General features: G+C 33.7%; 8 protein-coding genes across 15 annotated transcripts in view; 4 read left to right on the top strand and 4 right to left on the bottom strand.

The window, feature by feature from the left end:
• The first annotated feature begins 6,263 nt into the window (after window positions 1-6,263).
• On the top strand, window positions 6,264-7,079 carry LOC107492758 (uncharacterized). The gene has a single exon (XM_016113815.1). It carries the CDS (start codon window positions 6,264-6,266, stop codon window positions 7,077-7,079), a length of 816 nt encoding a protein of 271 aa, XP_015969301.1.
• Window positions 7,080-14,960: 7,881 nt separating this feature from the next.
• Window positions 14,961-16,142, bottom strand: LOC127748433 (uncharacterized). Its single transcript, XM_052262952.1, has one exon. The coding sequence runs from the start codon at window positions 16,140-16,142 to the stop codon at window positions 14,961-14,963; it is 1,182 nt and encodes a 393-aa protein (XP_052118912.1).
• A 7,534-nt stretch (window positions 16,143-23,676) lies between these two features.
• On the bottom strand, window positions 23,677-26,463 carry LOC107492874 (probable protein kinase At2g41970). 2 transcript variants are annotated; one of them, XM_016113927.3, is made up of 8 exons: window positions 26,242-26,463; window positions 25,937-26,108; window positions 25,208-25,461; window positions 24,994-25,120; window positions 24,565-24,838; window positions 24,280-24,412; window positions 24,074-24,160; window positions 23,677-23,959 (listed from the first exon to the last, which is right to left on the bottom strand). In XM_016113927.3, exons 2-8 carry the CDS (start codon window positions 26,034-26,036, stop codon window positions 23,837-23,839), a joined length of 1,098 nt encoding a protein of 365 aa, XP_015969413.1. In that variant the 5' UTR covers window positions 26,037-26,108; window positions 26,242-26,463; the 3' UTR covers window positions 23,677-23,836. The 2 variants fall into 2 exon arrangements, with proteins under 2 accessions (XP_015969413.1, XP_020982213.1); XM_021126554.2 differs by lacking the exons at window positions 25,937-26,108; window positions 26,242-26,463 and having other exon boundaries at window positions 24,994-25,103; window positions 25,208-25,281.
• Window positions 26,464-36,418: 9,955 nt separating this feature from the next.
• LOC107492875 (E3 ubiquitin-protein ligase SINAT2) lies at window positions 36,419-40,558 on the bottom strand. Its single transcript, XM_016113928.3, has 4 exons — window positions 40,397-40,558; window positions 38,597-38,933; window positions 37,648-38,034; window positions 36,419-36,878 (listed from the first exon to the last, which is right to left on the bottom strand). Exons 2-4 carry the CDS (start codon window positions 38,816-38,818, stop codon window positions 36,558-36,560), a joined length of 930 nt encoding a protein of 309 aa, XP_015969414.1. The 5' UTR covers window positions 38,819-38,933; window positions 40,397-40,558; the 3' UTR covers window positions 36,419-36,557.
• Window positions 40,559-47,301: 6,743 nt separating this feature from the next.
• On the top strand, window positions 47,302-51,399 carry LOC107492877 (gamma-tubulin complex component 3). Of its 6 annotated transcripts, none has more exons than XM_052251356.1 (4): window positions 47,302-49,730; window positions 49,832-50,263; window positions 50,341-50,430; window positions 51,050-51,399. In XM_052251356.1, exons 1-2 carry the CDS (start codon window positions 47,425-47,427, stop codon window positions 50,082-50,084), a joined length of 2,559 nt encoding a protein of 852 aa, XP_052107316.1. In that variant the 5' UTR covers window positions 47,302-47,424; the 3' UTR covers window positions 50,085-50,263; window positions 50,341-50,430; window positions 51,050-51,399. The 6 variants fall into 6 exon arrangements, with proteins under 6 accessions (XP_052107316.1, XP_052107315.1, XP_052107314.1 ...); XM_052251355.1 differs by having other exon boundaries at window positions 51,047-51,399; XM_052251354.1 differs by having other exon boundaries at window positions 50,334-50,430; window positions 51,050-51,397.
• A 152-nt stretch (window positions 51,400-51,551) lies between these two features.
• LOC107492878 (DNA-3-methyladenine glycosylase) lies at window positions 51,552-55,336 on the bottom strand. 2 transcript variants are annotated; one of them, XM_016113935.3, is made up of 6 exons: window positions 54,965-55,332; window positions 54,725-54,796; window positions 54,481-54,604; window positions 53,815-53,885; window positions 52,088-52,145; window positions 51,552-51,895 (listed from the first exon to the last, which is right to left on the bottom strand). In XM_016113935.3, exons 1-6 carry the CDS (start codon window positions 55,253-55,255, stop codon window positions 51,729-51,731), a joined length of 783 nt encoding a protein of 260 aa, XP_015969421.1. In that variant the 5' UTR covers window positions 55,256-55,332; the 3' UTR covers window positions 51,552-51,728. The 2 variants fall into 2 exon arrangements, with proteins under 2 accessions (XP_015969421.1, XP_020982212.1); XM_021126553.2 differs by lacking the exon at window positions 53,815-53,885 and having other exon boundaries at window positions 54,965-55,336.
• Window positions 55,337-67,667: 12,331 nt separating this feature from the next.
• On the top strand, window positions 67,668-69,413 carry LOC107492879 (uncharacterized). Its single transcript, XM_016113937.3, has 3 exons — window positions 67,668-68,824; window positions 68,916-68,995; window positions 69,089-69,413. The coding sequence occupies exons 1-3, from the start codon at window positions 67,919-67,921 to the stop codon at window positions 69,180-69,182; spliced, it is 1,080 nt and encodes a 359-aa protein (XP_015969423.1). The 5' UTR covers window positions 67,668-67,918; the 3' UTR covers window positions 69,183-69,413.
• A 1,405-nt stretch (window positions 69,414-70,818) lies between these two features.
• The window catches only part of LOC107492880 (thioredoxin-like 3-1, chloroplastic), a 1,496-nt gene continuing 1,056 nt past the window's right edge, over window positions 70,819-71,258 (top strand). Inside the window, exon 1 of the mRNA XM_016113939.3 lies at window positions 70,819-71,258. This exon is cut by the window's right edge and continues 190 nt beyond it. Coding sequence (XP_015969425.1) covers window positions 71,120-71,258 — 139 coding nt within the window. The 5' untranslated portion in view covers window positions 70,819-71,119.

Genomic DNA, 71,258 nt, shown 5'->3' with positions numbered 1-71,258 from the left:
AATACGCTGCTATTGTTTTTTATTACATCATACAATATGTGATAAAAAAGACATGCAACTGAATCAAACATGCATAAAATGATACCAGAAATACTAGAATAAAATTCTATGGTTTGTTACAAGAAATTGATTAGCAAAATTCCTGATAAATGGACAAAAATAGTTGCAAATTACTCAAATATGTACATAATAACATCAGAAGCACAAAAACAATATTTTGTTGTCTAGTTACAATATAAAGAGTACAACACTACCAAGCACACCTCAATTCTGATTAAATAAATAGAAAGACAGACCAAATACACCGAAAGACAAACTAAATACACCGAAATACAAACATGAATACAATGATACCAGAAGCACTACATGCACTCATTTTGAAACATGCAAAACTCAAATATGCACAAAAACACATTTAAATCCCTCAAACACATGTAAATATAGGTTAAACTATACAACAAATACTACGTAGTATTTTTACACCGGCCTATCACCAAATGAAACGTATAATGAGAACAGTAACGCAAGAACACAAAATAAACTGCAATATTACTGCATAGCATTTTGCGATCAGAATGAGAAAGAGAAAAGTGAGAAAACTACAAGATTAGTGAATATTACCTTCAATAATATTTCGTCTTTTCTTTTTGTGTTTGTTGGTGAATTGACTTTTTGCGACAATTTTGAGAGATTTTTGAGAGGTTTTGATCGTTGTTTGAATTTTGAGCATTACGTGTAAACTCTGGGTAATTAGTAAATAATTAACTAATAAATTAATTGTTATTTAAAGAAATTAAAAATTTAAATTTTATAGTTTAATGAAGTAGACATAACTAAAATATGAGTTTTGACACTAATTTTAAAGATTTTGGACCAAAAAAGGGTCAACAAATCGAACCGATTGGACCGGGCCCAAGGTCCGCTTATATAAACATGACTCAGCCCCTTTTCTTCCTCATTACTTTAGTAGAAGCATGCCAAAGAAGAGAGTTAACGTGCGTAACCCACTTCCAATTTTCAATCCATCATAACTTTCAATTCAAAGTTCCAATTGATGAGCCGTCAGTGGCCACGCGTTCGTCTAGGAATTCTCTACAAAACCCATTGAACAATTTAGTAAGAAAATCACGTTTTCTCATCCAGTTCTCTCCTTTTTAGCTTGTGATTTAGGTTTTGGTAATTGAGAAATTTTATGATTTTGATGTTTTATGGGTACTCTAGCAGTAGTTAATCACTGGATTTTGTCAATTTGACTCGTGGATAATGGTAAGAAAACCCTAACTCTTGTGAATTAGTAATTTAGTAAGCTCAATGTTGATTATTGTGATATTGTATGAGTTAGATTGTGTATCTTGTTGAATTAGAGTTAAATTAGTGGATATTGGAAGTTTGAAATTGAATCCTGGGAGCTGAAAATTCAATTGGTGAGGAGTTGGAACTTTGAAACTTGAAGAACGGTAGATAATTGAGATGTTCCAGGCTTAAGAAGGAATTAGCCAAGGTATGATTTTGGTTTCTTGTAGTTAATGTTTAATATCACGTGAAAACTTGTGCTAGAAGGCCTTAAGATAGGAATGAACTGAATGAATTATTGATGGATTGTGTATATGGTATGTGATGTGTGATTCAATTTCGTAAACGGTTTACTATTGGAGTTGGTTGATTTTTGGAAAAGATTTAATATTGGAATTGGTTTTATTTTGAAATAATTTGATACTGAAAATGATTTGAATGAACGAGTGGTATTTGGTTTGGTGGTTGGGACCCTTGAGGGGTGGCAAAAGTCCAAGTTTTAGAGATGCTGCTAAAATTTTTATGAAAATAGGATGCTTCTTTTGAAGTGGTTATTTATAAAGATTTGAATTTTTAAGGATTTTATAATTTGATTATAAGTTAATAAGAAAAATTACGTTTTGAGTTTGCTTTATTTAGAAAAGAATGAATTGTGTTTTGAGTATGAATTGTTAATGAATGAAATGGGAGGTATGATAATAAGGAATGAAGAATGATAAGAATTTGTTTTTAAGTTTAATTGTTGAATGAATATGAATGAATTATAATGATAATGAGATATATGTGACTGAGTAAGAGGTAGTGGCGTTGTCCACTCGCTCCGAGTATATGTTGAGAAAGTCGGGTAAGAGGCAGTGGCGTTGGTCACTTGCTCTGGATAAGAGTTTGAGACTCTGGGTAAGATGCAAGGGTTGAGTTCTGTCGCCGCTTGCTCCGCGTTGAGAACTGTAACACCACCTGGGTAAGAGGCAAGGGTGAAGTTTTCCCCTTGCTCCGGGTACGCGGGTAAGATGCAAGGGTTGCGGTGTTGTCCCACTTGCTCCGTATTTGGTGTTCTGTCCATGGTTAGCTACCAGGACATGTCGAATTGACTATATAAACGACAGATGATATCATCAGCCATAGGACAGGCATACATCATATGCATATGTGCATTTTGTTTAACTGTGCATTAACTGGACTTGCTTATGAGATTATTATACTTACTTGCTATATTTGCTACCTGTTGTATCTGTATTCTACTTGTGTTTGTTTTGTCTGTAATTGCTTGTCTGTGCACTGGAATTTTGGAGGAATGAAAGAAATGGAAAGTAAAGGAGTGGATCACAATCAGATTGGAGGAGATAGATAGTGAATTATACGGTTAGAGTTCATTGATGGTTATCAGTGACTAAGAGAAGGGGGGTTGAATCTTAGCCCCTTTCCGCTGAGTAACTCTTGCTTCCCTTTTAAATTGCTTTAGGAGATATTTCTACTTTTTGTCTTGTCACTTGTCAAGAGACTTTTTCTTTTTGTCTCGTAACCAGTGAGGAGATATTTTTCAATTTTGTCTCCTACGAATAGAATCAGAAATTGAGTAGAATAGAAAGAGAGAATCACACCCAGAAGTATCCTGGTTCAGCTGCTAAGTGCAGTGCAGCCTACTTCCAGTCTCCATCACAACAATGATGGAATTTCACTATAATCAAACAGATTACAGACACCAATTCTCCCTAGGAACTATCCTTCCTATCTGGGACAAGTCCAGAATCCTTCCCCAATCCTGAACTTGACTTGGTCACCTACCAAGCTTTCGACTGCTAAGTGCTAACCCAACTTGTAAGGGGATTTTCACAGAATCATGAAACACAACACAGATGTACAAAGGATCTCTAGGACATCTATGGCTTTTTCTTTTAATTTTGTATACTCTGCCTTTTTTTTCTCTATGATTTTTTCATACAAACCTCACTGTTTGCCTTTTTCCATGAGACTCAAGACAGACAAAACTAAATAGAAAATTACAACATGAAACTCATTGAAGGAGAAGAACTTCTGTTAGCTTGGATAGCTATGAGAACTCTGTACTTTCACTCTTTTCTCCTTGCTTCAAGCCTTGGCTGATCACCCTTATTATAGAAGGGGAAGCCTCCAAGGTTGAAATCGGTCCAGTCGAGCCAACTTATTCTTCTTTAATAACAAACCGGTTCAAACAGAGAGAGAGAGAAGAGAGAGGGAACCAAATGCAAAATCCAACATGCAATTACCTCTTTTTCATCCCATCACTTCAAGCTTCATTAATCTGAGCCTTCCATCTTAACTTGGTCCCTAAGAAAGATTTTTGACCCTTGATGAACCCTTGATCCTTGACAGCTCCATCTGCTCTATCTTTTGCTTCTTCCCCACGTAGCTACAGTAGCTACCTCCTGTGATGGATGAACAAAAGTAGAGACGAGCCATACCCCAGGGATCTTCTTCTCTGACCGAGTTGGATTTCATCCAATTTTGGGTATGGAGAGCTTGAAACTTCTTCACCATATCTTACCATTAGTGGCAAATATCTCAGCCACATCCTACTGTAGATCTTCTTTCTGCAAGAGCCATCATCACCTTGGCCTCTTGCTTGTTTATAGCTTCTGTTTCTTGCACCTCTCTTCTGATAACTTGCATATCCTCCTTTCCTGATAATATGACCGAAAGCAAAGAAAGAGAAGAGAGAGATGAAAGAAAACTTTTAATGAAATTGAAAAAAGAAATTAAAAATGAGTTTAGTTTACATTACCCATGCCTTGTAACGTGTAAAGCAATAATAGCAATCAAATCAATACAAGCTTTCTCTCTCTTAATACCAAGGCATGCAATAAATCCAAGTTAATCAAAATTTGAATTCCATCAAAGAGGGGAGTGGGTAACCGAACCAAATATGCACTACCCTTCCTTCTTTCATTTCAATTCGGACCAAGCCTTGTTGGTCTTGCAACAAGGATTTTATTTTGGGTTTGTTTACCAAAATTATGGCCCAATAGTCATAGCAATAATTCAGCCATATATTTTTGAACATTTTTGTACAAGGCTGATTGTCATTTTGGGCTTCATGTTTTCTTTATGCTTAATGACAAAATCTGCAAGCAACAAAATTATTAATTAACAAAGGTGAACTAAAATTCAAATTAATAATTTTGTAATTAATTAATAATGTTTGATCATCATCATATTAATTTGGAGTTTTCCAAACTCATCAGAGTTTAATGAGATAGAAAGTGAATTGTAGAATTAAAGTTAGATTGAGACTTGGATACCTTAGAAGGTTTTACCAAATTTATAATTTAGTTTATTCCTTTAAGTTTTAATCTGAATGTCGGAATTATAGGATTGCCTCTTACTTTTTCGGGACCTTATATATTATCTATGCGGACACCTTTACCATACTGAGAACCCCTGATTCTCATTCTATACATATATTATTGTTTTCAGATGCAGGATGTCAGGCACCGCACTGAGCATTCTGAAGACTCTTAGAAGCGAAGAACTATCTTGGGACTTGGTGTTTGTATTTAATTTATGTTTAAATATGTGTATAGATTCTCTATCTTGTATACATTATGTTTTGTCCCTCTTAGAGGTTGACTTGGAGAAACCGGATTTAGTGTTTGTTGGGCGCCATTATCTTGATAAAAAAAAAGATATTTTTTCAATAAAAAATATTTTTTTATTTCTTAGTATATTTGGCAAATTTCTTGTAGTAAAAGTAAAAGTACTAGAAAAAAACATCTTTTTTGAGAAGGTGAAGTCTACATTTTTTTTAAAATATCTTTTTTCTTAAAAAAAGATATTTTTCATGTAATAAATAAACAAAAAAGTAATTTTATATTGTTATACCTAAACATAATTGATAGATAAAAAGATTTTTTTGCATGAGATACTCAAACATAAAATTACTTTTACTTTTCGATAAACTCTTTAAAAAAAATAACTCGAAAAAAGATCTTTTCTTAGAAGTTCACCCAAACAAGCCCTTATATATATATATCTTTTGAAATTCAGTTTATATACTTGTCTCTTTGGTTTTCTGTATAAGCCTTCTATCCAATTGCTTTTTGAGTGTGACGTGCTTTTGGTCTTGTTTTGTTCAACCTTTTTCCCAAGGCACCTAGTTCAACCTAAGGCTCCCCCAACGCGCTTTTTGATCATGTATCTATTTATGTATTTTTTATTTTAGAGGGCGTAACGTCTCACCACCTTTGATTTACGTCCTATGCGTAAAGTTCTGTGTGGTTGGGTGTTACATTACAGAACTATTTTTATTATAAATAACCTTTATGAACTATTTTTATTATAAATAACTTTTTTTCATGTCAAGTGACACATGGCATGGTAGGTATCACTAACCTGACACATCAACCAATCATATTGTGACACGTGACATTAATCTTCCATGTCATCATATCACATGGCACTTAACGTGATACGTCATCATCTAACTAACGGAATGACCAATTTGATTTACGTTTTATCTTTTAAAAACTAATATGACTAAAAAAATCATTTGAGAACTAATTTAAAAAATAGATGATCTTTCATAGATAAATTTGATTATTAATCCATTTTATGCATACAAGATGGAGGAGAAACTTAGCCTCTGGAAAGCAAAGGTTCTAACCAAAGCGGGCAAGCTTGTTCTTATTAGATCAGTACTGAATAGCCTACCTATCTACTACCTCAGTCTATACAAGATGCCAAAGACAGTTGCGGATAAGCTGATTGCATTGCAAAAGCGGTTTATGTGGTGTAAGGGGGATGGTAATGATGGTATTCCGCTAGTTAAGTGGGAGTTGGTTCCGGAACCAAAAAAGGCTGGGGGTCTGGGGGTTGGAGATGCGGTGCTTCGGAACACATCGCTCTTATTTAAGTGGTGGTGGCAATTTTCTAAAGAGGAGTGTTCCTTATAGAAGAAGATTGTATGCTCATGCAACAACCTGAATCCTGATGTAATGCTAGTAAATCAGCAGCTACCAGTTAAAGGAGGGCCCTGGAAAGACATATGTCATCTAAATATAAAAGAGCAGAGGATAAAAGACAAAATGCTTACTGGCCTGGCAATAGAGGTAGGGAATGAGAGGTGTACCCTGTTTTGGGAAGATAACTGGCTGCAAGGTGGCTCATTGAAGGTTGCTTTTCCAAGATTATTCTCTGTTTCAAATCAGCAGGGATCGATGATATGGGATTGTGAATTTTGGGATGAGCTTGAGTGGATATGGAACTTCCAGTGGCGGAGAGAGTTGTTCCAATGGGAGCTTGAACTTGTCCATCAACTTCATGAGCGGCTAAGGCCGGTGAAGCTGTCAGATGGTAAAGATGACAATATGGTTTGGAAGTTTGATAGTAAAGGGGTATTTTCTACCAAGTCTGTTGTGCAGGTCTTACAATCGGAGACTCTGTCGGATGAGATAATGAGCTACAGTTACACAAGTTCAGTTTGGCAAGGGATGGTACCGCTGAGAATTGAGCTTTTTGGGTGGTTTGTGCTCATTGGTAGAGTGAATACTAGGGAGAGGTTGAGTAGACTAGGCGTTATTAGGCTCAGTGATACTCTCTGTGTACTATGTAAGAAGGAGATAGAGTCGGTAGAGCATTTGTTTCTCCTCTGTGAGTTAACATGGCAAGTGTGGTGCAGTTGGTTGAGGTCTTTTGGGGAGGTGTGGGCTATTCCTGGAACCATAAGGGAACTGTTTGAGAGGTGGACCGGTAGGCATAAGCGAAAACAAGAGCAGAAGAAATGGTTGTCGGGGTTCTTTACAGTTATTTGAAACATTTGGGTGGAACGCAATGCTAAGATTTTTGCAGAATCAGGAAACAGGTGTGGAGTTCGTAATAAGAAAGATGATGATGAGCTACAACGAATGGACTGAGAGTGACTCTTTTGGTGGTTGATGGCGTTGCCGAAAGTTATAGGAATTTTATGTTTTTATGAAGTACTTGTTGTTTCTTTCGTTACTTCACATTAGTGTGTTGAGCTTATTTTGATTCAAAAAAAAAATGCATACAAAAATGAAATTTAATTTCTATACGAAAATTCAATAGTTAATAGTTAAGTTGTTTATGAAACTAATTTAATTAATAGTTATGCTTTTTATACCCAGGCCAAACGAGTTCTTCTATAGTGCCTAGAGGATGAAAGTGAGAGTATTAAATGTTACAGCTAATTAATTAAGTTCAATTCCAAGGTACTTCTGTTTCAATTTGATCTTCTAGTCACTTAATCAGATATCATATTTATACAATTATATTAGATACACGTAAAAAAAATAATTATTAAATTAATTATTTATATAAAAGATATATATTAAAATATAAAATATATATTAAAAATAAATTAAATTTATTTTATAGCCGACATTTCAGATTTATTCGTGATTAGGTTTATTTCTTTAGAGTAGCATCCGCATAGCATCTCATCAAAGAAAGAAACTAAGACTCAATCACAAAGTCTATTCTCTTAAAAGTAGAAATGGCTCAACAAATTTTTTTAAATGGAGACTCTAAATTCTGGCTTTTTTATATAAATAAATAAAAAAAATACGTTTATTCTCGCAGAAATTAAAAGTGTTCTAAAAATACGCATAGTCATTTCTCAACCTCCCACCGAGCACAAATTAGATCAATGGAGCCAAGATATTATTGGTACCCACGAAATGGAATCCAATTTATGAGTACTAAATACGAAATGGAGCAACTAAGGTGTATTTCATGCGAAATGAGTTCTGAATTTGTCTTTTTGTGTCACTCACTGCATCATGATGCTGAGCAATTACTAAAATTTCTGCTAGTGAATTAGTATTTGGTCCAGATGCATTCCTTCCTTTGAAAAATTTTAATTGTCTTGCTGCCTAAATGTCAACAAGAAAGTAATAGATGTTTTAAGAAGGAAGTATGAGAGAGCTCACAAGGATGACAACAAATTAACTTACAGGTAAAAACACGAGCATAAGATTTTACTTGATAGTAACCACTCATCACTCTCACATAATCCTTTAAAGCTATCCTACTTGTAAAATAGTCAGTCCAATACGCATTTGGTTTATCAATATATCTAAAATTATATATCTTGAATTAAAACTAATCTCTTTCAATAATGTATAGAAATCTTAGGAGAAAAAGAAAGGATGGAAAGTGACAGAATGGTAGCGGTGATGAACTGCCTTCCTCCTATTTGCAGGTTAAAGTAGAGGAAACGACTGTTTATTATGTTATTTGAATTATAAGGTTATCAATGTAGATAGATGGTGTTGAATATAATGCATTAACGTGTCCATCCTGAGTGTATGACCCAGTTCGTGTGTGCCGCCTCTATATTGGTCCATTTCGTTGTTGCCGAGCCTGAGCTGCACCATTTCGCAGGCGCTTGTCATAAGGATATCCATTTTGCGTCTGTCGTCATTGGGGTGGTTGGTCAACCCATGCGGACCATTTCATGGGTGTCATCCTTGAGTTGGAGGCAAAACCCATTTCGCAGGGCGCGTAGCTTGAAATGGCCATGCGTATTTTCAGAACACTTTTGATCCATGTATATTTAGGGAATAAATGTATTTTCTTTATTTATTTATATAAAAAAGCCCTAAATTCTTGTATCTCCACCTAGATATACGGATACTAATATAAATGCAGGATACGACATGATACAGAATACACAAATTTTAAAATCTTATAAAACACAAGAATACGTCATATATAGAAAGCATAAAGTATTTTTTAGATAAATTACAATGATATTTTAATATCTTTATTAATATTAAAATAAAAAACTAATTTTTTAACTATTNATACGTGTTAAGAATAAGCTTGACATGTTGACATGTGATTGTATTTAGATAAGTCCAAGCGTGTTCGAAAAAGATTTTTTATTTTTTATCAAGACATGGTTGGATACAGCAGACATACGTGTCAGACAAATGTCAATGAGTGTCGTATTCAAAATGTGTCCGACACGTAGACATGATAACTCAATAAAGTGTCCGTGCTTCATAACTCTCCACAGTCCCACTTAAATTTACAAATGTTTTTCATGCAATATTTAAAAAATATTAAAATAAAATAGAATTTAAATGATAAAAAATTAAAATAAAACAGAATAACATGAATTGAAATTGAATAAGAAAAATACATTAAAATTGAAATAGAAAATAAAAGAGATAGATTGACATTGAATATAAAGAAAATTACTATACTTTCTTTTCAAATTTCTTGATGCAACAAGAAAGGGACTCCTTAACCTAACTTATTCATGTCATAGTTTGTAAGTTTGGGAATTGAATTGAAAGGACTCCTCAAACTTCTATCTAACTTTCCGATACAACAAAAGATGAACTCACTCAACCTCATTTGGACACACCATGGCTTCATCATGAAACCAAAAAAGGGGTTTCACTCCTCTAATCATGCGACTACAATAGTTTATGAGATATTTATAAGGTCTAATCAGGTTAAAACAAAGAAAACCCTAAACTTACAACATATAAAGTCCAATCTATTAACTAAATAAACAAAATTAAAATACATCAAATTAAATTGAACATTCTAAAAATATAAACTAATAAAATTTTTTAAATACTATTTGAACCCTTTATATCACGAATATTTGGAGCACATATCATTAAATATTTTTAATTTCTTGATTTTTTTAATTAATGAATTATTTTTTACTTAATTAATATTTAGAAGGAATATCAAATATTAAGAGTATATTGCCTCTATTATATTATTGGTAAGTTAAAAATAGTAGTACGAAGATTTTGTATTGTAAATTAATTTGAAATACTAATAATTTTTTTATTTTTTATAGAGACTAATATAAATTAGGATAACTTACAAAACTAAATAATTTAAAATTTAATATTACACAAATACAATAAATAAAAATTAAAAAATAGTTACATTCGAGTCATGTTTTCTAATTTACAAAAACCGTACAACTTTTAAAGTTTTAGAGTTTTAAGAAAGAGGTAATGACCAAATCAGTATCCGAAAGATTCAAACGCTGATATTTTGGTACCTTATTATTGTTATTGATAAAATGGTTCTTAAAAGATTTTAAAATTTGACAAGCGTACCCACGAGTTCACCGGAGCATATTTTCGGCAAGCACAGTGCTGACATGGCCACTGCATTTTCATGACATGGCAAATACCCTTCCCCACCCTAATTCTTCTCCTTCTCCTTCCCCCTCCCCAACGCACTCTCCCCTTCCCCTTCCTGAATGCATTCTCCCCCCTCCCCAACCCTAATCCTTCCCTCCCCCTCTCTAACCTTAATTCCCCATCTCCAACGCACTTCCCCCTTCCTCAGTCCAAAATCCCCCTTTCTGAACCCTAATCCCCTTCCCTTGCCTCTTTGAATTCTAATCCCTTTCCCAAACCCCTTTTAATAAATTCATCAATTTTCGCTAACCTTTCAAAATGATTTGCAGATTCCATTTAGCATTTCAGATTAAAACCATATATATTGAATAATTTTGTGATTTGGCATTTCATATTCCAAAATCAAACACTTTTTCCTCATGCAATTCTCAATGATGTTAACAATTCAATCAAGGAGAAAATCACACGATTTAGCACAAGGAAGAAGAGAGAATGGTGAATGCAAGATGATTTTAACAATTTTTTAAAAAGAACAAAACCAGCAAATTCGCGAGAAGGAGAGAAGAGAATCTGAAGCAGGACGGCGAATGAAGCGGTTTCGAATGGCAAAGGAGGAGGCAGTGTAAAGAGTGACGGGAACCACGAGAGGGAGCTACTTGCGAGAGAGAAAGCAGTGCCAGAAGTGAGACCTCGTCTTCGATACACTGAAGAATGGAAAAGGGGACGGGGGCTAGCAGCAAGCACATACAAGTAGTGAAGGCGATAGCAGTGAAGGCGAAGGGGATAGAGAGTTGAGAGTGTGAGACACTGTGTTGGGAAAGGGATTAGAATTCAAAGGGATAAGGGAAGGGGATTAGGGTTCAGAAAAGGGGATTTTGGATTGAAGAGGGGGGAAGTGCATTGGAGATGGGGGATTAGGATTAGGGAGGGGGAGGGAAGGATTAGGGTTGGGGAGGGGGAAGAGTGCATTCAGGAAGGGGAGAAGAAAGGAGAAGGAGAAGTGCGTTGGAAAGGAAGAAAGGAAGAAGTAGGGTGAAGGGTATTTACCATGTCATGAAAATGCAGTGGCCATGTCAGCACTGTGCTTGCCGGAAATGTGCTCCGGTGAACTCGTGGGTACGCTTGTCAAATTTTAAAATATTTTAAGGACCATTTTGTCAATAATAATAGTGAAGTACCAAAATGTTAGCGTTTGAAGAGTTAAATTTCAATTTGCCCCCTGAAATTTAGCTCGATACTCAGAATGACCTCCACAATTTCATTGGCCTCAATTAGAACTCCCAAATTTGCAGTTGTGGCTCAAACTTGCCCCTGCGATCATCTCCATAATCAGAATGCTGATTTGAGTAATTGCATGACACGGTGGACACTACTTAAACGACAGCGCATTGGTTTCATGCCCAAATCCTTTGGAAACTACGTCGTTTCAGTTTTTTGTGGGTTAAAACTCTCTTTCTTTCCACTATGACGATCATAAGTTGTCAAAGAAAACCCTTACACTACGTGGTTTCTAAAGGGTTTGCACACGAAACCAATGCGCCGTCGTTTAAGTAGTGTCCACTATGTCATGCAATTGTGCTAGATCAGTATTCTGGTGATGAAGATGATCGCAGGGGCAAATTGGAGCCACAATTGTAAATTTGAAGGTTCTAATTAGGGCCAACGAAATTGTGGGGGTCATTCTGAACATCAGGCCAAATTTCAGGGGCCAAATTGAGATTTAACTCGTGTTTGAATCTTTCGAGTACTGATTTAGTCATTATCTCTTTTAAGAAATTATATGTAAACCACAAACTCTAAATCATTTAAGAGGTTATTTTGATAAAAACACTAAAAATATATTATTTTAAAGATGTTTATATGTGTCACGTTATTATTTGACGTTTTTATTAAACTGGTTAATAATTTATTTTGTAATAAATTAGAACAAAATTGATTTATTATGGCAACAATAATAAACTTAATTGTCCATATTATACTTATCAGACCCGATTCGATCTGATCGATTTACATAATTTGAATCGAATCATACTTAAATTTAAAAAAAAAAGATAAATATATTCCTAATTTTTTGTTTCACGAACATTTAAATTCCTAAAATTTTAAAAATATAATTAGGTCTTTAGAAAAAAAATACTCTAAACCTAAGTCTAAGTCCAATTTCTCACTAATCTCTTGACTCGAAAAATGAAAAAAAAAACTTAGTCCTTAGTAGACAAGACAATTTTTTCATTGGAAACGAATTTGGAGAGCAAAATCTTTTGCAGAGGACAGGGACGGAGACCCATAGAACAAAAAGAACAGAGACCTGTAAAACAAAAGAGACCAGGACGAGAATAGAAATCCTCGTCTCGTAAGAATCCATATAATCTCCGTCATAACAAAAGACTAAAATGTCATTCATATACACATGATAGTTTCTGTAACTCAGAAATGGAAAGGTAGGAGTACTGGAATTTGTAGGTATCTACCCCGTCTCCTATCGGGCGGGACGAATTGACATCAAGACGGGGTGTGTTAGCGGGACGGGGCGACCCGACCCGATATATAATAATAATAATATAAAATATATAATATAGAAGAGCTTCTTCTTTTTCATTGTGCATGTTTGGAGCCATTATTTTGTTAAAAAAGATTTTTTTCAATGAAAAAATCTTTTTTATTTTTTAACGTGTTTGACAAATTTCTAGTAGTAAAAGTAAAAACACCAGTAAAATAAAAAAAAAATTTTGAGAAGTTGTAATTTACATCTTTTTTTAAAAGATCTTTTTTCTTAAAAAAAGATGTTTTTCATGTAATAAATAAACAAAAAAGTATTTTTATGTTGTTATACCCAAATATAATTGATAAATAAAAAGACTTTTTTATATGAGATATGCAAAGATAAAATTATTTTTACTTATCTATAAGATCTTTTAAAAAAATTAAAAAAAAAAAGATTTTTTTTTTAAAATTCAACCAAACAAGTCCACTGTGTGAGTGAGTGAGACGGTGAGACCAGATACCAGAGCGTCAGAGCTTCTTCTTCTCCAACGCCTGTACTTACCCGTCGTCCTCCCGTCAACGTCGCAGCTTCCATTGACAGCATCGCTGTCTTCCGTTGACCGCCTCATTTCTGGGCCAGAAACCCTTGACTCCTCTATTCTTCGTTCTTTTCTTCAATCACATGAAAGTGATGAAACCCTAACCTCTCTACTCTCCAGAAGTCCACCTCTCTTCTTCCAAATCTCACTGCCGGCCGCCGCCTCCCAAAACCCCTTCACCGTCGCACTCTCCCAAAACCCCGTCTCCGTTGTCGCTGTCTTCACGTGTCATAGATGTTGTAGCAGGACTGCAGGGGCGTCGCGCTTCGTCGTTCTTCTTCTTTGTCGTTCAGTGAGCGTTGTTCTTCTTCGTCCCCTATGGTTTCCATTTAACTTTATGATTTTTTGCAATTTCTGTGATTTTTTTGCAGAAGTAGCCGGTCCCGAGGTTGATTGATAATGTGGAGTTATACTTGTGTGTTTTGTGTGTGATGATCATATCCTTCAGTAATCTTGCTAGCTTCTGCATATTTTTAACCATAGATATCAACATGAACATGTACTTTAAAAGGTCGTGGTCAATTGGTCATGCATTCCTCCATCATTTCTTTAGGACTTTTTCCGTCGTTGATTAAGTTTAAATTTGAAGTTTGTAGGCTCTTGCACCTCATGCCACTGATGCCATGAGGGAGTCAAGGGTTCTCGAGATCATACATGCCGTGAGCTATTCCCATTGCTTTAAGAGGGTGTTAAGGTGTTAACAACTTTGATTGATAAGAGAAAGGAAAGGAATGAAAAAGTTTAAATTTTAAAAGAGATTTATTCGAAGAGTTTTAATATTCTCATTAATTCTTTCACATCAGAAAGTTGTTTAAATGCCAAAATGCTAATTAATTAATTAGCTAATTATTAACCAGATTTCAAATGATACACCTATATGTTTCACTTAGTTTAAATTGTGATTAGCTTGCTTTAAATTGTAGTGTGGACTAGATAGATTAGAAGTATAAGCTATGATTGAATTATAGAGCAGTAGCCAACACTAAAAATTAGTGTTAAACCCGTGTGATGTACGGGCTTATATTTAAATTTGATAAGTTAAATTAAAAATAATATTTTATAATCATATATTTTTTAAATTTAATATAACACTATCATCATTATATAATAAATGTGTTAAATATGTTATTTTTATCTTTATTCAAAGTAAAATATGAATAGAAGAGTTTAAAGTTTATAATATTCTTGAACCATAAGGAGGAAGATAAAAAAAATAAGAACATATATAACTGTAATAATAGCATGTTAATTTTACCCTAAATTTTATATCAAAAAGCTAATAAAAATTTATCGACAACCTAGTATCTTACTAACTTCATTAGAAAATTATTGGATGTTGGGCTCCTTGTTACACATTTCATTTTAAATTTGAAAAAAGAGTTATAGATAAATTAGTTATATCTATAGTAAAGATTTGTACAAAAGTGTGAATCATAACATGTTATTAAAATAAAAATAATATTATTCTTACCTAAATATTATTAGAAACCTCTTTGAACACGACATTTGTTGTTGATGACTTTGGATTGCCGTCTTCATTTAGAATTAAAACCCTGAGGCCACTGCGACTCTTAACTCTTGACAAAGCAACATAAAGTTGTTCATGGGTGAACACTGATTTTGGCAAATAAAGCCGTACATGTGATAATGATTGACCATGACTCATATTAATGGTCATTGCAAAGCATACTGTTAATGAAAATTGTCTCCGTTGGAACTTAAATGGCAATCCTGAATCTGAAGGGATCAAGTTCATTCTTGGAATGTACACTTTATCTCCAATATTTCTACCGGTCACTACCGCCACTCCAATTACGTTGCTGCCAAGTTTGTTAACTATTAATCTTGTCCCGTTGCATAAACTTGAAGTCTGGTCTATGTTTCGCAGTAGCATTACAGCGACTCCTGGCATCAAAGTCAACTTGTGATTGAGGAGTCCCGAACATTTGATGTCATTTAGAAACTCTGGTGTGAACCACTCTTGTTTTACATCTTCATTCTCATCAGCTTGACATGTTGTGTCAGAGCTCAAATACTCCTTTTCCATCCCTGGAAAGATTGTTAAGACAAAATCGTTTACCTTCTCGACACTCTTAAGTGTGGGTGCAAGAATTGCTCTATTCTGAAAATACCTGTAATCTGATATGTTTTGCAACAAATTTGGATATGCAAAGTCTACCAAATGAGAGAGAGGATCATCAGTAGTTGTAATCAATAGATCATCTGGAATTTCAACTTCTAATTCATCACCAACAACAGAGCTAATATTTCCATTTCCAATATCAAGTATCCAATTAGCAAATATCTTCATTTCACCTTCATCTTGATCCGAAGAAGACATTAGAAGCCTCATATTCGTATGTAGTTTCAAAACCTTACAAAATGACCACAGATGGGATGAGTTAATAGCGGATGCTAATATATCATGTCTACTTCCTTTTGGAATCACCGGAAGTATCTGTCTGAAATCACCTCTTAGAACAACAATCTTACCACCAAATGTTTGATGTGTCTTATGTTGATCGGTAACTGACATAAGATTCCTGAGCGTCCGATCAAGTGCTTCAAAATGGCAGTTGTACCTTCCCTCGCATACAACATATTGAGAACTCAAAATTGGATCCTGTTTTGGACTTCTCTGATCTCTCCTCATACCACATCATGGCGTCGCAATGCCGACAAAAAATTCTGGGTCACCAATATCTATCACATCTAATAATCACCAAGATAATAAATTATTTTAGTTATATCTGCAACAAATACTTTATATAAAAATATACCTTTCTTTCACCATGTTAAGTATAAAAATAATATTTATAAAAGATTACCGAAAAATACAATTTATGGATTAAAAAGATGAGATCATATAATACAATTTCATTGTGCCAACCTCAAGATTTAAGTTTTACAATAAATCAATGTTCAAATACAAAAATTATAATATATAACCATATCTTAGTAATATCCTCAACTTCTTGAAAATTTTTTGAAAGATTTGTAGTCAATTTCTTCAAAAATATTTCTCTTTGTATCAGGTGTCTTTTTTTTTCAACTATGCACACTTCTTCTAATTCTTTAGTATCTAAATTTGAATTAAATGTACTTGCTCCTATAATCATTAGAGATAATACATCAAGTACTTTATATTATAAAAAAAGAAAAATGAATATATTTAAATGTTTAAATCAGCTGAATTATGAATATATATTATGAAGGTAGTATTAAAGATAAAAGAAGTAAAATTTTTAGCTTTGTGATAATTACAATCTATCATGCTTATCTTACCATATCTCTTTTGAAGTAGCATAGTCTTCCTATTCAGTCTTACATCCCTTTGCAATCTAATTCGATTTGTGTATTCCAATGAATTTATAATAATTATTTAGCATATACCAATGATTGTTTTTAATAAACCAATTAAAAAGTTAAGTGTTTGGTCTTTAAGTAATAAAAACATATTAACATAGTAACTGGTAGATATTATTTTATGTTTGTTGAAGATGTTGTTGACTTGTCTGATGACATGGACTATCATATGCTTCATGTATGATACTCGAATTACTAATATCACTAATATTGGAACATCATTTTTTTTCATCTACAGAGTGTAGATTAGTAGTTGGAGACCTTGATCAATATGGTGTTGGGTTATTACCTAATAAGATAACTCGAGATATTAGTTTTGAACATATTTTCTGTTAAAGTTTATAATTGAATAAATAGTAGAAAAATCAAAATACATAAAGTGCATGTACATTCCCATAAGCAAGTTCCAAAAAAAATCATCTAAAAATAAATTTGTATTAATGCTATTTGTAATGTTCGACAACACCGATTGAAAATGCACACCATTGGAACTAACACCGATTGAAAATGCACACCATTGGAACTATCACTTGAATTTCCTGTAATTTTTTCATAAACAAATTTAGTAACATATTACGAAGACAATGTAAATTAATAATTTATTACTTGTCAATAGCTAAATAATATATAGAAAATGTTGTATTTTATGGGCTTTCATTCGGCCAAAATACTCATGACATGTTAGTTATTTTGTATACCCAATAAAAACTAAATATATAGAACTGACATATTAAAAATATATTATTCTAACCTAAAAACAAAAATGATAAAATAATTAATTTATTTTTTTATATGAAATATACCTTGAATTGTGCTTTACTTTGTATTTTCTTTGTCTTTTAATATCAATTTTCTTTTCAATATAATCTTACTTCTCTTTAGACTTCTTGCATCTTTCAATATATACCTAAAAATATCAAATAAATAAATTTTTTAACCAATTAAAAATATATATACATTATACATAATACATTTTTATTATCAAATTTTTTATATTATTAAAAAAAATAAAATAGTACACATATGACAGCGTTTGATTTTGGTATATATGTCCATCAAAACATAGATACAGGATTACCCAGGAGTACATATATGGTGTTTGTTTACTGAGACAAAAATAATGAAAGACATAGTCATACACAAACAAAATATAGACACAGGAGTATACAGGAGTACATGTATGGTGTTTGTTTACTGAGACAAAAATGATGAAAGACATAGTCGTACACAAACACCCATTAAAAACATGTATTTTGTGTCTCTCTAAAATGCTTAAACACTAATTTTTAACTTGAGACACTAATTGTTTTACAATTTTTTCTCATATCTAACTTACCAAATAGAATATGAAATTAGTGTCTTCTTATATCTATGTAAAATCGCACAGATTTTATTTTCAATGGCTGCTTTAATTTCTTTTTTATTCTCATTTATTTAGTTACGTAAACATATTTTACAGAAAATAATATATTTTTTTATAAAAGTGTCTTTTTTCAAATAAATATAAGTTTAATCTCACGATCAATAAATTCAACTTATAGTTAAAGAGATTGAAAATGAACAACTTATAAGTAAAAAGAGAGAAAAAGATAAAAGTACCTCTATTGTTATAATCTAAAAAATAACAATATAAACGAAGTAAATAGAAAAAAAATTATAAATGTGACAAATAAAAAAATTTAAATTTAAAAATCAAAACGGTTAAGAAGCCACTTAATTAGGAATTAGAATTAGAGTTTTAAATTTCAAATTTTTAAATAGAATTTCTTAATTAGCTAGTGCAAATTTAAAATTTTTAAATAAACTTTTTTAATTAAACGTTTGTTATTCATTAAGAATATAGGATTTGTTAATTTAAAAATAATTTTTATTAGTTTTGTCATAAATAGTATCAATTTTATTATTTATCGATAAAAATAAATAAAATTAAATACAATCTAAAAATTAATAACCTTATAAATTACATAAATTTAGAAAAAATATTTGAAAAGAGAGAAAAAGATGAAAATACTTCTACTGTGGAGAGACAATCTAAAAGATAATAATAAAAATTTATAAATGTGGCAAGTAAAAAAATTTAAATTTAAAAATTGAAATGGTTAAAAACTTACTTAATTAGAAATTAGTATTAGAAATTCAAATTTAAAATTTTTAAAATAGAATTTTCTAATTAGCTAGTATAAATTTTAAATTTTTAAATAAAATTTTTTAATCAAACGTTCATTGTCCATTAGCAATATAGAAATTTGTTAATTTAAAAATAATTTTTTTAGTTTCATCATAAACAGTATTAACTTTATTATACTTTTTCTAAAATTTAAATAGTATTACATTTTTTAAATAGTATAAATAATTTTACATTTAAATAAGACTGATAATTCTATTTATTTTATTATAATCTTTTGTAATTAGCATAGTAACTTATAAATTATATAAATTTTTAAAAAATATTTTCAAACCCAATTACTTACGTAAAAATTCAAAAAAAACTATATTTGAATTTAAATTTAAAATTATAAACATAATACTTTAATTAAAAATTATAATTAGATTTTTTTTAAATAAGTACACATTAAAAATTAATAACTAACTTAATTGTATCAATAATAATTCAGAGAAGAAATTTATAACTTTATGACATTAAATATTAAATTAAAAATTATCAGAATATCAACGGTGAGAATCAAATTAAAAATAAAATCACAAGTAATAACCAAATAACTTCTATTTATATTTAAAAACATTCTAAATTCCAAACATAAAAATCGAAAAGAACCAAAAGAAAAATAATAACTCAAGAAAAGACAATGTTTCCACCAAAACAAACATATGTTTGGCATTATTCTATTAGATAGACTCTAAAAGAGATTCCAAAACATGTATTATTCTATTAGATAGACTTTAAAAGAGATTCCAAAACATGTGCATCCAAATTCTCAAGTTTCTTTCTCAATCTTGATCTTCTTGCAAGTTGAGGTATCTCCTTCCACCTTCGAATCTTCCGACTCCGAGGATAGTCACTTAGTTGGTGTAATAGCACTTTCCAACAATTCAGATTCATCATTGGCCGTAACTTCATTGGAGAATTCAAGCAACAAATTCTGTACAAAAAATCATGTTAAATTAAAAACTTCTTTCTAACCTTTGATTTTATCTCACTAATATTTTTTGAATAAAATTAAGATCTAATTTTGAGAGAACAAACAAAAAAAAATTATTTTTTGAACAAATACCTTAGTACCTTTTATTTTCTCCCCTTCAATGATTGTGGATGTCTTTGAAATTGGAAACAAACCACCGGTGTAGTCAACATTCTAAAATTATAATTAATTATTATTTATAAATTAGATACTACTAATGAGCAAGAAAACAAAAAATAAATTAATTTTTAATAGAAGTACACTTATATATACTCACCATTTGAATAGGGTGAGCCTCTTTGAATTTATTTATGAGATCCACATTATTAGTCATCTTCTTAACTTTATAAGAAGGTGAAAAATATGAAATATCAAATATTTGAACTTCAACGATGAAGAAAAAGATCTTATCAATTAGGTTGAGTAAAAGTGTAGGTGTATCTGATAGATCTCCTTTCTGCAGGATATTACATAATATATTAATAATAAATAATATAAAAAGTACCAATACAAATATCTTCACTAATGCTTTTAGAAATAAATATTAGTTAGATCTTACCAATAGGAGTGGATCAAGTATCTCTACACAGCTCTCTTCTAAAACTTATTTTGCCTCCTTGTCAAAGACTACATAATATGCACAGTCAAATCATCAATGACACCAAGCTTTATTTGATACCTGCTTAAAAAAGAAAATAACATAAGAAAAAGTTAAATATAGACTTATTTAATATCTAATCTAATGTACATAGACTTTAATTTAAATAAATAAATAAATAACCTTGGCGTCATGAATAAAAGGATATTAGTAGAAAACTCGCGTCTTTATCAAGTCAAACCATCTCAATTGAGTATGGTAATGGAGAATTTCTGTAACTTGATAGTGTCCATAACCATATCACTCGTATACGTACACACAAATTGTCGATTGTAGGATTGATGTCAGCAATTTTGTGAATATCAGCCATTGGAATAAGTAGGGAGATTTTGGATATATGTAAAGAAAGGGATTGATGTACTTTAAATTGTGGTACTTTACATCTCTCATAACTTATCCTTTTATAGTTGCATCATAACTAAACTTTTTAAAATTTGGTTGACTTTAATTTAAAATTTAAAAAATAACAAACTAAGTAAAACAACCCAAATTTAAAATTTAAAAATAACAACTTAAATAAATAATAATTTAAAAATTCTAAACTAACATAAATATTTATTTATTGTAATATTAGTATGTAACAACCGAAGAATAATTAACGTAAATTTTTTAAAACTCTAAATTTTTTTAAAAGAATTTATGTAGCTGCAATTTAAAAAAAAAATCAACAAAATTTTAAAAAATTATGCTAAAAAGAATTAACAGATTTTTAAAAAATAGTGTTAAAATAGTGATGACACGTAAGCAAATAAACTCCCAGACTCAACGTATGAGCGCCACGTCAGCAAATGAGCTCCCCATTTATATTACTATAAAGATGGGGAGTATTGTTTAAATAAATTGACTAAAGTTAAATTTAAAATTCGAAGGTAGCTAAAATTTAAATCACTGCACTTTGATTTTAATTTGTTGTTGAAATTTGTTGCTGAAAATATCACTGAACTAGTTTTTTTTTTTTTTTGCTGAAAATCATCATTTACATGAATTTGTTCCTAATTATTACCACTGAACCTTGAATAATTTGTTGAGATAATTTTTTTGTTGCTTAAAATCATCACTAAAATGAATTTTTTATTGATTATTAGCAGTGAACTTTAAATTTGTTATTGACGTGTTCAAATAATTACTTAGCTAAATATTGACCTTTTTTTATGGTGAGGAACCATACAATGAATTGGCAAGAAATAATTTCAAATTAATTCACAAAAGTATAATGGAGTGATTGAAAAATTTCAAACCTACTTAATTAAATCACGGAAATGGAATGAAGTCATTGAAAATGTCAAAGTGGGAGTTGGATTTGAGATTTAGACTACCTTTTTTAGCTAAGGCTGCTTATGGTTTGAAGCTAAATTAAATTAATTTTTCGTTATACATGTATGTTATTTGGAACAATCATATTATGTTGATTAGGGGTAAATGTATCTCGTTGTGGGAAAATTGTTCGTTTTTTCGCATGGTGGTTAACTTAGCGAGAGAGACTATGCCACAGTTGTCCAAGGTTTTGATAAATATGATGGTCTGATTGATGCGGAATTATTTATGAATAGAATCTCCGAACCATCCAGAGGCGAATTGGTGTATAGAACATTTTTTAAAAGAATGTGTTCCTAAGTCAAACCTTATCAAGGCTGCCAAACAGTTAAAAAAATTAAGAAGTTGAAAATTTTTGTGTTAATTTCAGATTTGAATGCATTTGTTTGGATGTACGGAGAGGCAATACGGAAGTAGAAAGGGTTGTAATTATCGGAATTGACAAATAAGAATCTTAAATTAATTTCGGAAACATTTTGACTACTTTTTTTCCGTCAAGAGCCTTGATTGAGAAAGATAGTCTAAATGTTTCCTGAATTAATTTGAAATTTTTTGTTGTCAATTTCGATAACCACAACCCCTTTTATTTTTGTATTAGCCTTCTATGCATCGAAATAAATGCATTCAAATCTGGAATTATAATTGGAATTTTCAATTTCATTTTTTTTCGCTGTTTCTTTGGCACTGATAAGGTTTGAATTAGAGAAACATTCTTTCAAGAATGCTCCGGGATTCCATCTATATATAATTTTGCATTAATCAGTCCACAGTATTTATGACATGGTCTTTTTCGCTAAGTTGACCACCCTGTCAAAAAACAACGAATAATAATTTTCTCATAATTATATTGATCAACATGATATGAATGTTCCAAATGATGTATATAGATAATGAGAAATTAATTTAATTTACCTTCAAATTATAAGCAACCTTGACTGAAAAAGATAATCTCAGATGAAAAAGGTGTGAAAATCAACTCCCACCTTGACATTTTCAATGACTATTTCACTTCCGTGATTACTATTCTTTCGTTTCATCACTTTCTTGATTATTCAACTATTCTTTCATTTCATTGTAGAACTACCAATATTTAGCTAAATAGAAGGGGAGTACAAGAGGCATTTGTTTGGATGTACGAGAGGCAACACGAAAGTAGAAGGGGTTGTGGTTATTAAAATTGACAAAGAAGAATTTTAAATTAATTCACGAAAGAAGTCATTGGACGCTCTGCATAGCATTTACTGGTAACCATTAGTGGATTCTTTTGAACAATTTCAGTAGAGATGCATGTCGACCAGAAGTATTAAGTTGATCTTCAATAGTTTTTGCTGTATATTGCAGATGTTATGATTCAGTTAAACTTTTGTGAACACTATTTTTTTAGGTTTGCACTCCTGTTTATGACTTTATTCATCTGTAAATTTAATTTGGTTCCTGGTAATTGTGTAATATGGATTACACAGGAAGAAACATTACATGTATGTCATCATACATGTTAAGACTTAAAATAGTTAGATAAGCAACACCATAAGAAGAGAAAAATAAATAAATAAATTATAGTTTAATGAAGTTGTCATTTACTAGTATATATTATAAGCTCGCACTCGCACTCGCAGTCAATCAAATAAAAATATATACTTTCACAGTTAATTATTTTAGGCCAAAGGATGATGATGTATTAGATGCGATTACAACATGTATGTTTCGGAATATCTGGATATATGTAGAAGCAGACTAAAAATCATCATTTGCAATTTTTCATAGATTAATACAATCTCTACTAGAACAATGAAAACGAGATTAGAAATAATTTAGAGTCACAAATTGCAAAAAAGAAGAAAAAATGGTCACTCTTGGTAATTGTAATTATCAAGCATTTGCTTCAGGACCAGGTTTTGAATTCAGAAGTGGCTGGAGAGCTTTGACTACAATAGTCATGTTTGGCCTGAAATCTGCTTCATACTGAACACAAAGTGCTGCAACCGCTGCCAACTACATATATCCACATAAATAATGACTTAGTCTCAAATGCAGTTATATGAAATATTTTGGACATTATGAATCTATATGAACTTAAGAGAAAGACTAAAAACTAAAGGAACAAACCTTAGCAACTGCCTTTGGGGGATAGTCATCGTTTAGCTTAGGATCCACACATTGTTTCACTTTGTCCTCACTCAACCTTGGAGTTGCCTGAATTTTTTTTTTTTAATTTTCCAAAATTTTAAAGAAAAATTATATTAGCTCAAGAATATACAATATATATGGAACAATAACACAAGGTAATTTAATCCTTAAATTTGCATGCATACCCAAGTTACAAGACTTTGTTGCCCTTTGGGCATTGTGTGATCTACTGGCTTTCTTCCTGTTAAGAGCTCTAAAAGCACGACTCCGAAACTGTAAACATCACTCTTCTGTGTTATCTGTCCAGTCATTGCATACCTATCATTAAGAAAAACAAAACCATGAAATTAGTTAACATTTATATTGTTTGCTTTGCATGGGATGCTAAAGCTTGGGCTACAAGAAATCCCAAAAGAATGTGAAAAGTTATATATTTTGCAGAGGGATTTAGATTATAATTGAAGGCATACTCTGGAGCATGATAGCCAAATGTTCCCAACACTCTTGTTGAATGTAGGCGAGCCGCGGTGTCAGAAGACTGGTTTGTCAAGCTGAAATCTGCAATCTTGGCGTCATAGTCATTGAAGAGTAGTACATTGCTGGATCTAACATCACGGTGAACTATAGAAGGCTGACACTTCTCATGAAGATACTCAAGTCCTTTTGCCGCACCAAACGCGATTTTCGCTCTCTGATTCCAGCTTAAAACTGGACCTGGTTCAGCCCCTTGTACACCCTTCCTTCCTATAACAACAAAGAAAATAACAAAAGCATAGCATAAGTTTCTTTTCTTTTCTTTTGAGTTTTGTTCTTGTAACCTCTGCTCCATCCATTTTGAATAAAAGAGGTTCAAAAAAATACTATTTCATCAATAGAAAACGTTATATAATTAGGCTTACCGTGTAATATGTCATGCAAAGAACCAAGACTTGCATATTGATAAATCAAGATTTTGTTATTTGCCTCTAGACAGTATCCAATCATCTCCACAAAATTATCATGCTTCAGTCTTGAAACAACTGATAACTGCATGATCCAATGTGACATAAGGCATTGTAACACAACACTAATATAGGAGCCAAAACATTGCATCAATGGACATTACAATCTTACCTGAGCTGTGAAATCAGTGTCAGATTCTGTTGAAGAACTGGTATCCAGCTTCTTGATTGCAGCATCTGTTCCATCATCCAATTTTGCATAGTAAACCCGTCCATAGGAACCTTCTCCAATGAAAGACTTGGAACCAAAGTTTCCTGTTAACCTATTTAACTCATCCAATGGCATAGATGGAATCTCAATTGGCAGCACTTTCTGTGGAGCACCAGTCTTGGCAGCATTGCCCCTTGGCTCTCCTCTGTCATTGCCTGTTTTCGAATAAGATTGTTGCAAATTTGTTATTCCATAACCTTGGAGATCAAACATAATATTGAACCGATTCAAATATTGTATATAAAATATATACAAGCTCTTCTTGATAGTATTTGAGGGATTACATATGTCAGCTTTCTCTCTATTTCATAAGAGATTGAATTTGATACAATTTAGCTTAGATATGTTCCTCATTTTCACAAAAGCAACATTAGAGCATTAGATGCTCCAAGGTCTAAACAAGGACAGCAACTGTGAATGAATCAATTACATTGTTAATGTAATAGAGGTGAAAAATCACTTATGTTACACGGACATAAAAAATCAGCTACCAAATTAGCTATCTGTATAGAATATATGTTGAAATATAAACTACACATTGAAAATATGTAAAACAATGCATATATTTATGCACAAATTGTGTTAACGCAACCACAATTTAAAATCATAACATAATGGAAGAAATGTTACCTCCTCCACCGTATGTGTTTCCCCCTCGAGGCGGTGCAGTGGTGGCTTGGTTGGCAGGCGGGCCACTGCTCTCCTCCTCTGCACCTCCACAGCACAACATACTTGTTTAAAAGTATTCCAAGCTGCTGCAGGCTTAACAAGCCATTCAGTAAATGATATCCAGTTGAATCACCTGAAAATATAGAATACAATATGATAATGTTCATGTATACATGAATCGAATCTAAAATTTTAAAATTTTGTAGATGAATGAAGCAGTTATAAAAAGAAATGAGATGAGGTTGATGAGGTGATTAGGTTGTAACCTGTGCCTAATGAAAATGGAGGTGGAGGAGGAGGGGGAGGAGGAGGAAGAAGAGGGAGAGGCAATTATGTTAATAATTATTAGAGAAAATAATAAAAAAGAAAAATAATGTGAGGCTGAGGGTGAGGCTGATTGATGATGCATAAGAATGGGTGTTAACTGTCAATTGTTGTTGTGGTTTTGGTAACAAAAGGGATCAGGGAAGGGCGGTTATTGTTTATTGCGGGAAAAACGGTTATGAAGATGCATCATGCATGCCCTTCGCTCCCTTTCTATTTTTATGCTTTGCTATTTCATTTCTTATTTACACCATATACACAACCCACCATGCTAAGGATTGTTAAACTTTTTCACCTTAAAATACTCTAATGTTGTATATTTTGTATATAAAGCTAGCTATATTGAAATAGTAAGTTAAATATAACAAACCTCAAGTTCAATTCATTAATTAAGCAAACTCGTATTTCTTTTTAACTTTGACTCATGGATTTATGAGCTCTATTTATCTATATTTATGAATAATTTGGGCAATTATTTTTCTTAAACCAACTTTTTGGTGGATTATCAAACATCATGTGAGAAAAAATACAAGTGAAGTGTAATATCAAGCAATACCAAGCAATATGAATATATGATAGGGCGTATGGTAGTGCTATCTGATGTATAGATTAAAAGTAGAGTCAAATAATATAACACTATTTTTTTTTTTCCTTTTTGCACTATTGGTATAACTCAGAATTTAACAATGCAGAGGGATATCTAAGCTTGGCCATTATCATTTTTTCGTGGTGTTCGACTAAGATTACATTTTGTTAAATAGACCCAAATTAAATCAATTTCGGCTTAAGAAATACAAATTTCCAAAGAAAATGTTAGGCCTCATTTACATGAAGGTGGTGCTTACTTTTGAGTTTTGAGTTTTGACACCTTCATTTGTATCTACTTAATGAATATAATTACTAATTCAACCTCTTTGGTTTTATTAAATATCTTTTACAAGCTAAGTATTAATAATATCCTTTTTTTAAAAAAACATTGTTGAGTTTGAAAACTTCAAATTATTGTGATGATCAAACATTGTTAAAAATATTAATTAAAAATTATTAATTTGATTTTGACTTCAAAATTAATTGTTTAATAATTTCTGTTTTGTGTGCAGATTTTGTTTATTGGGCTAAAAAATATTATGGTCCAATATGTTGAGGAAACATTCAGCCTTTGGTACAAAAATGTTCTAAACATTGGGCTGAATTGTTTGTTGCATCACAAAATGTTAATTGGGCCAACGAACTAATGAGAAGCCCAAAACTATTTTCTTTTGATCCAACAAAATGGTTGGTCCGAAATTAAAGAAAAGAGAAAGGAAATGGTGCATGCTTTCCACGGTTACCAACTTCCCCTTTGGAATGGAATTCAAAGTTAATTCAAGGAATTCAAAGTTAATTCAATGGGTTTAATTACATTGGTAACAGGAAAGAGAAAGTTCAAATTGATTTGATTATTTAATTATTTTTATTGTCTCACAAGTTACTATGCATAGAGGAATGGAAGTGGGATTTAATTTGGTTTAATTGCATTCATTGCTTCTAGTGTTTCCTTTTCTTGTCTCTCTCTTCTCTCTTTTGGTTTCAGATTCATCATTTTCATCAAAGTCGTTTTTCAAGTCTTCCCAAGAAGCCATGAGTCCTTTCTTCTTTTCTTTTTCGGCTTCTCTTCCTTCTTCAGTTTAGGACAATTAGATTTGAAGTGTCCACCCTCTTTACAGTTGTAACAAACTACTTTGCTGAGATCCTTCTTTGTCTTCATTGAGCTGCTTCTCTTGTTCCGTTCCTTCAACTTTACGATTTTTTTGAATTTCTTAGTAAACAAAACAAAATTATTTTCAGAAGAGTTATCACTAGATTCATCATCCAGAGGTTCAGAAACAGATTAGAGAAACAGGTAGTATTTCATAACCCTGACACTGAAGACCTTCATCTCATGATTGATCATCTTTCTGAAAAAATCAAATATTTTCTAAGTGAAAACCAAGATCTTGAGTCTCAAATTTCAATACTGAAAGTTGAAAATGATTTTCTCAAAGATAAATTAAGGGAAGCAGAAACTGCTGTTGATCTTGTTGAGAAAAATAAGTGGTTAAAAGCTAAACTTAAAAGATGTGAATACCATCATTCTATGATTGCAAATCTGAACTAGTTTGAAGAAAATGAGTGGCTGTATAAAGAGATAAAAAGACTTAAAGAAGACTTAGCCAACTTTGCACAAAATTCTGAAAATTTAAACCAACTATTGACTAGTCAAAAACCTTTTTATGATAAAGATAATCTGGGGTTTCATAAAATTGCAAAATTTGTTGAAAAACCTTCTTTTACCAACATGGCATCATCTTCAAATGATGTAAGGTTTCAAAACCCAACAAGCTTTGTGAAAACAGCAACTCATAGATTTTGCAGATTTTGCAATCGAAATGGTCATTTTTCTATTCAGTGTTTCTTTAGTAAAAGAATGATTGGAAATAAAGTTTGTAAAATTGTCTGTAATTATAATGTCTTGGGACAAAGAAGATGATTTGACGTTAAAGGATCCAAAAAGATTTGGATACCTAAGGTCACTTGAGCTTATTTTGTAGGTTTGCCTAGCATCCAAGCGAAAAGATAACATGTGGTATATGGATAGTGGATGCTCTAGGCATATGACCGGAAAGGCAACATTCTTCATCAAGCTTGATGAATATGATGGGGGTTTTGTCACTTTCGGTGATAATGGAAAAAGGAAAAATAGTGGCCATGGGTAAAGTTGGTAACAGTTTCTCTTCTTTCATAAATGATGTTTTACTTGTTGATGGTTTGAAACACAACCTACTAAGCATTAACCAATTATGTGATCTTGGTTATGAGGTTATCTTTAGAAAATTGGACTGTTTAGTTATTTGTAAAAAACCTGGGAAAATCTTGTTTGAAACTAAAAGGTACAATAATATATATGGATTAACTCTAGAGGACCTAGAAGATAAAAAAGTAACATGTTTTACACCTCTTGAATCTGAAAAATGGCTTTGGCATAAGAAATTGGGTCATGCAAGCATGTACCAAATTTCTAAGCTTGTTAAGAAAAACTTGGTGAGAGGAATTCCCAACATTAAATTTGATAAGAATATTACTTGTGATGCTTGTCAACTAGGAAAACAAGTAAAATCTTCTTTTAAACCAAAAGATGGAATTTTCACTAAGAGGCCATTAGAAATTTTGCATATTGATCTCTTTGGTCCAACAAGAATTCAAAGTTTAGGAGGTAAACATTATGGTTTGGTGGTGGTGGATGACAACTCTAGATTTGGTTGGGTTCTCTTCCTAGCTCATAAGAATGATGCTTTCTAAACTTTTTCCACCCTTTGTAAAAAGATTCAAAATGAAAAGGATTTGAAAATAGACCACTTGAGAAGTGATCATGGTAAAGAATTTGAAAATCAAGATTTTGAAAAATTCTGTAATGATTTTGGTATTGCACATAACTTCTCATGTCCTATAACTCCTCAACAAAATGGGATAGTTGAAAGAAGAAATAGAAGCCTTCAAGAAATGACTAGGGCAATACTTTGTGAAAATAATGTACCAAAATTTTTGTGGGCTGAAGCTGTAAATACAGCTTGCTATATTTTGAATAGAACCATCATTCGAAAAGACTTAAAGAAAACTCCATATGAGCTTTGGAAAGGAACCCCACTTAATCTTAGTATTTTCATGTTTTTGGATGCAAATGCTTTGTACTTAACAATAAAGAAAATCTTGAAAAATTTGATCCAAAATCCTATGAAAGAATGTTTGTTGGATACTCCACCACTAGCAAAGCATTTAAGATTTATCTCAAGGAACATAGAACCATAGAAGAATCCATACACGTATCTTTTTGTGATACTAACTCAATTTTCAGTACCTCTTTAGATGATGATGCAGGAAGTGAAGCTGATATGTACCATCAACTAAGCCAAGAAAATCCCAAAACTGTCCCAAGTGATGAACCTGTCCGTCCAGAAATGTCTCATCGGAATGGAAGAGACATTTCAGTTTTGTCTCCTGAACCAGCTGGAGAATCCAGAACAAAACAGTCTACTAAACCTCATTAAGACAGAACCTTACCTCAAAGGCCAAGAGAATGGAAGTTTCTGAAAGGCTACCCTCATGATTTCATCATTGGTTACCCATCTCAAGGCATAACTACAAGATCCTCAAGCAAGAAGCAAGTTGATCAAAGCAATATTGTTTTATTGTCCCAATTGGAGCCTCTCAACATGAAGCAAGCTCTTGGTGACCCCTCATGGGTCAAAGTCATGAAAGAAGAGCTAGCTCAATTTGAAAAGAATGAGGTTTGGACACTTGTACCAAATCCGAATAATAAGAAGTTAACCGGTATAAAGTGGATCTTTAAAAATAAATTGGGTGAGGATGGTAGTGTTGTTCGTAACAAGGCTAGATTAGTGGCCCAAGGTCACGATCAAGAGAAAGGAATTGATTTTGATGAGTCATTTGCCCCGGTAGCTAGAATGGAAGCAATTAGGTTGCTTCATGCCTATGCTGCCCATAAGGGTTTTAAGATGTTCCAAATGGATGTTAAGTGTGTTTTCCTTAATGGCTTTATAGATAGAGAAGTATTTGTGGCTTAATCCTCTGGTTTTGAAAGTAAAGAATTTCCAAATCACGTTCTTAAACTCTCAAAGGCTCTTTATGACCTTAGGCAAGCTCCAAGAGTTTGGTATGAAAGGCTTAGTGCCTTCTTGTTGGAAAATCAATTTCAAAGGAGAACCATCGATACAACTTTATTTATAAAAGTATCTAATGATGATATTCTTCTTGTTCAAGTTTATGTGGATGATATTGTGCTCGGTTCGGCCAATGAAACCTTGTGTGAAGAGTTTGGAAAACTTATGACTAGTGAGTTTGAAATGAGTTTGATGGGTGAATTAACCTTTTTTCTTGGTCTTCAAATTAAACAAACTCCTAGTGGTATTTTTATTCACCAAGGTAAATATGCAAAAGAATTAGTCAAAAAATTTGGCTTTGAAAATTTCAAACCAATGGGAACATCTATGTATCCAAACACTAAACTTTATAAGGATGAAAATGGCAAATATGTGAATGAAACATGGTATAGAGGAATGAGAGGCTTACTCATGTATCTTACATCCTCTAGACCGGATATTGTTCAAAGTGTGGGTATATGTTCAAGGTTTCAATCTCACCCAAAAGAATCCCATCTTTCAACTGTTAAGAGAATCATTAGATACATTAAGTGAACATGTGATTTTGGCTTATGGTATCCTAAATCTGATGAGTTTTGTGCAGTAGAGTTTTGTGATGCAGATTATGCGGGTGATCGAGTGGATAGAAGAAGTACATTTGGAATGTGTTGCTTCCTTGGAAGCTCACTCAACTTGTGGTCAAGCAAGAAACAAGCCACTGTTGCACTATCCATAGGTGAAGCTGCTTGTTGTTCTCAATTAATTTAGTTAAAAACTCAATTAGAGGATTATAAATTGAAGATCAATAGTATACCTTTATTTTGTGATAATATGAGTGCAATAAACATTTCTAAAAATCCTGTTCTGCACTCTAGAACTAAGCACATTGAAGTTAGATATCATATCATTAGAGAACATGTGCAAAAAGGTACTATTGATATTCAATTTATGAAATCCGAAAAGCAACTGGCTAACATATTCACTAAACCTTTGTGTGAAGATAGGTTCTGTTCATTAAGGAACAGTTTGGGAATGTTAGATTTGAGTTCTGTTGAAAAATTGTGATTTTAATGATTCTGTTTGTTTTTGTCTCGTAGGAAGGGAGGAGAAAAATTTGGGTATGTGAGAAATAAGCCATGAAGCAGGGGGAGACTAAACCTTGGCGTCATTAAACTTGAGCCCGACTAAACTCTTTTGGACCCACTCCATGATTCTGGCCCGTTTTTATTTCTTTTCATATTTTCATTAAAATAATTTTTTTTGGGAGGTTATCACATCATATTTTTATAGGGGGAGTTCATGTCAAATCAAAATCTTTTCCCTTATTCTCTCCCACGTTTCAAGGAAAAGATCTTTCAGTTACTTATTTTAATTTTAAAATTTCCTTGATTGATAACCATTCCATTAAATGCTCATTATTTTAAATAATTTTCTCTCCACTTAACATTTAATGCGGTTGTAACCTCTCCACATTCCAACCCCTTCGGCCATCTCTTCATCTTCTCACTCTCTACTTCATCCTTTTCATCATGAGAAAGAAGTTGGCCACTAGAAGAAACAACCCAACCTCCTTTGTCAAAAAACCTCCATCCTCCTCTGCTCCTCAAACACACACCCATATCCATATACACTATCCTTCATCCTCATCACCATCGTCTTACTCAACCAGTTCAATGAGAAAGAAAGTGATTCATCCAAGAACCTCTTCACGCAAGAAAGATGCAAAGGAAAAGGGGCCAATGCCCGAGGAAGAAGAAGCGTCTTAGTCTTCACCACCACCTTCGCCTCCATGGCGCTCAACACCCCATCCTTCTGGCCGAACTGCTCCCTCTCAGCGTTCGAAGCGCTACATCCTCCAGAACACTCGAGAGCCACCAAACTTGGACTCACTAGACTTTAAAAATAAGTTTGGTAAAAATCATTCTCATTTTAATCCTGCTCGATTCATATCCTGTGCAGCATTTGAATTCCATTCTCAAGTTTTAGTGAACCACCATTTGTGTGCCTCATATGTTGTGAATCTGGAGAATCTGTTTGAAAAGGGTATTGATTTTAGTACACTCTTTGACAAACTCAAATGGACTCCACTCTTTAAGATTCGCAAACCGGTTTACCCTAACCTGGTTCGTGAGTTCTATGCGAACATGATGTATCATGATGGTGCTCTACACTCCTATGTCAAAACAGTGCATCTTACCTTGAACAGAGAGACTGTGAACGCAGCCTTGGGGTATGTAGACGAAGGCATCTAGGCTTACATGTCAGAAAAATGGGACAATCATGTTGGGATTATCCTTTAAGTGGCTCTTACCCGTGTTTGTGAAAACTTTTCTGCACTTGAAGGAACTAATCTCATTCACAAAGCTCTAGGCCCTGTAAGAGCTCTACTTCATCGCATCATCAACCATGTTATCATGCCTCAAAGTGGCTCCTATCGAAGGATTACGATTTGTGACACTCTTGTGCTTTTTGCTATTCTCAACTCTGCATTTATCTCTTTTGCATATCTCATGGTGCGACACATGTGGGATTGTGTTCGCAGTGATAAGAAAGCTAATTTGCCCTATGGAATATTTGAATACTCTAATGTTGATTTGATCAATGAGCCTGTAGAGAACAGGGTTTCTACTATAAAGGGATGTGGAGTTCCTGAATCCATGAAAGATAATATAAAAAGGGAAATTCTCTCACATGTCGAATCTGATGGTCAAGTCTTACAAGGAGGCCAGGAAACAAGCAAATGAAAACGAAAAGGCCTGGACCAAGTGCAATGAGAGGATCAACCTGCTTATTAGGAGCTTAGAAAAAGACATGGCCCAGTCGGATGAAGAAGATGATCAACTCGGCTCGGATATAAATCTCTCTGATGCTTGACTGATGTGTTCTTTGCTGGTTATTACTTTGAACTCTGTCTATTTTATTACTCTTTCGATTTAGTGTTTTATGAATTGTTGGATGACTGTACTAAACTTCTTTAACTCCTGTGTTTTGGTTTTCTAATTAAATATTCTGCACTATTGGCATGCTGTTTTTCATCTATTTTGCAGGTCCCCCATTGATGACAAAAGGGAGAGGAATTAAACAGAAAAAAAAAACAGGACAAAATAGTTGGTCCGAAATTAAAGAAAAGAGAAAGGAAATGGTGCATGCTTTCCACGGTTACCCACTTCCCCTTTGGAATGGAATTCAAAGTTAATTCAATCGGTTTAATTGTATTGGTAACAGGAAAGAGAAAGTTCAAATTAATTTGATTGCTTTTATTGTCTCACACGTTACTATGCATAGGGGAATGGAAGTGGGATTTAATTTGGTTTAATTGCATTTATTGTTTCTAGTGTTTCCTTTTCTCTTCTCTCTCTTCTCTCTCTTCTCTCTCTTGTTTTCAGATTGTCACTTCCATCAGAGATGAAGATGGAAGAAGCTATCAGTAAGAATTACAAAGAGGCTAGGAAGAAGCAAGCGGCTAAGGTGATGATGGCCCTTGCAAAAAGAAGATCTACAGTATGGAGTGGCTGAGATTTTTTTCACTAAAGGCAAGATGTGGAGAAGAAGTTTCAAGATCTCCATACCTAAAGTAGAAGCAATCCGATTCGGTCAAAGAAGAAGATCTCTGAGGTAAAACTCGTTTCCACTTTTGTTCATCCACCACAGAAGGTAGCTACTGTAGCTACCTGGAGGAAAAAGCAAAAATGGAACAGATGGAGCTGTCAAGAATTAAGAGTTTATCAAGGGTCAAAATTCTTTCTTGGGGACAAAGTCAAGATGGAAGACTCAGATTGATGAAGCTTGATGAGAAGGGATGAGAGAGAGGTACATGCATGTTGATTTGCTTCCGATTTTTCCTCTCTCTTCTCTTTGTCTGAACCGGACTTGGTATTGAAGAAGAAGAAAGTGGCTTGGTTGAACCGGTTTCAACCTTGAAAGCTTCTCCTTCTATAATAAGGGTGAACCGCCAAGGGTTGAAACAAGGAGAGTAAGCACAGAGTTCTCATAGCTACCCTAAGCTAACAGAAGTTCTTCTCCTTCAATGTGTTACATTTTGTTTTCTTTTTTTTAGTTTTGTCTGTCTAAGTCTCATGGTGAAAAAGGCAAACAGAGTGAGGTTTGTAAGAAAAAGCCAATGAGAGGAAAAAGGCAGAAGATACAAAATTAAAGAAAAAGTCATAGATGTCTTAGAGGTCCTTTGTAAATATATATGTTGTGTATCATGATTCTGTGGGAATTCCCTTGCAACTTGGGTTAGCACTTAGTAGTTGAAAGCTTGGTAGGTGACCAAGTCAAGTTTAGGATTGATGATAGATTCTGGACTTGTCCCGGATAGGAAGGGTAGTTCCTAGGGAAGAATTGGTGTCTGTAATTAGTTTGAGTTTAGTAAAATTCCGTCATTATTGTGATGGAGACTGGACATAGGCTGCATTGCACTTAGCAGCTAAACCAGGATACATCTTGGTGTGATTCTCTCTTTCTCTTCTACTCCATTACTGTTTCTGTTGCGTAGGAGACAAAATTGAAAAATATCTCCTCACCAGTTACGAGACAAAAAGAAAATGTCTCTTGACTAGTGACGAGACAAAAAGCAGAAATATCTCCTGGAGTTATTCTAAAAGGCAGAAAGTGACACTCAGCAAAAAAGGGGCTAAGATTCAACCCACATTCTCTTAGTCACTGATAACCGTCAAACATCATTTATTTATTAAAAATATTATTTGTACACTAAAATCAGCCATCAATTTATTTAACTATTTATGTATAAATTACATCTATTCAATTTATTTTTAATGTATATTTATATTCCAACATATATTTTATACTCGTGACTAATGTTAACATATACCTAATATAGTTATGGAAGAAGGGACAAAAATACATCTGTAAGTTCACACGCTGGACACAACTACACTTCAATCATTTAATGAGTCATGCGTGCATAGTATTTATATACTCCGACGGACACATTATTTTCATGTTTATTCTTTTTAGGGAGAAGGGACAAAAATACACCTGAACGTTTACACGCTGGACACGACATGCTAGACACGACTACACTTCAATCATTTAACGACGCCACACGCCGATGGCTGGAAGGGTGAATGTGTCCGCCAGAGTGTATAAATACTGTGCACGCATGACTCATTAAATTATTGAAGTGTTGTCGGATCTAGCATATGAACTTTTAGGTATATTTTTGTCCCTTCTTTCTATAGTTATTTATTTATTTATTTATTTATTTATTTATTATTATTATTATTATTATTATTATTATTATTCATGTCCTCTATTAAACTAGATTCATTTCATTGATTATTTACCTCAACTTTTTGGGTAGATTAATGTATCAAACAAATAAAAATTTGTAGACAGTGTAATTTTCCCTGTGAATTTCAATTCCAACTTGAAAAAAATTCATTGAAAAAGTAAATTAAGTAAAGAGAATCTATGGAGATACGGTTAAGGACACTAGTAGTTCCTCCTTCATTCTCTGGCAATGAGCAAAAATCATGGAAGAAATCGTTACAGGCTCTATACAACAATAATCACTTGTGGCATATCCCTAATAATAGTATATTTACATCTCTCAAATCTCAATCTTCTTTCCATATACGACCAGTGATCCTCAACTTCAACTCTTTTCCATCCCCACCAGAGAAATAAAGAGCCAAGCTCCTCGGAATTATTAGTCCATCTTGACTATCTCTAACTTTCCTATGACTGTCGCGAATGCTCCTTGGAATTCCTTGCCATATAAGTTTGCGTCCACTCGCGCCGACTTCCAGGCTGTAGCTGAATTTCTTGGCTTCGTTGTCATCACCCATGAACCGAAGAAAGGCCATATATACCGGAGCTGTCCCGAGCTGGAATGCCTCAAAGTGCAAGCAAAAATACCTTCCAAAACTATTGAAAACCTGCCAACAAGAAACTTCATCATGTGACTGGGAGTTTTTCTAGGAGGAATGTTTGTGAAGCCATGTTGGTATAATACTATAGGCATCGTAAATGTATTGAATATTAAGAGGAATAGTTTTGTGCTCTTGGAATATATTCAATGTGTAACCCAAAAAATTTACAACTCCTCTTATTCATAATATAACTTCTAAATATTATTATAAATAGAAATAAATAATTTTAAAATGTTCTTAAATCACGCATTTAAAGGTAGGCATGCAAATATTATTGTATATTAATGTCGATATAAGTACAAAAGTATGCTTGTATATTAATGATTTTATTGTTTTAATAATATTGGGAGAGTACAGAAGAGCTGTATTAGGATGTCATGATAAGATTTATGATGATCAACAATTTAGACAAAGGTTAAACCTTTATATTAGTTTAGGCCTTAAAGAAATATTCTAGTGTGCAATCAAATTAACAATACCACATGCCTACGTTAACGTGTTAATCATGTGACCCATGATGCAATACTATGCGGGCTACTTCTAATAAAAAAGGACTAAAAAAATTCCCAACATCACTTGCAGAGAAATAAACTTAGTGCACAAGCATATTTCTTGTTTCAAACAGAAACAACCATGGCCATGTGCACACATAATCAACGCTACATAATTGAAGATGTGATTTGAGAAGCTACCAATTAAATAATAAAAAATAGTTGCATGCAATAAATCAAACCATCAAGCAAAGGCATATATTTTTGTTTATTAAGTGACTTACAGTTAGCATCCATGTGGCATTTTCAACTTCATGTGGATTTGCTTTGACATATCGATGATTGAAGGTGCATCCATTGTGCATGTCTACCTTGTGATCATCCTTGAGATGGGAAACTAGACTTGGGATGTCACCCATCACAGAGCACTCGGCTCCAGCATAGGGACAACTGAATGGACGGAGTCTGCAATTTTGCTCGTGTTTGAGCTTTGTGTAGTATGGGAATATATCATGACAACCTAGACTCTGATATCTGCAAGGAAGCTCCAACGATTCTGCAACTTTCTCCAGTGCCAAACACCTTATGTTCTCGAGATCATGGTGACAGGTTGGGCAAAGATTATGGACTTCAATCTTACAATTGGAACATAATGTATGGCCATTTGGACACTGAAACGCACAATGCAGTCATAAACGAGATATTATAATTTATAAGTGTGGATAAATTTACCATAAAGATATGATGTGAACATTACGATTAAAGAGTTTTCACAATAGGTTCTATTGATCATCTATGATAATCTAATTGTTAACTATATTCTCAAAATAGAGTCTGCAGCCCAATGAAACATGGTCAGGAAAACAGCCTCTTTTGGGAGATCCAACAAGGAAAACTAAACTAGCAACACATGTAGTTGATTTTATCTTTTTGTTGTTGCCTAGAACTCGCAGATGGAACAAGAAAATGTGGAGCAAGTTCTATGAAAAATGAATAGATAATATGATGAACTCGAGCAATACCAAGGATTCCAGCTATTGAATTTGTTAATCCTGCTACATCTCTTTCATTCAACACCAAGCATGGTGCATCATATATTTGATATGGAGATAAAGGATTACAATGGCACTATCAAGATGACATTGTTTCATTAATGCATCGTGCGTTATAAGAAAAGGGTTTTACTTACTAAAAGGAAGGGAAGAAAAAGGTAAAAGTTTGCAGGAACTGCACCTGGTGAATTGGAGGGTACATCAGATTCTTGCAAACAGGGCACTCAAGTAAGTCATACACGCCATTCTTTGAACTAAGTCCATTCTTTCCATTCAACCCAACACAAGATTTCATAACTGTACTACTAGTCTTCGACTCATATTTAGCTTTGCCTGTTTCATAATCTGAAGACATCAGGTGAGATTCAAGAACTTCTTTGAAAATACTGCCTCCAGGAGCCATTGCAGGCTCAGATCTACAGTATTTCGTTCTAAATGACTAGGAGCTAGAACTCCACTATACTCCAATATCTTCTGTTTAGTTTTTTCTTCCTTTCGCTCTTTATTGCGTGCTATATCTGTTAAACAATAAAATTGTCAACGGTAAATACATAGATATTAAATGCTTTTACATTCAAATTTTAATATTCTTTAGTTCAAAATGTAGGTGAAACCTACCATGTGTATTTTCTAAACAAAGAATCAGAAACACCAAACACCGATGGCGTTCTAGAGATTTTGTACTGCTCTAATGCAACAGTAACTAGAGTAACTTCAAACTTGATTAAACAAGTGTCAACACCACTCTTATCATGTAAATATTAAGTCTTTATCAGTAGACTAAAAGAATGATGGAGTTACGGAAAGAAAATATGACTGAAACTGGATCATTCAACATGGTTACTCCAAACTACAATATTCAGACTGAAGCTCACAGTATCGAAGCATGCACAAAATACTAAGCAGGTAGAAAACTTCGCATCCTAAAAAATTTAAATGAAGTCCATATTAATATTCATTAAAGCATAGCAAAAAAATAAAAATCTTTGTTTGCATAATTATCAAGCGGATGATATCCTCATATACCATTCCATATGCGAACTTCACTTGTTGCTACACCCTTCTCAAGGGACAAGTAGAACATAAATTTGTTAACAAATAACAATGTTCCAATTCCTAAACTAGGACGACATTGTTAAATTGCTATTCAAAATTTTCAAACTGTTTCAGCACAAGGTAAGAGAACAGAACAAGAAGTAACACAGCCAGAGCAAGAGCTTCATTGCATCCCAGAAGGAACTCATTTTACAGCAGATCTGAGAAAATCCAAACGCGGATCAATATCAAGACACGAATTTCCCAACAAAACATCTCTCAATATTCACTATGATTGACTCTCATTCCGGTGCTTCAGTTTCTAACACATTAACATAGGAGCAAAGAAATCCTACTGTAGTTTCTTCATTAAGCCTTTAATTTCATACAAAACTGAGTTATTTACTTATGCAAGGGATCAACAATGACCAAGTCTGAAATCTTCCTCCACTTGAGTTATCCATCAAACATATCAGAGAAAATTATAGAAAAGAAAAGAAAAGCAAGAAATTAAAGCAAGCAGATAAGGCTATACCGGAACACTACCTTTTCCTACTGAATCCAAATTGAAAGAACTCAAAGAAGGACAAAGAGTTCAAATTTAACCTCTCAAACCAGAACTAGCATCTAAAACATCATCACATGCAATTTATAATGCAAGCATACAAAACCTCACCGGGATTATCCAAAACCAACCAATGCCCCGATATATAGAAACAAAGCGCAGTAATAATAAAAAAAATAAAGAAGGCAGAAGAGAGACAAAGAAGTAAAAGACGAAATGTAGCATTGAAAATCAAAGGCATGAAGCATGAGAGGAGAAGAGAACAAAGCGAAAAACAGAAAATTTGATTTTGAAAAATAAAATAAAGGGAGAAAGATGACAGAAAGCGAGAATTGAATAATAGATGGAGATGAAAGTAGAGACGAAGAAAGAGTATCGTACCGCGAGCTCCGGAAGTTGCGGAGATGGGTGGTGTTGGTGTCCATGGAGATTGAAGAAGAAAAAAAAGGGTTCCGTTGTTGGTATCGGTTGCTACTTACTACTGCTTACTACGATTTCCTTGTTATCTGCTCTCCGTGTTTTCTTTTAATTATTTACTCCAAAATAAATAATAAAAAAATATTTGATATTTTGATGTGCGTGATGTCTTCTCGTCCCCGAGCGATACGGTATACTGAGTTACTGACAATGGACAACCACGGTGGGGCCGCTGCCCCTTCCCGCACGCGACGTTTAAAAACCCATCACGTTGCCCTTTTGTTTATGCCAATACCATGTAAAGTGAGAAAATAGAACTTCTTAATTTTAATAGGGAGGGAGGGATGGTGTATATCAGAGTTAAGAAGGTATATGGTATTTTATTAGGGTATGAAAATTTTGTAAGACAAATCGAACCGTTCGATTTGAGGTACTGAAAATTATGGGTTCGATTTGTGTACTAACAAAAAATTTTGGGTTTGATTTGTGTAAATTTTGGGTCCGATTTGTGTACTGACAAAAAATTCTGAATCTGATTTTTTCCCACTAAAACAAAAAATTAAAAGCTGTCATAATCGTGTATATCTCTCCAATACTCCATAACTCAACATAACTCATATATCAATCTCATATAAAAAAATTAGCCGAGAAAATAGGGTAGAAATGTCTTATATTAATTTTTGTTATAAGTTTTTATCTGAATATTTTTATGTAGGTTGATTCGATGTACAACTGATGATTGGATTTTTTGACGGTTTAGAATTTCACTAATGAAATCTCGTTGTAAAGTATAGTTTCTAAACCAAACAATAATCCTTTCATACAAAAAGTTGTTTGTCACTAAAACAAACCCCTAAATTTATAAACCGAAGTATTGAACTTCGGGTCGTTCTCCCTAGGAATTACAATAAAGTGTCTTGTTATTGGTTTTGAGTTATTTTGGGGTTTTGGATAAGAAGCATGAAAAGTAAATGGCAATGAAAGTAAACTAACAACTATAAAAGGCTCTTGGCAAGTTATGAGAATTAGAAGTCCTATCCTAGTTATCCTCCTCAATTGTGATGAAAATTGTTCATGGCTACCACTTAGTTAATCCTCTAACCATGGAGAAAAGTCAAGTGGATGAATCAATTTGATTCCTCAAGTCCTAATCAACTCCTAAGGAAAAGACTAGCTTTAGAGGCATTCAAATCAATTAGCAACTTCTAATTATCAATCAACAAGGGAATTAGATAACATCAAGAGTCACTAATTACTCTACCTAGGCCAAGAGGAACAAAACCTACACTAAAATCCAACCAAGCATTTCATCAAACACTTGGAAGGCATAAAAAGAAAGCATAGTAAATTGATAACAAGAATAGAATCTAACAACAATTATTGCAAAGAATTAACAACAACAATCAAGGAAATCACAATTATCATGAATTACCTCAAATTGCATTATTGAAAGAAACAAAGGGACAACAATCTATCCAAAACAAAATGAAGGATTACAATTATTAAAGTACATACTAGAAAGAGGAAGAGGAGAAGATTAAGAATTGATAGATGAAAAGTGAATCAAAGCATGAATTAAACCTAGATCTAAGAAGAGAGATTAACCTAAACCTAATCCTAATTCTAGAGAGAAGTGAGAGCTTCTCTCTCTAAAACTAATCCTAATTATGCTATATGATTCCCTAGATTCAATAATTGCCTCCCCCTTCAATCCTTGATCCTTTTATTCCTTCCTATCAGCAATTGGCGCCAAAAATGGGTTCAGAAACCCTCTCAAATCGCCAGGCACGTGTTGCATTAATGAAGTCATGTGCTGTCACCGGCGCGTGCACGCACCGTACGCGTGCGCGTCCCTGGTCGATTCTGTAATGTACGCGCGAGCGCCTTGTGCGCGTGCGCGTGCTTGGCTGACTTTGCTTCTTTGACTTTTTATGCTTCTCTCCACTTGTATGCTTCCTTCCTTGCTCCTTTGATCCATGACTAGCCTATTTCAATCCTGAGATTACTAGCAACCATATCAAGGCATCTTATGAAATTAAAGGAGAATTAGAATTCATCAAAATAAGGCTTAAAAAGCATGTTTTTACACTTAAGCATAAATATGGGAGAGGTAACAAAACCATGCTAATTCATAGGTTAAATGTGGCAAAAGGTTATCAAAATACTCTAAATTCAATGCAAGATAAACCGTCAAATTGGGGTTTATCAATAACTTGATTTGATTTATTATTGTACAATATATTTTTTTTTTTGAATACCAAAGAGCTCAACACACTAGGTAGAGCAATAAGCGTCAAACAACACAAAAAGAAAAGTAACTCTAAAAGATACCAACAACCAAAAGAAAGGAGATCCACGTGTTATCTCCGGCATAGCCATCAACAACACTAGAACAGGGCACCACTCCACTTGTTGCAACTGAGCATGGTTACGTGGCTAATATCTTCTACGCTTTTGGTTTGATTCTGAAATATCCTCATATTCCTCTCCAACCAGATGTGCCAGATGATCGCACAGAAGCACCTCATACGCTGCTTTTGAGCCTCTTTTCCATGCGGCTCATCTGTCCAACTTAGAAAATGGTCCTTCATCACCCTCGAAAAAGACCAGAGCCGGCCAAATACAGATGCCCAAGTACTCCACACTTGCCAAGCAAATTCACAACTAAGAAACAAGTGAACGACCTGCTCAACATCCTTAGTGCATAAAATACAACTCGTATCGTCCTGGCTAATAATCCCGAACCGACTCAGCCGTTCCCTAGTATTCACCCTGTCTACCAGGACAAACCAAGCAAACAGCTATACTCTTAGCAGAACCAGACATTTCCATATGGTCTTCGTGAAGCTGTAGCTCGTGACATCCTCTGAAAGCATTCCTTCTTGTAGCACCTGCACAAAGGAGTTAGTCGAAAATATACCAAGTCTACCAAATTTTCACACAACCCTATCCTCTCTATTATTTACTATCTTGACAGGCCTCAGAGTCTCATGTAGCTGACTCAGAAGGTCTAACTCCCACTGGAACAGCTCTCTCCTTTATTGGAAGTTCCAAATCCACTCTAGCTCATCCCAAATCAACTTAATTCAATTTATTATTTCAATAAGTTATTATCTTTAAAATATAAATGCCAATAAAAAATATTTTATTTGAATTTAAATAAAATATTAAAAAAATAAAAAATTGTGTTTTTAAAAAAAAAAAGGCTTATACTACACATTCAAATATTTTTCTATCCAAGTTTTATCCAAGTAGGTTCAACAGCAACAAAACCACTCTCATTACAAGAGCGTTTATTACACTCGCTTCTTCTTCTTCTCCCTTACGCTTCTTCTTCTTTCAAATACACACATACGTCATCTTCTTCTTCTTTCAAATTCACGTATACCTCCTCCTCCTCTTTCTCTTCCTCCTCCTCCTTCTTTGTGCACGCAGATTCTTTTCTGCTTCTCCCCCTCCTCCTTCTCTTTTTCTTCTTCTTCTCTTTCGTTATCGTCATCACCAACAACACAATATTATTTTTTTTAATTGAATTGAATATAATACAATTGCTAAATTGAATTGAATGGACGCAGGTCTGAATCTGAATTGAATTGATAATATCTAAATTGTAGACAGAGGTGTTTTGAATTTGATTTTATATAATGGATTGTGTTTTATTCAATTAGTACTATATAATTGTTTCACCATGAGTACGTGTTCGGTTCATTATGCAGAAAGTTATTTGAATTTGATTTTATATAATAGATTATATTTCGTTCACTCAATACTATATAATTGTTTCACCATGAGTACGTGTTCGGTTCATTATACAGAAAGCTGTTCGAATTTAAATTTATATAATGGATAGTATTCCATTCATTTAGTACTATACAATTATTTCACCATAATAACATGTTCGGTTCATTTATGTTCTACACAATTCAAGATTCTTCCTCCTCACCTCCTACTGCTTCTTCACCAGGGAGAGAAGGAGAAAAATATAACAGAATACACAGCAACAACAACAAAAAATGACGATAAAAAGAAAACATGTGAAGAAAAAGAACGCAAAAAAGAAGGAGGAGAATGAGGAGGAGGAGGAATGCAAAGAAGAAGGCGAAGAAGAAGACGTTCCATGCGTAAACGAGCGTGAGAAGAAGAATATGAAGCACTGGAGAAGAAGAAGAAGAATAAGAAAAACAAAAAAATGTGTGACCTAAAATTGTTTGAACGTGGAGAATATCTCTTAAAAAAATTAATATAAAATATAACTTTTTAAAGTGGTATAGAAGTTAAAATTTAAATTTTTTCAAAGTTAAAAGTAATAAATAGTTATACAATATAAAACGACTAATTATATTTAAATAATATATAAATTGAGTCATAATTAAAATATTATATTAATTAAATTATCGTTTAATTTGTAAAAGTAAGTATAGAATTTATATTTTGATAATATTTCTTCTAACTTAAACTTAAATTTTTTCAAAATATAAGATAAGTTCTACACTTAATTTTATAAATGGATACAATATTTTTCTTTGGATACTCTTTGTCTTTGGGTGTCCGTTGACTTAAAGCTTTGTTGCTTTTAGCCTCGTACGGAGGTTAGTAAACGGTAACTGCTAACTACTAATGTCATTGCTTGAGTAAGAGATATTTACTTCTACTACTTTTGTCTTTAACGAATTTCCCCACGTTAATTAATTGCATTAGTAGTTTAATTGTTCTCTTCTCAGCAATAATTTTACCAGTACTAGTGTACTACATAATATAGTTATAGTTAAAAAAAAAATATCGAATACTATGAATTGATTATGATTGATGACCTCCAAATTCAAATTCAAACCATGAAATTGTCAAAAGTTGATGAACTAATTCAATTGTGAAATTATTATTACTACTTTTGTGTTGATCATGGTGATGCTTTGGTAGAAAGAAAGAAAAGAGTGAGTGCTCCTCTTCTGTTCTGGGCTGCCCCACAGAGAAGGGGGTGGTCCTAACAATTTGCCAATGTTAGCGAACAAAATGGCACAGGCTTTAGCATATTCATGCCTTTATCATTTGGGACCAATTCAATCATCAATACTTTCATTTCATGACATCAATGCCACGGGACAGTAAATTACAAATATTGAATAATGATAAAATAACTGTTTCGAGAGTAATTCAATGTTTATGTTTACTGTTCTGGACAAGAATAGCAAGCTAAATATTCAATTATAAGAGAATAATATGTTATCATCACGTTAAGTAAATAACAGAAATATCATTAAAGAATAAAATCACAAACTAGTAAAATCGTCAGATTATGACATCAAAACGTATATTTAGAGCAGTAAAATGTCTAACGAATACTTTAGGAGGATATAATATAGGAAAAAGGGATAATTCATAAGATAGAAGATAATTTACTAATATCATTTTTAAGCGTATTATTGATTTAAACATCGAAGTATCTCTATAGGTTATCCTCCTAACTAGTGCTAAAGCAGTTCAAGTAAGGGTTTTTGAATCTCATAAACTCACAACAAATTAAAAGGTGCGAACATTTATATTGTAGTTTTATTATTATTTTTTAAATTAAAAATATTAATAAATAAAAAATTAATTTTGAACTAGTCTATATTATTGAGATGAAATGAAAAAAAATGCAAAATAAAAACAATTTTTTGTGTGTATTTAATTATTTATCATTGTCTCTCGCTTGCATATTTTTTGAAAATAGAGTAAACAAATTAAACAATACTAAAGAAAAAACAAGGAATCAACAACTTGAGGCAAGGAAAACAGTTCAATTTATAATTTACTGGTTAAATTTTTAACATTTGAGTTAACTCAAAGATCATGTATTCTACTCTAATTTCCTTTTTCCTGTTATTACTTATTACCTTTGGTGGAGACATACATTTATTTTGTTTTATGGTGATGATTGGGCATTTTAGGTCAAATAGTGAGATTTTCAGTTATGTAAAGCCCATGCCACGAAATAAGGACATAATAGACAACATAGATACAACTATTACAATACAGGGCCCATGACAAAGCAGGTAGTTACTAATTATTCAACATGACATAGAATTCCCCGACCAAAAAATATAACACGACATAGAATTTGGCCCAAATAATTAGTCCAATCTGATCAAACCAATCTTACATCAATGACAAGTATATGCTGCCCAGATCAAACATTATACTACAGTAGCCACTCCTTTAAAAGATTTTTGTTTTAAAAAAAAAATATCTTTTATATAATTTAAAAAAAATAACGCAAAATTATTTTTTTTAAAAATTCATCTAAACAAGTTCTAAAAAATTAGAATATTATAGTCGATTTTAGATATTATAATACCCTGGGGATATAATGCTTCGTGTAAGATTAATTCACTTGGCATTATCATTGCAATTATTATTGTAATATATAAAGAGAGTGAAAATTTGTATGCATATTAAGAGGATGGTTAGAGGTTGTAGTCATTAATTAGTTATCATTAATATTTTAAATAATATAAAATTATATTTAATAATATAAAATTATTTTTTTAATTAAATATTAATTAAATTTTAATAAAAATATTAATTTTATAGACTTTTTTTATATTAATGTTAAGTTAATAATTAAAAATTATTATATAATAATTTAGTAAAATAATTTTTAATTATTAACTTAATATAAAAACATAGTAGCATGTGAATTTTTACTTAAATAAGCATAAAATCTTCCCTCGTCTAAATGTTTATTATTTATGATTTATAATTTCGTATTGAATTGTACTACTTATTATATTTTTTGTTCTCTTCTGTAGGAGTGTATCATTCATATTTAGTTTCTGTCGTCCTTTCTCGTTTTCATTTCCGCGCCCATAATATATCAAATCAAAATTAAAAAAGGAAAAAAAAAACCATTCGGGGAAAAAAAAAGGGTTTTCCTTTTTCCCCAAAATTTGCAACTCCTTTTTCTTTTCTTTTTCATCACTTCACTTCACTTCACACTGCACACCCAGCAAAAGATGGAGGACGAAGAAGACCAGCAGAAGGTTTCAGATCTGGTGCGGGAACTCGTAATCCGCCTCCTCTCCTCCCCCGCCGACGACGGCTCCGCCACCACCAACTCCAAGCCCAACCTTAACTCCCCTCACTTCGTCAACTCCCTCCGCTACGCCCAACGCATCCTCTGCAGCCGCCTCACCCCCTCCGTCGCCCCCGACGCCGCTGCCATCGCTGACTCCGTCAAGCGTCGCCTCGCCTCCCACGGAAGCTCCTCCCTCGCTCTCTCCTTCGCCGACCTCTTCGCCAAGTTCTCCTCCAAGACCGGCCCTGGCAGCGTCAACAACAAGTGGGCCGTCATCTACCTCCTCAAGATCATCTCCGAGGATCGCAAGGGTGCGAAGTCCCAGTATTGCCCTTCTAACCTCTTGCCCAATTTGTCCCTCTCCGACGACGCCGATTTTGGTAAGGGTAAGGGTTCTTCTTCTGTTAAGCCTTTGGGGGATAATAACAAAAAGGGATGGGATAACGGGGTTCTATTGGTTTCAAAGGATCCCGAGAATAGGCGCGAGCTTGCGTTTAGAGAATTTGTCAATTTGGTTAGGGAAGAGAATGAGGTTTCTGAAGAGGTTTTGGTTAGGGATGTGTTGTATGCTTGCCAAGGGGTTGATGGGAAATATGTTAAATTCGATGGTGGTAGTGATGACGCTGGGTATGTGTTATCAGATTCGATTAGCGTGCCTAGAGCTACTAGAATTATGGTTCATAAGCTTTGTGAATTGGGCAGGTTGTTTAGGAAGGTTACTGGGTATATTGCGCAGAGTATGGATCGGTTTCCGGCCGAAGACGTAGGTACTGTTGGGCAGGCTTTGTGTTCTGCATTGCAGGATGAGCTTACCGAGTATTATAAGTTGCTAGCTGTGCTTGAGGCACAGTCTTCGAATCCAATTCCTTTGGTATCCGAAACTGCTAGCTCGGGAAATTATCTTTCATTGAGGAGGTTGGCTGTTTGGATTGCAGAACCAATGGTGAAGATGAGGTTGATGGCTGATTTGGTTGACAAGTGCAGGGTTCTGAAGGGCGGTGCAATGGCCAGTGCAATTCATTTGCATGCCCGACATGGCGATCCTCTGGTTCATGAGTTCATGAGGAGGTTGCTGCAGAGAGTGTGTGCACCTCTGTTTGAGATGGTGAAAAGGTGGGTTCAGGAAGGGGAGTTGGAGGATATATTTGCAGAGTTTTTTATTGTGGGGCAAGAGGTGAAAGCTGAGTCTCTTTGGCGTGAAGGTTATAGGCTCAACCACTCGATGCTTCCTTCATTCATTTCACCCTCGCTTGCACAGCGTATTTTGAGGACTGGGAAGTCCATCAATTTCCTTCGGGTGTGCTGTGATGATCGCAGTTGGGCTGATGCAGCAACCAGAGTTGCCACTGATATAGGGGTGACAGCAAGAAGAGGGGGTTTTGGGTATGGTGAAACTGATACCCTTGAGTCACTAGTTGATGAAGCTGCAAAGAGAATCGATAAGCATCTGTTGGATGTAATTTACAGACGGTACAAATTCAAAGAACACTGCCTTGCAATTAAACGGTATTTATTACTTGGTCAAGGTGATTTTGTGCAATATCTAATGGACATTGTTGGGCCTGATCTTTCTGAGCCAGCAAACACGATAAGCTCTTTCAAACTCTCTGGACTGTTGGAAACTGCAGTTCGGGCATCCAATGCTCAGTATGATGATCGTGACATGTTGGATAGGCTCAGGGTCAAAATGATGCCGCATGAAAGCGGTGACAGGGGCTGGGATGTATTTTCACTGGAATATGATGCAAGAGTTCCGTTGGACACTGTGTTCACGGAGTCTGTGATGGCAAAGTATTTAAGAATTTTTAACTTTTTGTGGAAGCTTAGAAGAGTTGAACATGCACTTACCGGTGCCTGGAAGACCATGAAACCAAACTGCATCAGTTATCATTCCTTTACCAGATTGCAAAGTGCAGTAAAGAAGGAGTTGGATTCAACATTGAGGCGCTGCCAGGTTCTATGGGTTGAAATTAATCACTTCATTTCAAATTTGCAATATTATATAATGTTCGAAGTCTTGGAAGTATCATGGTCAAACTTCTTAAGTGAGATGGATGTAGCCAAGGATCTTGATGATCTACTTGCAGCTCATGACACATATCTAGATTCCATTGTAGAGAAATCCCTTCTTGGTGAGCTCTCCCAATCGCTTTACAAGTCATTATTAGTGATATTTGACCTTATACTACGTTTTCGGAGCCATGCGGATCGGCTGTATGAAGGTATTCAGGAGTTGCAAGCAAGGTATTCATCTTACTCTGTCTTCCCTGCATTTTTCAGCTTCCTCCACTTCCTCACTCCTAAAATATACTTCCATTTTAACATTTTATATGAATCTGCTCCAGAATCACAAGATCTTCCCAATCCTCTTCTGAACAAGGATCCTGGACTGCTGATGGAAGGAAAGCCCTAACACAACGTGCTGGCGAATTTCTTCGAAATATGGGACATGATCTGGAGGAGATTTCAAAAGAGTATTCGTCATTGCAAGAGGAATTCATATCTCAGTTCCCTGTACAGAAGCATGTTGATCTAAAGTTTCTCTTTTTCCGTCTCGATTTCAATGAATTTTATAGGCGGGTGTCTCCTAGCTCATAAGTAACTTGTGAATAAGGCTGAGGATCAAGTTGAAGCATTATTACTTCAAGAAGATGATGAACTATCAATGCTCTGCAAGCAGCTAACCACCATTCTGTTTTTGAGTGGAATGATTCTATTGGTCTTGGTACTAACTTCCTTCTAGACCAACTCTTCCATGGGTCATTATTTGACTATAGGTAAGATGTATATACTGTCACTTTGTCATATATTTCTTTCAAGGAAGATCTAACGCACTCTTGTTTCCAGAGTCCAGATGACCAATTGTTGTGGTTTGGAAGGTGGTTTGTGGCGGATGTGAAGCTACTAATATTCTGATTGGATGCTTACTGTGAGTAGTACACACGTAAGTGTCTGAATATCTGATTATTTGATTCGTGTTTCAGCGGCTTTTGTAGGCTGTGCTTTCCGGATAGTGTTTTATGTGTATCTTTGATTTTTACCGGCTGAATGAAATATGGGTGTCTGAAAATCTTATTTCTGCATTTTCTTGAACTACTTCTGGTTTACTATCTCTCCTCACTCTGCAGTGTGCTTGAATTTTCGCTCCGTGGCAATAAAAATGAAGCCATGGGTGACTCAAGCATCAAGATGCTTACATTATTATTCAATGCACTTTATATGCGTGTAACTTTGTAAGCTAATGAAGGTGCTCCATTTTGATTTTGTATAAACTCAGTTCCTAGATCAACGATTGTAAAGCCTTCTCTCTCTCTCTCTCTCTAAATGGAGCTGCACTTGAAAAGAAAAAAATAGAGCTTAGCAGTGATTACTAGCTTGGACACATGCTTAAGTATTACAAGCTATCGTATTTCAACATGTAGAACTTGGTTTAGAGGTTACTGATGTTACTATTACTATAATGTTTATGCGTGTCTATGTTCATTGTTAGAATGAAATGTAAATAGTTATCCCGTATCTTTCTGGCTGAAAATGTAGTTATTAGAGATGTTTATTTTCAGTAGTGTCACGAGAAACGCAAGAGGGAGAAGGATTGAATTTATTTTGCAGGGGGATGCTTAAACATCAAGAATGAGGCATGTGGACCAAATTGCAGTGTTCATGAGGCCTTAAAGTTTTTTATACAATGGTACTAGTCGCTGAGTGAAGATATTGTTAACAATTGTGGTTTGTAAATAACAAAGGTGATTTACTAGTTGAGATATTAAATCAGTTTATGTTTTACATTCAAGTTTTTTTCCCCCATCAGTCATTTGTTAAGACTTAAGAGCCTTAAAAAAATTAGCTGGAGGCCTCACAGGCCTTCACCGGAAAATTTCGACCAATATACACACGTCAAAGCCGGAAAGCCATTTATTGGATAAAATCAAATGGCCAATTTTATATTTTCTAATTGATTGATAATATATTGGTTCACTTAATGCTCATTATAGTTGCACTTAAAATGTTCTATCTCCATTTTCCAGTCTAAGTAGTAAGCTAATGAACTCTTTACTTTTTCAAAAGTAAACAAACTTGAAAAGTAAATTATCAAAAATTCAAAACCATAGTAGACATTGTGTTAACTAGCACAAGTAATATGCTGCCAGCTGTACAAGCATGTGCATACAAAGTTCAAAAGTGTTAAACCTGAGAGTATTCATGTGGGAATTTACCTAATCTGCTACATTACAGCAGACATAACTACAATGGGGCCCTGAGAGTGTTTTTTGGAGCACTAATCCAAGGTGATCCGGCAATGGCGAATCTCCATAATGCATTGATATGCTCTGGCGAAGCATATTGTATACCCACACGTGGACCCACCAATATGTTTTCCGGCTTTGGACCATCTAAGAGTTCCAAACCACCTGTGTATTCATAAAGATAAGATATCATACTTCAAGTCCAAAGAAAAAAAGACTTTGAATATTAAAGTATGAACCACACTACAATTTATGCATTAAAAATTATTTTCTTATACGCATGCACTTTCCTTTCCTTTTAAGCAACACATTAACAATCATGTGTTTCAGGTTTGGACAATAGTAATATAAGCTTACCAGGGGTATAAAGAGGATGGTTGGACCACTCCGTTGAAAGACCCAGTGCCTGACCCACCTACCATTTGGAAAAACAAATCATATTTATCAATTTCGAAATCTGGTGAAAAAAATTCTTGGGTCATTAAGAACAAGCATGGAAAACTAAATTATGGAATGTGTTATCCTTTTTCTCCTTACTGACTTTTGCCTTCTGTGGAAGAACCTCAAGTAATCATTATGACCATAGTAAGTTCTGTTATGTACCAGATTGAGATCTCACATGGAATTCACGTTTTACAAATCTTTAAAAAACCCACATGAAATATTTTATTTTACATTACAGAGAATGATAGCATATATTCGGGCAATTAAAGACATGTATGATGGGGCCACAACTAGTGTGAAGATTCAGAGTGGTGTGACAGAGGAATTCCCTATTGGTATAAGATTGCATCAGGGATCATCCTTAAGTCCATACCTTTTCACATTAGTCTTGGAAGTACTCACAGAGCACATCCAAGAGCCTGTGTCATGGTGCATGCTTTTTGCCGATGATATCGTTCTTATGGGAGAGTTAAGGGAAGACCTAAATAAGAAGTTGGAGTTATGGAGAAAAGCTTTAGAAGTGTATGGTCTGCACATAAGCCGTAGCAAGACGGAATATATGGAATGTAAGTTCAGTCTGAGAAGGGAAAACCCCAATATAGAGGTGAAGATTGAAAAAAACATCATACGAAAAGTTAAAAGTTTTAAGTATCTTGGGTGCATCATACAGGATAATGGAGAGATTGAACAGGATGTAAATCATAGGATCCAAGCAGGTTGGTCAAAATGGCAGAGTGCATCTGGTTTTATATGCGACAAAAAAGTGCCTCTAAAACTTAAAGGTAAATTCTATCGCACCGCTATAAGACCGGCTATGTTGTATGGTACGGAGTGTTGGGCGGCTAAAGGGGAACACGAACATAAGCTGAATATGACAGAGATGAAGATGTTGAGATGGATGAGTGGTCATACGCGATTGGATAAAATAAGGAATGAAGATATAAGGGAGAGAGTTGGAGTAGCACCCATTGTGGAAAAGATGGTTGAATCGCGTCTTAGGTGGTTTGGACATATGAAAAGAAGACCGATAGAACATCCAGTCAAGAGGGTAGATGAGATGGAAGATGGACAAAGGGCGAAAGGCAGAGGAAGACCTAAGAAGATCATCCATGAGGTGGTCAAACGAGATCTACATGTAAACGGTCTTTCTGTAGACATGATACATGACAGAGCATAATGGCGTCGTTTGATTCATGTAACCGACCCCACTTAGTGGGACAAGGCTTTGTTGTTGTTGTACATTACAGAGAATGAAATTACTTTTGAAAATAGCCATAGTACAAAACTTAATGACTTGGACAACAAGTTATTTCACAAACTACAGCACTAAGAATTAATCATGTGGTTATGTAATGGATATATTCGAATCTAGGGAGCAAGTATGGAACTGTCCTCTCATCATTGTTCACTACAAGATTAATAAACACTTTAACCAAAGTGAAATTTGTCACTTTGGTCTCTTAACCAATGATATTGGATTCAAATCGTAAGAATAGAAAAAATAGTTTACGATATTTTAAAAAATCTGATAAGGGTATTTTAAGGATGGAAAAAAAAAGTAAATTGGATACCAACTCCACACAAACAAACATAAGCACCTGAAGAAAACATATTAAAAGGAGGAAGGAAGAGAAGTAAACCTTGCCAGGGCCAGTAAGAAGTATAGGTTTATCAGTTTCCAGACCTCGACGCTGCTGAATGACATTTAATCCTGTTAAATTGTTGAATATTAACAAGGTACTAAATCTTTTAAGTAATACAATGCAGAGTTTCCACATATTGAACACTGGTGAAGATATTGAGGTCTTTTGCAACAATAAGTTAAATTGTTAGGACATGTCTGGGAAATCAGAGCTTTACTTCAAGTTTTGTTGAAAGTCTCACCATTCGAATTAATTAGCCAGTTTTGGCACACCCAAAAGATGAAATACTTGAAACTAGACGACATACTGGGTTCAATAATTCAGGGTTTTCCCCGTAAACTCTTCGGTTTGTGCGCAGCCAAAAAGAGAAAAGATACTATCTACAAGCCTGTGATGGTATCTTAGTTCGACATGACCAAGTCATTACTCAGGATATCTCTTCAAGCAGTTCATTTCTTTAAAAGAGAGCAAGATATCCAATTTTAGAAGCCCGACAACAATATCAGTATCTCTTCATTCATGAATAAATTGAATCAATAACAGAGAAAAAAGCATGTAGCGAGACACCGTGCTGAGCAGAAGGGATTCAAAACAGCAGGAAGCAATGTGTAATAGAACGGTTACACTTAAATAGTAGCTTTTGCAGAGTATAGAGAGCATTACCGCTAATGGGAGCACAAGAACGTATCAAGACAGCAGCTCCAGCTCCTTCCTTGTCAGCAACAACATTGAGCATCATGTGGAGACCATAGCAAAGATAAACATAAGCATGCCCACCTGGTCCAAACTACAAAAACACACACCAAAGTTGCTCCAGCTACACTACCACCAATAATCTTCAATAAGGGAGTATATATTATTTTCATTGTTCTATTAAGAATGGCAAAGAATAAAGAAAGCATCTTACAACAGGGGCAGTCCTTGATGTAATGCCAAACCGCCCATGACAAGCTGAATCATTTGGTCTGTAAGCTTCAACCTGTCTGATACATTTCCCTCGTTAAATCACTAATGCAAACCAAATTTATAAAAAAAAATAGAAAAAAAAAACCTTTTTTTTAACCTAGTTCGGATGAAAGTATGAAACGGATTTAACAGTTATAAAGGAGTGCAATTTCAGAAAGGAGAATGAGGGATGCATAGCTACCTCAGTAATCTGAAGAACGACGTCGTCACGGCGAAGGAACTTTCCGAGCAAACGAGGGGCAAGGTCTAAAGCATCAATCTGGAAGAAAGAGGAGGGTAAAATTTCCATTTTTGTGGCTGATTTGGATTCTGATATGCGTTTGGGTTTTGCAGCGCTGAACTTGGATGATTTAGTAGGGCTGGATTTCTTCTTCTTCTCCGGTTCGGCTACTCGTTTGAACCGCTGGGTTCGTCGTGGGTTCATTAGGGTTCCGCGGAAACAGAAGGAATCAAAGAAAGTTGGGAGAGACATGCCGCATGCTGGGATTAGCCACCACCCTGTCCCTTAGCTTTTCAACCTTTCTTATGTTCTCTCAAATTTTCCACACTTTCTACTTACACTCAATTTATCAATTTCCTTCTAAAATTAAAACTGTAATAATAACCTTATAAAAATTTGACATTGTTGTAGAATAAATAAACATGGAAGAAAATAAATATAAAATAAATAAATATAAAATTTTAGTATTAACGTTTATTAATACTCTTATTTTACTATAATAGAAGTAATTTTTATATGAAAAAGTATAGGTAAACAATGAAAATATTAAATAATGTGAATAATAGATATATTGGATGTTCATTTCACTAAGTGTACGAATGGTTATTTTAATTTTAAGATTTAGATGGTTAATTTAAAAGTGTAGTGTATTTTTATTTGATTGGTAGTTGTTCAAGATGGTCATTACTTACCTAGCATTTCCCTTTTTATATTTACTAATATTATGATTATTATAATTTAAAACTGCAGAGAGGTAAGAGAGTTTATATTGTAATGTGAAGAGAAAAAGAAAATATTTGTTTTATTGTGGTGTGTCTTGTCTGGTACCATACTTCTTATTTATATATGTATAGGATTCATATTTTCAACCTTTATTAAATGTAAATTCTTTTTTGGTAACATGAATATTCTTTTATGGAAAAATTGAGTCACATATGATATTAATGGGCATCCACATCCTTCGTACTTATCACAACACTCCACTTGAATGACCATTTAAGATTATGTCTCATTAAAACCTTACTAAAGAAAAACCCAATGAAAAAAACTTTAGTGAATGAAAAAGAGTACAAAATCCTTTGTGATGAGACTGTCTCATTAAAAACCTTGTCAAGAAAAATTCAATGGAAAAAAACCTGACCAAGGAAAAAGAGTACAGTCTCCCCCTCTTGTCGACATCATTTAATGTCTCAAAATCGGCGCATCTCAATCTCATGTACCAATCTTTCAAAGGAGGATTTTGGGAGTGACTTTGTGAATAAATCTGCCAGATTGTCACTTAAGCGGATCTGTTGGACATCAATTGTCCCTTGATTTTGAAGATCATGAGTGAAGAAGAATTTTGGAGAAATATGCTTTGTTCTATCGCTTTTGATATATATGCCTTTAAGTTAAGCAATGCATGCTGTATTACTTTCAAACAGGATAGTTGGAGCTATCTTATGATCAATCAGTCCACGTGATGATAGAATATATTGGATCAGACTCCTGAGCCAAAAACACTCGCGACTAGCTTCATGTATCGCTAGTATTTCAGCATGATTAGAGGATGTTGCTGCAATCGTCTGTTTCGTGGACCTCCATTATATAGCTGTACCACCATATGTGAACACTTATTCTGTTTGAGATCTTTCTTTATGTGGATCAGACAAGTATCCAACATCTGCATAGCCAACTAGTTGTTACTTGGATCCATATAGATAAAACAATCCCATGTCAACCGTTCCATGAAGATATCGAAAGATTTGTTTAATTCCACTTTAATGTCTTCTTGTTGGAGAGGAACTATATCCTGTTAGTAAATTCACAACAAATGATATATCGGGTCGTGTATTATTAACAAGATACATTAGCGCTCCAATGGCACTAAGATATGGTACTTCAGGATTAAGGATATCTTTATTTTCTTCTTTAGGATGGAATCGATCCTTTTCCACGTCCGAAGACCTTACGATCACTGAGGTATTCAAGGGATGTGACTTATCCATATAAAATCTTTTCAAAATCTTTTCTGTGTATGTTGTTTGATGAATAAATATCCCATTTTTTGTAAACTCAATCTGCAGGCTGAGACAAAATTTAGTCTTTCCGAGATTTTTCATCTCAAATTCTTCTTTCATAACTTTTATAATTGTTGGAATCTCTTCAAGAGTTCCAATAATATTTAAATCATCAACGTACACAGCAATTATGATGAACCCAGATGCAGATTTCTTTATGAAAACAGATGGACAGATATCATCATTCTTGAATCCGTTTTTGGCCAAATACTCAGTAAGACGACAGATTGCTTTAGACCATATAAAGATCTTTGCAATTTAACTAAGTATAACACTTGTGAATATTCATTGGATGGTTTAGATATCTTTAGTCCTTCAGGGACTTTCATATATATATATATATATATATATATCACGATTTAATGAGCCATATAAATAGGTTGTTACCACATCCATTAAATGCATATATAGTTTATGATATGCGGATAAACTGACCAAATAACTCAATGTTATTTCATCCACTACAGAGGAATACATTTCTTCATAATCTATACCGGGTCTCTGTGAAAAAACTTGTGCTACAAGTCGAGCTTTATAGCGTACAACTTCAATTTTCTCATTTCGTTTTCTCACAAATACCCATCGATATCCAACAGGTTTTACATCTTCTAGTGTATGGACTACGGGTCCAAAAACTTCACGTTTTACAAGTGAGTCTAACTCAACTTTCATGGCTTCTTCCCATTTTGGCCAATCATTCTTTTGTCGACATTCTTCGACTGATCTTGGCTCAAGATCCTTATTTTCATGCATGATATTTAATGTCACGTTATATGCAAATATTTCATTGACAATTGTCTTATTTCGGTCTCATTTCTCTCCTGTAAAGATAAAATTTATCGATCTCATCATTTTCACAATTTTCAAGTACTTGAATGTCTTCTGACTATATCAAAATTTTGGATAACTGCAGGTGTCTTTACTATGTCTTTTTCAATAGGAATAGTATTTACCTCTTTTCTCTTTCGAGAATTTTTGTCTTTGGAACCGACAGACCTGCCACGCTTCTGGCGTGTATTTGTTTCGGTGGCAATTTGTCCAACTGGGACATCAATTCGAATTGGGACATTTTCTGCTGGTATATAAGATTTGGTTATCCTTTTTGTATCGGAAAATATATCTAGCAATTCATTTGCTATTCTTTATAAACGTATAATCTTTTGAACTTCTAGTTCACAATGCCCTGATCGAGGATCTAAATGCATCAAGGATGATGCATTCCAATTAAGTTCCTTTTTAGGAAGCTTATTCTCTCCCCCTAATGTTGGAAATTTTGATTCATTAAAATGACAATCCGCAAACCGGAATTTAAATACATCTCCAGTTTGTATCTCAAGATACCTCACTATAGAGGGAGAATCATATCCAACATATATCTCTAATTTTCTTTGGAGTCCCATTTTGGTGCGAGAAGGTGGTGCAATAGGAACATATATTGCACACCCAAATATTCTTAAATAGGAAATATTTGGCTGCTGGCCAAAGGCTAATTGCATAGGAGAGAACTGATGGTAACTCGTTGGCCTCAAATGAATAAGTGTTGTGGCATATAAAATAACATGCCCTCAAACCGAGATTGGGAGATTTGTTCTCATAAGTAAGGGTCTAGCAATTAATTGGAGGTGTTTAATAAGTGATTCTGCTAACCCATTTTGTGTGTAAACATGAGCTACTGGATGTTCAACACTTATTCCATTAGCCATACAATAAGCATCAAAGGCTTGGGAAGTAAATTCACCAGCATTATCAAGACGAATTACTTTGATTTGATTTTATGAAAATTGTGCTTTTAATCGAATAATTTGAGTCTGTAATCTCGCAAACGCCAGGTTGCGAGAAGATAATAAGCACACCATCTTGAAGATGCGTCTATCAGGATCATAAAATATCTAAAAAATCCACATGGTGGATGAATAGGTCCACATATATCACATTGAATCCGTTCTAGGGATTCAGGGGATTCAAATCCAATATTTATTAGTGATGGCCTTAAAATTAACTTCCCCTTAAGAACATGCAGCACAACAAAATTCACGAGATTTAAGAATCTTCTGGTTCTTTAGTGAATGTCCATCGGAGTTTTCAATAATTCTCCGCATCGTGGTTGTTCCTGGATGACCCAATCGGTCATGCCAAGTTATGAATTCATTTGGGCTAGTAAACTTCTGGTTTACAATGGCATGTGATTCAATCGTACTAATCTTGGTATAACATAACCCAGATGAAAGTGATGGTAACTTTTCTAATATAACCTTTTTATTTGAATCATGAGTTGTGATACATAAGTACTCATGACCTCCCCCATTTATAGTCTCAATATGATATCCATTTCGGCGAATATCTTTAAAACTCAACAAGTTTCTTAGAGACTTGGTAGACAATAGTGCATTATTTATTATGAATTTTGTTCCTCCGGAAAATAAAATTATAACTCTTCCGGAGCCTTCAATCACATTGCTTGAGCCAATAATAGTATTAACATATTCTTCTTTTGGCACAAGATGGGTAAAATATATATCACTTTTGAGAATGGTGTGCGAACTTGCACTATTCGCAAGGCATACATCTTTATTATATACCCTTGCTATTTTCTTCAAAGACAAATAATAATAATAATAAAATGAGTAGTATGCACAGTTAAATTGAATACTTGATCGAAATTATTTTTCTAAGAAACATTGTACATAAAAATAATATCATATACTAAAATTTTATTATTGTCACTATTATTATTATTATTATTATTATTATTATTATTATTATTATTTAAAACTTTACACATTTAATGATTTCAAAATTCTTAAACATAAACATTAATATTTCATTATTTATATACATCATATTTGAAACTTAAATGCATAGAAAATAAAACTTAACAATAAGTTCTTTACATTATTTATTTATATGAATACTTAGCAATCTCATATATTAAATTATTCTATCATTGATCAAATGACCAATATTTTCTTCAGGATCCTCAAAGAAATCTGACACATCATAATGAGTGGTGGAATTTTCAACATCATTTGAAACAAAATTCGTTTCCTTTCATTTGTCGTCTTTTTTTAAAGATGCTTGATAAAGATCGACTGCCTTGGTGTACGACAGGTACACGACCAATGGTCATTTCCACCACAATAGAAACACTTATCCTCTGTTGATTTATTTTGTCCAATATTTCTTTTTTATTCCACTTCTAGTGAGATCCTCTCTTATGAACATAATTCCTTTTCCTTTCATATATTTTCTTGTTACTAAAACCTTGCCATTTACCTCTTCTAGGGTAGTGATTCGCCGCATTTGCTTCAGGAAATGGGGCGGCACCGGCTCGGCATGCTTCGTGATTCTTTAAAAGCAACTCATTGTTGCGTTCAGCAACAAGAAGACAAAAAATTAACTCAGGATATTTTTTAAATCTTTTTTTTATACTGCTGCAGGAGCACATTTGAGGCATGGAAGGTCGAGAAAATTTCTCTAACATATCATTATCAGTTATCTTTGCCCCACATAATTTTATTTACGAGATGATTCGAAATATTGCTGAATTATATTCATTTATGGATTTAAAATCCTGTAGACGCAAGTGCGTCCATTCATATCGAGCTTGAGGAAGTATCATCGTCTTTTGATGATTATACCTTTCTTCAAGGGCTTTCCACAGATGTGTAGGATCTTTTAATGTGAGATATTCATTTTTCAATCCTTCATCAAGATGACGACGAAGAAAAATCATGGTTTTGACTTTATTATTTTGGGATGCATTATTTTCAGCCTTAATGGTATCTCCAATATCCATTGAATCAAGATGGATTTTAGCATCTATTATCCATGATAAATAATTGTTTCTAGATATATCAAAAACATTGAATTCAAGATGAGAGAGTTTCAACATAATAAAAATTTGTTACCTGAATCTTCCTAAAATTTGGTTAGAGTCTCGTGCTGATAACGTGTTGTAGAATAAATAAACAAGGAAGAAAATAAATATAAAATAAAGAAATATAAGACTTTAGTATTAACGTTCACCAATACTCTTATCTTACTATAATAGAAGTAGTCTCTATATTTACTAATATTATGATTATTATAATTTAAAACTGCTGAGAGATAAGAGATAGTTTATATTGTAATGTGAAGAGAGAAAGAAAATATTTGTTTTATTGCTGTGTGTCTTGTCTCGTACCATACCCCTTATTTATACATGTATAGGGTTCATATTTTCAACCTTTATTAAATGTAAATTCTCTCTTAGTAACTTGAATATTCTTTCATGGAAAAACTGAGTCACCTATGATATTAATGGGCATCTACATTCTGTGTTTATCACAACACACATCATAATAGTGGCGCACAAGAGGTGAGTAAAATTGGGTTTATTTGTATCCGAATCCAATTTTAAATAATGACTGAGTCTACTTTTAAGATTTTTATTCGATTATAGATTCGATAAAATTATATTATTTTTGGGCCACATTAAAATTGAGTCTAGATCGGATGAAGTTTAAGTTTTGATAAATTTTATGTAAAAAAATTATAATGACATTTATTTATAAAAAAATTATTTATTACCAAAAAATTGATATTACATACTTGAAATTAAATTTGTCTGTAAATTTCAATTTTATAAATTTTTAACTTATTTTTCAATTTAACAAGTTTGGAAAAAATAAAACAATAAACTTATAATTAATATAATATAATATTAGAACTAATTAAAAGACATATACTCTTTTATAATACATCACCACTCCATCAAAATTTAAATCTTGCGTCTTCTAAATTTTTTTAAAATAATTATTTCAAAACATCGCAACATTCACATAATAATAATTTAGAGTAATAATAATAATTTAAAATCTCATAATAATAATTAGATCAATTACACAATAAACATAATGCATATTTTTGTTTTCTTTTATTATATGGTCCAATGGTCCGTCTGCTTGACCAAGAGTTTTTTATTTTTTAATATTGGGTTTAAGTTGATGTAATCCACTGAAATGTCAAAAAATATGTGTTTAACGCCGTTGTGGGGATACAGGAAAATGTCACCGCCATTTTTTCAGCAACGTCACTTTCATCTTCAATAAAACGTCGGCGACGTTTTGCACAAAACGTCAGTGATGTTTTGTGTGTGCATAGTTAACACGTGGATGTAAAATTCTCCCTCTCACTAGCGTGAAGATTTTAAACCTTAGTAACTCCTTTTTTTTTTTTCATTTCTTCGTCTTCTCTTTTCAGTTCCACCACAAAATGGTTCCTTCCATCCTTATCAATCTTATCCCACTAAAAATAAAAAAACCCACAAAGCAAAACGACAGCTTCTACATTGGGATCAGTCACCATAATTAAACTAAAGCCTTCCATTCAGGTAAATAATTTAGTGATTAATTTTTTTATTTAAAGTGAAAGTATGAACAAAATTTTTTAAAAAATAGACTAAGATTTTATAATTTTTTTAGGTTATTTTACTATTAACTAATAGTACATTAATTAATTGTTAGTACTTAGTAGTAGTATTATCGGCATTAGTATAGGACTATAGGTGTTAGTTAGTGTTAGGATTAATTTTAGTAAATTAATTATTGTTAGTGACTTAGTTACTGTTAACGTTAGGTTAGGTTAGTGTTATTTAAAATTTGAAATAGCTGTTTTGAAAAACAGAATTATCTAAGAAAATTTTTTATTTTATAATTGATTTATAACTTTGTTAATTTAAAAAACAGAATTAAAAAAATTAGTTAATAATTTTCAGAATTTTTTTTTAACGTACGTAAAATATTAGTTTCAGTAATTATTAATTTATATTTTAGTTTTGCTTGAAATATTTAATTAATTTTGAATTATTATAAAAAGTATTTAAAGTAGAATTATTTAAAAATTATTTTAATTTTTTTAATTTACATAAAATATTAGTTTCAATTATTATTAATTTATGCTTTTAGTGATGTTAGTTAGTTTTAGTTTTGGTTGAAATATTTTTAGTTAAATTTGAACTATTATTAAAAAATATAATTAATTATATAGTTACGTTACTTTTATTACTATTAATTTTGGTTTAATTTTGGAATGTGTTTTTAATTAAAAAAAATAGAATTATTAAAGATATATTAATAATAAATTTTCATTCATTTTAAATATTTTTTTAAAAAATATTTTAATTATTCAAATATATCCTTTTTAATCCAGAGTTTAAAAAAGAGGAAGATGGAAAAACGTGACATCATACGTGTTGAAAATCATATTGTAAAATATTTTTGACATTTTGTATACGTAAGTAATTTTTATATTTATTGTAGTAGTTAATAATTAGTAGTTTATTTAGTAATAATCAATTATTAGAATATGTAGTGATTTAGTAAGTGTTGAATATAATAGTAGTCATGAACTAGTTATAGTAATTTACTATTAATGATTAAATTTTGTTTTTAGGGTTCAAAAAATTTACACATGAGACACTTACACCAAATAGACTCATATGATAATAGAGTGAAAGAACAACTGAAGGCGAGCGGGTTCTATTATGTTTCTCAAATTGGGAGGATCGTGTCTTATAGGCCGACTGTAGACGCACTGGTTGAAAGGTGGCGTCCAAAAACGCACACGTTTCATCTCCATATGGTGAGTGCGATCACCTTGGAGGACATCGCAATGATTCTTGGACTCCGAACTGATGGTTTGCTGGTGACTGGATCAACCGATCATAGTACAAGTGGGTTAGAAAACGAGTGCTTGGCCCAATTTGGTGTTGCTCCTGGGCCGAACGACCACAAAGAAAGCGGAATCAAACTGGCATGGTTCCGCACCCTAAAGCGGCGCCAACATTTGACTGATCAAGTAAGTAAGAAAATTTATGTGAAATGTCACATAATGTGTCTATTTGGTACGACGTTATTTAGTGACAAGTCTGGAATCTTTGTGTACTGGAAGTATTTGCCGTTGCTTCGTGACTTTTCTCAAATTCATAAATTTAGTTGGGGTTCTGCTTGCCTTGCGCATATGTATCGATTATTATGTCGGGCATCGAGATATGATTGCAAGGACATGGATGGTCTTCTGGCGTTGCTCCTTGTGTGGGCCTGGATACGAATGCCGACAATAGGGCCTCTGCCGGTGGATACCATCTTTTCACTCACTCGCAGGTAATATTTAACTAAGTTGTCGATTTTAGTTTTTTTCTGTATTAATTAGTTTCTAATATGAACATGATATGGCAGGTGGAATGATTAGCAACCCACCACTGAGCACTATAAAAATTGGAAAACCCCTGATGTCAGGAGAAGGTTGGATGATCTTCCTCTAGATGGGGTAAGTGTTTTGTTGCTAAGACCTTTCGTTATGTTGAATTAAATTGATTATTGGTGCACTTATACCTCTGCTATTTGATATGTTTTTTCAGTTTGTGTGGGATGCATACAGTCCTAATCGGGTTGCGCCTCAAGTTATTCCATTTGACATTAACAACGGTGCAAATCTTTGGAGTGCAACTGTACCTTTAATATGATTTGAGGCTGTGGAGTGGCATCTGACTGATAGGATTAGAAGACAGTTTGGCTTTCATCAAGACCCCCCAGTCGAAGCTATGAAACTTGGAGCGTCCCATAACATCGTGCTGACAGGTCTAAAGAATAAGAACTGGGGCGTAGAACATGCAGTATGGATCTCACAATGGTTAAATAGTTCTATGTGTATCTTGACAGGTGAACATGTGGATAACTATCAACCATCTGACCGGTACATGGACTGGTATATTGGTAAATTCGGTGATCACTTGTGGGTATCCGAGCTTGCTGAGCAAGAAGAAGAAGGTCAACAAGAGCAACCACATCAGCAAGAACAACCACCTCAACAACAAGGACCACCTCGGCAAGAACAACCACTGGTTTCACAGTCGTATGCATATGCACCATACCCATACCTACCATATCAACAGCCATATCCATACCATGTAATCAACTCCTTTTCGAATGGTATACTCTTTAACTGATGTAATAACAGCCTCTCTAGAGTTAAATTCCATTCCAACGGCAAATTCACCGACAGCTACAATATCTAAGGCTGCACCAATAATAAAACAAAAATAAATCTAAATAATATTCTATTAATAATAATAATAATAATGAGAACAATAAATAGTAATAACAATCTAAAAATTAAAAATAATACTAACATAAAAGCAAAACAAATAATAATATTACTAATATTAAAAAAGTAAATAACAACAATAAGCATGTCATCAAGATTCAAAGCATGCATAAAAGATGGCTCTCTATATGGATGTTGTTCGATTAGTGCATTTGTAACATCAGCCACATCTCTTTCAACCATTATCTCATCTTCATCTACATCTTCAATTAGACCAACAACTTCATAATTACCTTCAAACTCTTCATCGCTTTCACTATTATAATCCACCCACTCTATGTTGGGTTCTGGAAAGTCAACATCATCGATTTCTTTGAAGTCAACATACAACTCGATAAGTAAGGCCTGTGCTCTAGTTTGATGATAGGTAAAAAATATTCTTTGCATACTAGCTTCATCAGTCACATGCATTATTTGAAATTGGCCGAAACCACCAAATGCTAGCACAGACTGTCTATACATAATATTTATGACTCTTTTTTGCACTTGATGATCTACACTTTGAGAAAGTATATTCTTAAGTCTTTCATATGTTATTGACAGAGGAACAACAATAACACATGGATTCTCACATAAAAAACTCACACCTTCATGTGTATGAGATAAAATCTGACCATTGTAATATATTTTTAAACTAATATAATCCTCCATTTCATACACTCATCACACTCACTCACAAATTTTTTCACTCTCTCAAACTAAGAACATTTTGTAGAATAAAGCTCTCGTTACTTCACTTGAACTTTAGTTTCATACTCCATTTTTGCGTTTTAACACAATCTAGAACTTCTTTTATAGTTACTTTTATATTTTTTTTATTCCCCCAGCACAAAACGTCGCTGATGTTTTCACAAAACGTCACTAACGTTTTTATTTTTTTTTGTAATACATCAACGATGTTTTGACCAAAAAATATTTTAAAAATATATCTTCTAGCAATACGTCACTGATGTTTTCCTTTAAAAATAAATCAATATACAACACGCTGTTGACGTTTTGCCTATAATAAAATAAAAAAAAATTATACAATACGTCGCTGACGTTTTCTTTATGCAAAATTTGAAAAAAATAATTTATTCAATTCGTCGACGTATTTTGTCTAGTTTATTATAAAAAAAAAGTCACTCTCCCACAAAACGTTAAAGACGTTTTGTTTCTTTCAAAAATTGAAAACAGGTCCATAATAGAGTAATACACAATACTCTCCAAATATCATTGAATAACACACGTTACTTTTTAATATACAAAAAACTGAGCCCTTGACCTAAGCCTTGATTTCGAACCCAATTTAATAAATTAGCATATCTATTTATTGAAACTTTCGGCCTAATTGAATTACAATAAAATTGGCCAAATTAATCCCAAACTCTATGTTTGGTTGAAAGGAAAGAAATAGAGAGGAAGAAAATAGAAAGGAAAGAAAGCAAAGGAAAGAAATTGAGTGGATTTTTATTTTCTTTAGATGTGTTTGGTTGGAAGGAAGATAAGAAGGAAATAAATGTTATAAAAAGACAATTTTACCCCTATATTATAATATATATTGAAAAAGTGAAGGGGTAGTATTGAAAATAGAGAGAGAAACATTAGATTTCTCTCCATTTTCTTTCCAATGTTGGAGAGAAAAAAAATTGGTGGGCCCCACAAGTTTTTTTTCCATCTATTTTTTTCCCTTCAATTTTCATCTTCAACCAAACAATGAAAAACAATCATTTTCCTTTCCATTTTCTTTCCTTCCATTTTCCACTCAAACAAACATAGCATAAGTGACCAAGCCAGCTATTCGAATCGAACTAAATCACGAGCGCTCTTACATCATAATTTATTTTTATTTCACATCAGTTAAAAATATAAGCATTTATTAAAAATTTAAAATTCATTAAAAACAAAAATAATTTGTCTTCATCACAAATGAAGAGAAGAAAAAGGAGAATTCAGTAAAGATAATTTGAAAATTAATTTAAAAAAAAAAATCAAATTATAAAAATAAAATTTGTCGGCGATGGTGTCCTTACCCATAGGAAAATAAATGTTACCTTTTACTTATTTTTGATATAATCAGCATGTTCCGTGTTCTATATTTTCTAATATATATTAGAGTAATATAATTTAAAAATATTTTAGTTAAAATTAAAGAAAGATATCTAGTATATTTATATATCTTTAATAGAATATATTGAAAATAAATGAACCAACCCCGAACATACCCCACAGGAGAAATTGATTCAGCAATATTGAATTAAACTCCATGAATCCGTTTCTTTATAACAATTCCTGTTAAACCCATTTCAGAAATTAGTTCTAATTTAACTTTTCGATAGCAAGAAATAAAGAAAAAATGTCTTTAAGAGATTATTATAAATCTTATAGGGCAATGTCAAAAATAAATTTAAATAATTATTATTTATTAACTACATAAACTACTTTAAGGTTTGAGTACAGTTTCTAATACCACTGTGAAGCTTAACTCCATCGCGTGAGATTCCCAATCCAAGTAGTTAATGAGTGGCTTCTAGTTTCTAGAGGCTTCCACAGTCCACATTTTCAAGCTTGAAGCTCCCTGATTTCTTCGTGGCACTTTCTTTCTAGACCTTTCCACACTTCCCCTTTTTAAGTTTTTAATTAACGCCCCCTTCTTACCCAATTACCCCGCAGTCCGCAGTCAGCAGTCCGCACCCTATCAAGAACCCAAAACCCTCACTCACTCACTTGAATGGCTCGTTACGGCGAAGGAGACAAGCGCTGGATCGTCGAAGAAAGACCCGACGGCACCAACGTCCACAACTGGCACTGGTCCGAGACCAACTGCCTCGATTGGTCCAGAAACTTCTTCAACAACCTCCTCAACGACCTCCCTATTCTCACCGGCGAATCTAATCTTTTCATCGCCACCACTAAGGTCTCCTCCGTCGACGGCGAGGCCTACGTCAACATCCGCAAAGGCAAGATCATTCCTGGATACGAGATCTCACTCACCCTTGCCTGGCAGGGCGAAGCCAAGGACTCCGACGGCAAGTCTCTCTTGAAAGTTGATGGCACCGTCGAGATCCCTTACATCTCCGACGAGAACGCCGGCGAGGATCCCGAGCTCAAGGTTACTGTTAAGGACGAGGGACCGATTGGAAGGACGCTGAAGGATGCCATGCTCTCCAAGGGGAAGCCCTTGATTTTGGACAAGATTAGGGTTTGGGTGCAGAGCATGGCCAAGGGTGGACCTGTTAAGGACGAGCTCGAGACCAAGAAGCCAACGCCGCCACAGCAGCAGAATCATGCTGCCGCAGTTGTGTCGGCGGCTGTGGCGCCTTCTTTGGCTTCAGCTGCGACCAAGAAGGAAGGTTCGGTGGAGAAGGAGGCGAAGAAGAAGAAGAAAGAGGGATTCAAGAGTATTAGCATGACGGAGAGGTTCAATTGCAGGGCGAGAGATTTGTATGAGATATTGTTAGATGAGAACAGGTGGAAGGGTTTCACGCAGAGCAATGCGAAGATCAGCAAGGAGGTTGGTGGAGAGTTCAGCATTTTCGATGGTTCTGTTACCGGAACCAACGTGGAGTTGCAGGAAGCTAAGTTGATCGTTCAGAAATGGAGGTTCGGAAGCTGGCCTGATGGTGTTCATTCTTTGGTATGACCTTGTTCATTTCATTTCATTCTTTTGTTAATGTAGAGATTTGAATTCGTGCGTGTAAATAAAATGGTGATTGAAATTGTTACAGGTGAAGCTTGTGTTGGAGGAGCCTGAACCTGGGGTTACTGTTGTCAAGCTCACACATAATGATGTTCCTGAAGAAGATAGGTGAGCCTTTTTTTTAATTGCAATTGGTTATTGGAAGGTTTGTTTTGAGTTTTTTGATCAATTTGTTAAATGATATTGTTATGGTGTGTGTAGGTATGGAAATGCCACTGTGGTGGAGAACACGGAGAGAGGGTGGAGGGATCTCATCTTCCAAAGGATACGTGCAGTTTTTGGGTTTGGAATTTGAGATTTTAATTCTTACCAATGTAGGGTTTTTCTTTCTTTCTTTCTTTTCCTTTCCTTTCTTCTTCTAGTGTCATGTGTTGTAGAATTTTCACGGATTTTGAATCATTTTAAGTGAGGGGAAAGGTGAAATTTTAATGGATTGACAATTGCATAATTGTTGAACTGTGATTGAGGCTCTGGTTAATCTTGCCAAGAGTGTCTTTCTTAAAAATACTTTCTTTCTGCTTTTGCATATTCTTCAATGTTCTATGTTGCTTCATATTATTATTTACTAGTAAACACTAAAAATCCCTAGTTAAAAAATAAAACCCAAGATCAAAGATAGAAATATTTTCAGAAGATTTAAAAATGTGACAAAAGTTTCTTTATTTGGAGTAAGCCTTTGTCACTTTCTATATTTCTAGAAGATTCGTGTCAGATAATATTATTGGTGGTTTACTCATCATTTGTTATTCATTCTTGCATGTCATTAACTTGTGCAATAGAATGTATATTTGATACTTTCAACGTGACTTGTCAGTATTCTTGTTGCTGTTGGACACTGCACCTATTAGAGAGGACTATATGATTCATTGCATATTTTAGGCATAACTTGCGCAGAGAAAAGACAGATAAATTATCTAGAAATTAGTATGCTTACTTTCATATCATTGTCGAGAACTCGACATCTTAGAGATTCGTTCTTAACTGAGTTGTTATACGGTATTTGGATTTAGACATGGAGTACTAATTTAGAAGGGTTGATTCTTAGGCCCCCCAACTTTCATGTAGGAATGTTTAGGAGAACTTAGCTATGAACATGTGGCGATTTGATGGAAGTTGTTGCAGTGATACATTGCAGATGCGCTTACGTAATGAAATTTAGTAATTCTGATTGATTAGTGTTAAAGTGTTTAATAAGCCAGCCAGTGTTCCCACAAGAACAAAAACAATTATCTCCAAGTATTTTCATGTTTGAATTCGAGGTCATTTATATGCAGTTGAAGGAAAGGGTGAGAAAATGTTTAATGAGGAGGGTGTTTTCCGTCCATAAGGGTTGCAATCACAATTAAACGAACTTGCATTTGCCTAAGCTTGGTTCAATACTTATTACTGAAAGATCCTAGTGGCCAAGTAAACGAAAAAACAAACTATTTGAAACACTATATTGTTCTCTGTTGAAAAAACGATTACGTGTATTTGCTCATTATTATGTTGGCCTATTTGCTCATTAAAAGAAATGTAATCAAATAATCATAAGTGTGCTAATTTTATACCGTGTACTTGCTCATCTATTCATTAAATAAATCATAAGTAATCACTAGGTAAAACGGGGCAAGTTGCAAATATGGATCACAAAATTCAGGTCACTGAAAAGGAACTGTGTTATATAATAATAATATGTATTGGTTTAAGGGTTTAAGCTCATACCTATGCTTCCTAAATCGGAACTCAAAAGCACAGAATGGGCCGGATCATTTTGATTCTTATTTAACCCATAATAATTCAATGAAAGAGAAAAGCAAATTTAATTGGCAACGCATGAATTTCAGTCCAGTACAAATACGTTATTGTAAAATCTAGAATCAGACATAAATTTAAAAACGAGAGCCTGTGGCATTGGGGGGATCTATCCGGAATGATTGGTCCCGTGATTGGTTTCCCTTGTCATATGGTTTTCTTTTCTCTATCTTGTTTACGTTGTCGTTGAGCACACCTTTTGGATAAGCCTCACTCTCACTTTCCTTAAACTATTTATTTTCATCTTTCTTCTTCTTTCCCCTTGTTTTGATTCCAACACCATTATCCCACACTACTTTCCATCGTCACTACAACCTAGCTTCTACACCAAACTTGAAAGATCCGCAAATGATTCTCTTATTGTTCTCTTAGCTATCACCAAGCATAATCGCCACCATCGTATTGTGTTGTTATTGAAAGAGAAAAGTGAAAAGGGGTATGTCTGCTACAGGGTTATTATATCCACATATTCTCTATGGTGAAGTCGTAGTTTACCAGAGAGATCAACAGCACCAGCACCAGCACCAGTGCTTGGTAAGTAGTAGTAGTGGCAGATACGTGTTTTTATCTTCATTGA

The sequence above is a fragment of the Arachis duranensis genome, chromosome 6 (genome assembly GCF_000817695.3).
Source record: "Arachis duranensis cultivar V14167 chromosome 6, aradu.V14167.gnm2.J7QH, whole genome shotgun sequence".
NCBI lineage: Eukaryota > Viridiplantae > Streptophyta > Magnoliopsida > Fabales > Fabaceae > Arachis > Arachis duranensis.
The sequence above is the reverse complement of the archived record's forward strand: the minus strand, read 5'-3'. Positions and strand labels throughout refer to the sequence as shown.

Excerpts from the sequence above, each read along its gene's own strand:
- LOC107492758 (XM_016113815.1), top strand. The coding sequence starts at position 6,264 with ATGCTAGTAAATCAGCAGCTACCAGTTAAAGGAGGGCCCTGGAAAGAC.
- LOC127748433 (XM_052262952.1), bottom strand. The coding sequence starts at position 16,142 with ATGAGGAGAGATCAGAGAAGTCCAAAACAGGATCCAATTTTGAGTTCT.
- LOC107492874 (XM_016113927.3), bottom strand. The coding sequence starts at position 26,036 with ATGTTGTGCTGTGGAGGTGCAGAGGAGGAGAGCAGTGGCCCGCCTGCC. Across the intron at positions 25,121-25,207 it reads ACACTGATTTCACAGCTCAG|TTATCAGTTGTTTCAAGACT; the intron begins GTAAGATTGTAA and ends TGGATCATGCAG. Across the intron at positions 24,839-24,993 it reads TTTGCATGACATATTACACG|GAAGGAAGGGTGTACAAGGG; the intron begins GTAAGCCTAATT and ends TTGTTGTTATAG.
- LOC107492875 (XM_016113928.3), bottom strand. The coding sequence starts at position 38,818 with ATGGCTCCTGGAGGCAGTATTTTCAAAGAAGTTCTTGAATCTCACCTG. Across the intron at positions 38,035-38,596 it reads TGTACCCTCCAATTCACCAG|TGTCCAAATGGCCATACATT; the intron begins GTGCAGTTCCTG and ends TGTGCGTTTCAG. Across the intron at positions 36,879-37,647 it reads ATGCCACATGGATGCTAACT|GTTTTCAATAGTTTTGGAAG; the intron begins GTAAGTCACTTA and ends TCTTGTTGGCAG.
- LOC107492877 (XM_052251356.1), top strand. The coding sequence starts at position 47,425 with ATGGAGGACGAAGAAGACCAGCAGAAGGTTTCAGATCTGGTGCGGGAA. Across the intron at positions 49,731-49,831 it reads ATTCAGGAGTTGCAAGCAAG|AATCACAAGATCTTCCCAAT; the intron begins GTATTCATCTTA and ends AATCTGCTCCAG.
- LOC107492878 (XM_016113935.3), bottom strand. The coding sequence starts at position 55,255 with ATGTCTCTCCCAACTTTCTTTGATTCCTTCTGTTTCCGCGGAACCCTA. Across the intron at positions 54,797-54,964 it reads TCGTTCTTCAGATTACTGAG|GTTGAAGCTTACAGACCAAA; the intron begins GTAGCTATGCAT and ends TGTATCAGACAG. Across the intron at positions 54,605-54,724 it reads CATCAAGGACTGCCCCTGTT|TTTGGACCAGGTGGGCATGC; the intron begins GTAAGATGCTTT and ends GTGTTTTTGTAG.
- LOC107492879 (XM_016113937.3), top strand. The coding sequence starts at position 67,919 with ATGGCTCGTTACGGCGAAGGAGACAAGCGCTGGATCGTCGAAGAAAGA. Across the intron at positions 68,825-68,915 it reads CTGATGGTGTTCATTCTTTG|GTGAAGCTTGTGTTGGAGGA; the intron begins GTATGACCTTGT and ends AAATTGTTACAG. Across the intron at positions 68,996-69,088 it reads GATGTTCCTGAAGAAGATAG|GTATGGAAATGCCACTGTGG; the intron begins GTGAGCCTTTTT and ends TGGTGTGTGTAG.